This window comes from Anabrus simplex, chromosome X (genome assembly GCF_040414725.1).
Source record: "Anabrus simplex isolate iqAnaSimp1 chromosome X, ASM4041472v1, whole genome shotgun sequence".
NCBI lineage: Eukaryota > Metazoa > Arthropoda > Insecta > Orthoptera > Tettigoniidae > Anabrus > Anabrus simplex.
In genome coordinates, this window is record NC_090279.1 from 204780182 (window position 1) to 204852270 (window position 72089).

The 72089-nt window shown below is 38.4% G+C and overlaps 2 long non-coding RNA genes across 3 annotated transcripts; one reads left to right on the top strand and one right to left on the bottom strand.

Moving 5' to 3' along the window:
* The first annotated feature begins 5285 nt into the window (after positions 1 to 5285).
* On the top strand, positions 5286 to 38221 carry LOC136886051 (uncharacterized). 2 transcript variants are annotated; one of them, XR_010861685.2, is made up of 6 exons: positions 5286 to 5394; positions 10106 to 10178; positions 14712 to 14784; positions 21840 to 21912; positions 27731 to 27803; positions 36848 to 38221. It is a non-coding gene; the product is annotated as an uncharacterized lncRNA (long non-coding RNA). The 2 variants fall into 2 exon arrangements; XR_010861684.2 differs by lacking the exon at positions 5286 to 5394 and having other exon boundaries at positions 8450 to 10178.
* On the bottom strand, positions 38220 to 59800 carry LOC136886052 (uncharacterized). Its single transcript, XR_010861686.2, has 3 exons — positions 59679 to 59800; positions 56453 to 56660; positions 38220 to 38429 (listed from the first exon to the last, which is right to left on the bottom strand). It is a non-coding gene; the product is annotated as an uncharacterized lncRNA (long non-coding RNA).
* Between the last annotated feature and the right edge of the window lie 12289 nt (positions 59801 to 72089).

Genomic DNA, 72089 nt, shown 5'->3' on the forward strand with positions numbered 1-72089 from the left:
AGGCAAAGAGAATATCTTCAAAGTGGTCTTTATCAATCTATTCAGCAATTGGTACAATTATTGGGTGATCACCCCGCGTTAGCTCATAATGTATTCCAGTTAAGGGACAGGGTTTGTAGTTTTATTCAATTCTATGATCAGAATCATTCAATGGAACGCTAGAAGTCTCATGAACAAGCGTCATGAGCTATTTAAATTAATACAGGAAACAGTACCTCACTTTTTAGCTATACAAGAAACTTGGTTTAATCTTGAGACTCGCATTAAGCATCCTAATTACAAAGTTTTACGTAATGATGGACCCGGTTACGGTAGGGTTGCCTTTTTGGTCCACTCGTCCGTGACATATCGCATCCATTCGAATATGCAGGCCATACCCCATACATATGTTATAGGATTATATTATATGCATTTTTTTCTTGTGAATATCTACTGTCCTCCTGAATGTTCCATTACTGAGAGACAATGGAACCAATTCTATCAACAATTTACTACCGAACCATATGTTTTTATCTTTGGGGACTTTAATCTTCATCACACACTGTGGGGAGGAAATTTGGATACACTTCAAGGTACACAGTTCCTTAATGAAGTAAATAACCATGCTTTTGCTATTTTGAATGATGGCTCTCCTACGCGTTTGACTGCGCCTTCTGCCCCTCCTAGCGCAGTAGATTTAACATTGTGTAAGCGAAATATGGTGTCTACCACTACATGGCATACTTTGAGTCAGTGGCGAATATAGAATATATTTTGGGGGGGGGGGCCAAGATTGATGTAAGGTTAGGTTAAGTAATTTTAAGAGGTCAGTCGATTTCAAACACTTTAGAAAGGAAAAAGGAAACATTGATTTGGGCTGATACATACATACATACATACATACATACATACATGCATACATACATACATACATACATACATACATACATACATACATACATACATACATACATACATACATACATACATACATACATACATACATACATACATACATACATACATACATACATACATACATACAGTACACCAATGGTTACAAAACGAAGTCCAGGTTTCTTGGTACACTTGCAAACTTATCAAGAACTTCTTCGTCACTAACTATAATGTATCTGTGGATAGAGAGTAAAGCAAGCCCGTTAAGCCTACTTTCAGATGTGCTGTTCCTTAAGTAAGTCTTCAGTCTCCTTAGGCTAGAGAAAGTTCTTTCTACGTTTGCGATGGAAACAGGAAGAACGGCGAGTAATTTGAGAAGGGTATAAATGTTGGGGAAGAAAGTCTTGTCACATTTTTCTAGAGAACTTACAGCCATTTTGGGAATATTTGAAGGATTTTCCTGACTCCACTTTTCTTTCCACAACATAAACTCACTTTGCACAATCTCTTTATGTGACAGATCTCCTTCGTAGAAACTAAAAGCAGCCTCCAGTGAACCGAAATCTGTTACGATACACAATTGTGGAAGGATGTTTTGTAAGGATGCAACTATTTCCTTGTGAGATTCAAAGCGTTCTTTTAGTGAGTTACAAAAATCGTCCAGGTTTGGCACATAAACTGCTAACTGTTGGCTCGGTATCTCAACAACGATCGAAAATTCCCATCATTTTGGTCCGGTTCTTCAAGGCTTATACATTTTTCGGGGGGGCCCAGGCCCCCTGGGCCCCCCTTATATACGCCCCTGCTTTGAGTGATACTTATTCCAGTGATCATTTCCCTATTGTTATTTCTTATGGTGTAGGCAGACCCTTTTCTCCACCGCACCACACATTTCAAAATAACATGATTCGATCTTTGAGGAGATTTAAACCGCAAATATATACCGCTTACATTGAGGATGCGTTACAAAAAATACCGGAAAATACTTTTTCATATCAAACTTTACTGCAGATTTTAACAGCTTATATTAACCTTCACCACCCTATCAGATCTTCACCCCCTTTATCTTCTAGGAAACCTGTGCATGTTAAGTGGTGGGACGACGAATGTCATTTGCTGATTCAAACCCGCAAAGTACTTTTTCGACAATATAGGCAGCACGCAACACCTGAAAATTACTTCCGTCTCAAACGACACATAGCACAAACCCGCCGAATTTTTCATCAAAAACGTCGTGTCGCTTGGAGGGAGTTTATATCGTCCTTCACGCGTCAGGTTCCAATTGCAGACTTGTGGAATGCCATCAGGGCAATCACACGAGTTACACAGCACTCCCCTGCCAAGACCATCCCAGGTCAAGTATTATCAGATTTTCTTGTTAGAGAGACTCCAGATTTTGTTGTGCCACAGTATGTTCATTCCCAAGACCCACTAGACGCACGTTTTTCCGTATTGCTACAACCCTGCGATTATCAGGAATTAGAGGCACTACTCCAATCGTGCTCAAATTCCTCCCCAGGTCCAGATAATGTATCATATCAAATGCTCCAATTATTACCTATTAGAGCAAAGAAGGCATTATTAAACAGGTATAATGATATTTTTCGCAATCACAGTACACCGGTTAGTTGGAATGAATTTTTTCTAATTCCCATTCTTAAAAATAAGCAGTTACCCAATGAGGTAAGTAATTATCGCGGTATAGTCCTCGGTTCGTGCCTCCGTAAAGTCTTTCTAAAGCTTACTTCGAAGAATCCTATGGGTATTAGAATACTATAACTTGACGCCTCGATATCAATATGCCTTTTTTAAGGGACGCAGTACATCTGATGCATTTAATAGTTTTGTTATCGATTTACTATTAGCTCGTCATAAAAACATAGTACCATAGCGGTTTTTCTTGATATTCAACGGGCTTATGATTCCGTACCTTTGAACATATTATGGAAAAAACTTGCAACTCTTAAGATTCCTGAGGGATTTATTAGCATTCTCAGACAACTTCTGACTTATCGAACGCTCCGATTTAAATCGACACCTTATACAATCCAGCCCCGGCAAGTAAGTAATGGGTTGCCACAGGGCGATATTCTGAGTGGTATTCTTTTCGCTCTTTTCATGAAAGATTTTGAAGCGGTCATTTTACGTCATGCTCGACTACAGGCGTATGCTGACGATTTTTTGCTTTATTGTACACATGAAGTTTTACAGCTCTGTAGACAACATATTAGTTTCACGCTTCATGAAGCTAGAACATGGTTAGAGGCCCATGGGTTAAATCTTTCCATAGCGAAATGTCGAGCAATGATATTTACACATCACCGAACCTATGACCGATCGCCACTTGCTTTTGATCAGTATGAAATACCAGTGGTTAGTCACCATAAATATCTTGGGTTATTTATCGATCAAAAACTTACATGGAAACATCATTTTTTATATTTGCGTTCGAAGAGTGAACGGTATATTCAGGTAATACAAGCTGTAACCCGTAGGCAATAGGGGGCAGATCCCGTTGTGGTGCTATCTTTGTACAAAACCACTATTAGGTCGATATTGGACTACGGATCACATATTTTTGACGTAGCATCTTCTACTAACTTGAATATTCTTAACACTTGTCAATATAAAGCAATACGCTCCTGTATTGGAGCTTTAAAGTCCACACCTACCAATGCATTTTTAGTTGAATCCTGCGAAGCTCCCTTACCAGTACGTAGAAAAATACTTGCGACGAAATATTTACTTAAAAAGTTTTCTTTAACAAGTCATCCTTTAATTCCGAAGTTACAGTTACTCTCGGAGTATTATTCCGTTCGGCGCCAGGGTTTACGCAGATTGCCCGTATTGTTTCATGCTTTTACTACATTGAAGTCGAAACAGTGTACCTTAATACACAGTGTTACTTTACTACCCTATACCTTACCCTATCAGGTTTCTTGTTTTAAGCCACAAATAATATGGCCTATACGTAATGGCTCTACTAACGTTACTTGTCTGCAGGGGACCGAGATATGTCCTGTTAAAAGAGTGAAATTTTCTCATATTCCACGAAGCATAAACATTTTTACAGATGGGGCAAAGAACATTAATGGAGTTGGTTCCGCTTATTATATACCTTCTCTAAATGTTAAAGAACAATATGGTTTGCCTAGTGACTGTTCGATTTTTACGGCGGAGTTATTCGCCATACAGCAAGCTTTACTTTTTGTTCAGCGACAAGGATATACGCGAGCTACAATCTATACGGATTCGCTGAGTGCATTACAATCTTTGGTTTCGTATGAGTTATCGTATAATTGGTATATATACAATGTCAAGAGTCTCCTTTATATGCTTGACAACGTCGGTATTTCCATAACTTTAGTATGGGTACCAGGTCATGTGGGTATCAAGGGTAATGAAAAAGCAGATTGTCTTGCAAAACAAGCTTCTCGTCTTCCTGTTCCGAATACTAACAATATTGTTCCAGCTTCTGATTATATAGTTGTTATCCGACAGAAGGGGCGTCAAGAATGGCAGAATTTCTACCGACAGACTGCACAAGTCAAAGGTAACTTCTATTATCATTTACAACCAACACTTTTAGTTAAACCTTGGTTTATACGAGGATCTTATACTAGACGACATATTATTAACATCATTCGGTTACGGTTTAATCATGCCCTTACACCACAATATCGATCACGTTTCCATTTAACGCAGGATACAAACTGTTTGTGTGGTACAAATATCCGTAATGGCGACTCCAACCACATTTTATTTGAATGTTCTTTATATGCTAACCCCCGTAAAAAACTTATGACTAAACTCAAGCGACTCAAGCAGGTTTCTTGTTTGCTCTGTAATCCTACAGTCGAGATTATTCGAGTGCTAAATTTGTTTCTAGATGAAGCCAATATCGTGTTATAATTCTGTCTGTAATATAGGGTGAGAATTGCTCATGCTTTTGAAGGTTCCATTTGAGTGATTCCTCATAGCATTAGTGTATTACTTGTGAGTGCTATTTTGGATTCTTCGTGTGGGTGAAGCTTTAGACGCAGTGTGATTGCAAGATTGGAAGTTTCCCGTATGACAACAGTCTACTCTAGCAAAATAGGGTTGTTATGTGATATAGTAAAGTTCAGTGTTTTGTGTTTTTCTACTTGCAAGCTCAAGCATCAATTATTGAACTGAAGTTTTTCATTTATACTAGTGTGTTTCCATGAGTAAGCGAGTATTGACTGGGTGAAATGTCGGAGACACAGCCCATAAGCATCAGCAAGCAAGGAGAAGAAGAAGATGTCTTATTTACATGCATTCTGGCGATACTGCAAATGTGTAAACTGTTTACACACGTGTGTTGTAGTAAATAAGAAGTGTTAATATCGGTGGTGTGATTATTCTGTAATGTGTGTGTGTGTGTGTGGGTGGGTGGGTGTATTGCTAACTTGAAATACTCCTGTTTGAGTGACGAGATATGGCTTTGCTCATTCAAAAATATCAAGTATGGATTTGCACTGAATAATATTTGCTGCTGTAAGTACTATATTACGGTGCATTTTAATAATTAATTATCATGCATTAGCGTTAAGAGTCCGTCATTAACGATGTTTATTTTCATTTTTCATCCCCTTGTAAAAAGTATGAAATCACTGTTAAGCTTAATGGTAAAGGAATAGTTTTTTGAAAAGGGGGCAGGGTACCAGCCGAAGACAAGGTATTACTAGGAACAAAACAAATAGATCTGGTAAATTCATTCAAATACTTAGGACTAACTCTTGAGACATCTAGAACATCATACAGGATCCACATCAGGGAAAGAGCAACTACTGCAGTAAGAGCCATTTACAGTCTGAAGAATATAACAAAGCTCTCTCTGAATACAGTTATGACTCTGTTCAACTCTAAAATAGTATCAATTATCACATACGGCTTGGAACTGATCTGGGAATTCATAACTATCAAAGATCTAGAGACAATAGAAAAAGGAAAAGCCCACTTCCTAAAAAGAGCCCTCAGAATAGCAAAAAACACGCCCTCAAGGCTTGCATATGAACTTGCAATTGAAACCACGGTATGCACTACCCATGCGTCTTGGTAGGTGTGCTATTTACCAACTGATGAGCCCAACTTAGCACACTGGGACGAAACGCTGGCAACCAGGAATGAGTTAGCTGGAAAATGTATAATGTCCAAATAACGGACCATTTAGCCTATATTGGTATTAGAGAAACCTTCTTCATTGAGGACTTGAGATTTCACTTAATGCTGCCATCAGCCAGTCAAGAGAGGAAACTACTGATCCTCCGACGAGACAAGGGGATGAAAATAGAAGAAAAATTCTACTCTACAGATGCCATGAATGATAGAGCATTGACAAAAGGAAACCACAACATGCATTCTGCACTGACAAAGCTTGTGATACATGGATTCCACCACAGAATATGAAATGCCATGAACCCAACAAAGACTGTTTATGTGGTTTGTGTGACAAATATCACTTCTACCAGGCGAATTGGCCATGTGGTTAGCGGCACACGGCTGTGAGCTTGCATCTGGGAGATAGTGGGTTCGAATCCCACCGTTGGCAACTCTGAAGATGGTTTTCTATGGTTTCCCATTTTCACGCCAGGCTAATGCTGGGGCTGTACCATAGTTAAGGCCACGGGCGCTTCCTTCGAACTCCAAGGCCTTTTCTATCCCATTGTCGCTATAAGACCTATCTGTGTCGGTGCGATGTAAAGCCACTAGCAAAAAAAATATCACTTCTCCTGGTGCAAGAATTGCAAGAAAACCCTACTAGATTATAGTGGAAACTAACCACCCACAATTCTCTATGTACATTTTTATACTCTTTATTAACTAACATACATACATTATCATTATAGACTGTTATGCCTTTCAGCGTTCAGTCTGCAAGCCTCTGTGAATTTATTAAACGTCGCCACAATCCTCGATTTGCAACTAGTGTTGTGGCCTCATTTAGTTCTATACCTCTTATCTTTAAATCGTTAGAAACAGAGTCTAACCATCGTCGTCTTGGTCTACCTCTACTTCTCTTACCCTCCATAATTAATTAAAGAAATAATTAAAGTGGACCTTGAAATTGTACAGACAGCTTCTGATCAATGAACATCAGTGCAGAAATGTTCGTGTCATGAAGTTTATTATTTGCAACGTTATTTTTTGCCACTTTGTCACTTTTTGTCACATTTAGCAAGACTCCAGGGGATACTAAAGACCTCTTAACCTGTTTGCGGCTAGAACTTGGGGACTTATGATCCCATTCCAATGATCTTGTCACCTGCTGGACCTAAGCTGGCAGCCTTAGCATGTTGTGACATCGTCCAAGCCGCGCCATATTAGATCTGTAACTTGCCTTACGCGAAGGTTCAACAGAAGCTTTACCCAGTTTCTTGCAATTTATTTTAGGTAGGCCTACATGAATTTGTTGTTAATTCACAGACTATGTAGTGCTAATGGATCATTACATTTTTGTGGGTTTGGTGTTGGCCATCATGCCTGTTTTTGGTACTGTAGTTAGCACGACATGAAGATCAAGATAGGTTGAGGGTGTCGGTTGATTGTGGGTCCATTGCAAGAATGAACAGAAATGATGATAAGGCTGAGGGCTGTGAAACATACCAGATGTCCCTGCAGAAGCTTGGATGTAGTTTCATGGCTCTGTATATACACAGAGTATATTTTAAGATTTCATAGCAGAGTATCGAGGCATAGGAATGCGGAGAAGCATTGACAGTGAGTGCAGTCCCACAATGGTGAGCGGTCGTATTCATCTCAAATAAGCAGCATAATTACACCCATAGAAACCAAACGAAACTGAACTTGCCAGCTATATACATGCGTGGGACAAATAAATAAATGAAGGAAAAAAATAAACTAGTAAATGAAACTGGACTCACCAGTTTTTACAGAATATGTTGAAAGTTATCTTGTTAAGCTGTGATGCGAGCTTTACATCTTATGAGATTTAGAAACAGACTTTGCAGTTTCAGAATTATTCCTGTAAACTTTTCCTTTGAGAGATTTCCATAGATAAAATTCACATATGTTTAAATCAGGTGAATGAGGGGACTATAGGCCTTTGTTGAAGATCTCATCATCATCAAACACTTCCTGCAACTGCCGCCTAGAGCTGCGGGCCATATGGGCTGTCACACCTTCCTACAGGAAATAGCCATACCTTCTTTTCTTCTTCAGTCAGTCAGCAAATAATGGTTCTAGAATGCTGTGAATATAATGGTCGGAAGTAATCGAGTCCTGAAAAAATATCTGACCGATAATTTGTCGGGCACCAATAGCTCACCTTACACTCACCTTCAGATTGTGCAGAGGTCTTGGCTATAAAATGTGTGGGTTCTCTGTATCCCAGATTCTATTGTTCTGTGAACTGACATAATCACTCAAATGAAAGCATGCTTCGTCTCGCTCATAAAAGGAAAGTTTGGATCCACTCTACCATCGTGGACACTGTTCATAAAGAAAGCCCCCACGGCACTCCAGCCCTGGTGGTCCTTGGCCTACCAAGCGACCGCTGCTCAGCCCGGAGTCCTGCAGATTATGAGGCTGTTATTCTTGGCTTTCTAGACCGGAGTTGCCATAGCTTGGTTCTATGCTGAACTATTAGTCATGATTTTTCTCTCTTAATGTGTGTGTCAGCCAACATAAGATTCTTTTATACTTGAACAACGATGAGAGGTTTCAGGTGGATTTCACGTCACCACTTTGTTGTCAGTTGGCATACTAAGACCATGTAAATGTGAGTTGTTGTGGACATGTATATAAGACCTTTTTCTGTTATGCTAATTTTACTATTTAACTTTCGTACTTTGCTAGGCTGAAGATGATCCTTTTGGGGACATGTACCTTTAACTTTGCTTTAAGAATAAAAACCTTTGTAAGTAATTGTAAAGGTGGAACTTTTAATGTTAATATATTTAAACTGTTCAAAGTTGACAATATGGGCTAAACATGTCATACATTATTTGTAGCCTATTTTAATGAGTGTTCTGTGAAAAATGTTGTTATTCTAAAATTAAATGTGTTACTATTTGTGCACCACCCTGTGGAGTATCAGCCGTGTGGCTGGTTTGCTCTTCTAATAACAGCTCTCAAGTTGTCACCGCAGTGGGCCTTCTATTGTAATGGCCCAAAAGTGTGAACTTCCACTTCTTGCTTCTGTTGGCCAACGAAAATGTGCCATGGTCTTCCTTTTTGTTTCTGTTATGTCTTGTAGTAAGCTTGTGTGTTGCAGCGTGTGCCCAATCCAGGCGAGTCATCTTTCATGAAGTTGTCCAAGCAGTACACTTCCTTCACCAACCTCAATCTGTCCAAGGAATCTTAAGCTGATGTCTCCAACACCAAATTACAAACGTGTGAATACGACAAGTGAAACTGGTATTCAGAGTCCACGTTTCTCCACGTTATAATGCCACTGACAAAATGAATATCTTAAGAAATCGGTTCCTCAGCTCTAGGCTTAAAGCACTGTGTAGACCCTGCTCCTGCCATTCCAAGTCGCACCTTGATATCTTGGTGACAGTAGCCATCCTCGGATATTATTCTTCCCAAGTATCTGAAGGAAGATACCTGCTTGAGTGCCACACTGTGAATGGAACTGTTGGCATATATCCAATGATTTACTTTAATTAATTTCATTAATTAAATTAAATGAATTAATTAAGTTACTTAACCAGTTGAAATCTCTGGCCGGGAATGGAACCAACAGCCCTCTGAATCGAAGGTCGATGCGCTGACCAATCAGCCAGGGAACTGGACAATGCTAGTGGCATTGTATTAATTATTTGAAGAAATTGTTTCTCTGGTGATAGGTGTAGGAGCTTCTGTGGCTCAGGCGCTAGCGAGCCAGTCTCTCACCGTTGCGTTCCTTGGTTCAAATCCCAGTCACTCCATGTGAGATTTGTGGTGGTCAAAGTGGAGGCAGGGCAGGTTTTTCTCACGGTATTCCAGTTGTCCCTGTCATATTTCATTCCAGCAACACACTCCAGTATCATTTCATTTCATCTGTCAGTCGTTAATCATTGCCAATCAATCAATCAATTAATCATTGCCAATCAATCAATCAATCAATACTGACCTGCATTTAGGGCAGTTGCCCAGTTGGCAGATTCCCTATCTGTTGTTTTCCTAGATGGTGTAATGTATGGTATAAAATTCCCTTACAAGGACTTTTTCATCATAACTGACATTTTTTGGGTTATTGTAGGTCAGCCAATCTTCTCTCAGTTGCCAGCAGATTGGGCTTGGAACCTCCACATTGGTGAAGTTTTAATTGTTAGGTAAGTACTTGTAAGTTGTATCTTATTATACCATAAGAAAGTAGAGTACGATACTTTAGACATTCCTAGAAATACAACCTGTGACAATAAAGTTAGGTGAATGAAGTCAGAATGGTCGATCTGGCAACACTGGCGAGGCGCAACGTTGCACCTGTGTAGCAGCAGGTTTTGACCACCCGCTCCCAACGTTCTTCAGTTGAGCATCGTGTGTGTGCCGTGTAAGACCTGTTTGACACAGTGCGTGTTTAGCGTGTTGGTTCTGAACTGCGAACAGGAACGTGAACGACCAAAAGATCAATGTACAGTTCTCGTCTTGTGCCACGTCACTTAACTGATGATCAAAAGCATGCACGTTTAGAGGCTTCACAGGATTTTGTCGAAACGGCGGATGCGACACCAAATTTCTTGAACTGTATTGTCACTGAGTATGAAACCTGGTGTCTCAGGTATGACCCTGAAACGAAACGGCAAAGCATGGAATGGCATTCTCCGGGATCCCCTGATCAGAAAAATGGTCAGAGCCAAAAAGTCGCTCATCAAAACGATGCTCATCACCTTTTTTATATAGTCAAGGCATTGAAGTAAAATTAATATTAAAGTTTATTTATTCCACCTGTTCAATACATAAAAAGAGATAATGAATTAAAATTATAGGGACATATTTTGCCCTTTAATTAAGGGCATCTTCAGCCTTAATCTCAAACTGAAATTTGATTAATCAGATACCTGATTGTAATTAAATTACATATAAATGTGAAGGAAATATTGGAAATGTGTGAAATGGTTGACAATAGTTATGAAATTCTTAATATCAGGCCTTAATAAAGTCTAAAATACACATATTCGTAAAATTATACACTTTCTTGAATGTAGTTAAGAAAATCTTGAAATGATGCCTTAATGAAGTTTGAAATACAAATAGTCATGAGTTTATACATTAGAGGAAACTTTTGGATCTTAAATACATTGAATGTCACTATAATAATCACATCAAGCAGGGTTTATAATAAATGTGAAGTGATAAAACTGTAGTTTCCTAGAAGCAATTTTACGAATATGTGTATTTTAGACTTCATTAAGGCCTGATATTAAGAATTTCATGACTGTTGTCAACCATTTTGCACATTTCCAACATTTCCTTCACATTCATGCTTCTTCTTTCATGCTTCTAGAAAACTACAGTTTTATCACTTCACATTTATTATAAACCCTACTTGATGTAATTATTATAATGACATTCAATCTATTTAAGATCCAAAAGTTTCCTCTAGTGTATAAACTCACAACTATTTGTATTTCAAACATCATTAAGGCCTCATTTCAAGAATTTCTTAACTACATTCAAGAAAGTGTATAATTTTATGAATATGTGTATTTTAGACTTTATTAAGGCCTGATATTAAGAATTTCATAACTATTGTCAACCATTTCGCACATTTCCTTCACATTCATATGTAATTTAATTACAATCAGGTACCTGATTAAGTGATTAATCAACTTTCAGTTTGAGATTAAGGCTGAAGATACCCTTAATTAAAGAGCAAAACATGTCCCTATAATTTTATTTAATTCATTATCCCTTTTTATGTATTGAAAAGGTGGAATAAATAAACTTTAATATTTATTTGACTTCATTGTACATTTCAATACGGACCTAAACATGAGAATTATAACATGTAAAGTCAAGGCATTATCCACAAGGAATTTCTACCTGAGGGAACGACGTTGAATGCTGCACGGTACGTTGAAATTTTGATCCGTTTCATGAAACATCTATGCAGGGTATGACCCCAGTACGCACAACAAGGTTCATGGTTTTTTTGTCCATGACAATGCTCGCCCACACACAGCCAATATCGTCAAACAGTTCATGGCAAAAAAGGGGGTGGTGCAACTTGAACATCCCCCATACTCGCCAGATCTCAATCCTCCAGACTTCTTCCTATTCCCACGACTGCAACTCGCTTTGAAAGGAAAGAGATTTGATGATATTCCTGACATCCAACGAAACTTGACAAGGCTTTTGAACACCGTCTCAAAGGAAGCCTTCTTGCAAAGTTTCCAGGACATATATCGCTTATCTCAGCAGTGCATAGTTATGGGAGCGGACTATTTCGAAGGGCAGTAAGGTCACTGTTCGTGCATTGTTCATCTATGTTGATAGTACAGGACTATTGACCGAACTTTATTGTCACATATTGTAGAAGTAGAGTCGAAACCGGTTGTGATGACTCTGAAGGGACCGTTAAGTAATGGTCATTATAAGCGATAGTCGCACAGACTTTTCCTTTTTTGTCGCTAAAAATGTCATCTCTAGGTTTTGGGCTACACACATACATGGTTATTAACATAAATAAAGTTATAACTTATAAAAGCATAACTGAAATAAGCACTGTATTTGTGGAGTGGCACTGAATGTTTACACAGTACGTGCAGCAACAATGTTGTACATGGTCTTGACTCATAAAATGAGATGTTCTCTCTGTCCTTCCGGATTGTACAAATCGTTGTGTATGATTCACATTATTCCTTCACAACGCTGACGTTTGTTTCTCCATTTTGTAATCACCATATTTGTGGCTTTTCTTCAATATTAAACACTTTCTCTTTCTTTTGCGACATCTTCACAGCGATGCTTGTCTCGACTATTTAACAGAGACTGATTTAAATGTACTGAAAAGAAGAGTTTGAAAATAAGCTTTGCATTGTTGTCAGCAATCCCCAAATGCATAACAAAGAAAAATAAACATTGGACGTTATAGCCAATACATTTATCTTCTTCTTTCCTGACTATATGCATCCATAAAATGGGCAGTCCCAAGCTCACACGGTCGGCTCGTCTGACTTGGAGAGAGTATGTCTGACGTTCTTGTACCAGATCTAATGGCACTTCACTTTTCCTTGAAGCAGCCTTAGCAGTTTGTTTCCACGTTACTTAAGATGATCTTCGATGGCAAGAACTTTCTGTACTACATGGTGTTCATTTCTTCTTTTGACGAGACCACACCAGCAAAGCTGTTTTTGCTCCATCTTGTCGCTGATGGGCACAACTTTCCTTGCACATGTTCATTGCGCACTTTGTCACGCAAAGTGACTCCCACCGACCATGACAACATCTGCACCTCTGTGACTTGCATTCACTGGTCATGCTTTTTCTGCCTTACCCAACATTCGGAACCGTACATGATGGCAGGTCGGACAATGTTTTTGTACACTTTGCTCTTTCATTTGACTGGCATCCACTTATCACACAGAACACCAGTAAGAGACCACCATTTCATCCAGTCAACACTGACGCGGTGCTTGACGTCTGCATCGATATTACCATCAGTTCTAATGACTGATCCAAGATATTTGAACTTGTCGGTCATCATCAGTGGTTCTCCAGCAAGGAAGACAGTGTTGTGGGGACCCCGTTGCCGTGGCTGCGCAAAGTTGAAGAACATGCACTCTGTCTTCTTGCGACTTATTCTTAATCCATTTGCTTCTAGTATTACTTGCCATTGTTCCAAGACTGCCCCAATCTCGTGACATGACTCACCAACCAAAACAATATCATCTACATAAAGTATGGTCCATGGCAGGTCTGTCATCAGCTGCTCCGTCGGGTAGTTGATGGCAATGTTGAACAGTACTGGGCTTAGTGCCAATCCCTGATGTACACCAACATCAACACGGAAACTATCTGAAACACCTGCAGTGGTTTTCACCATAGTAGATGGACGGAGGTACGTATTTTGGATCATCTTTACTTACACCTCAGGAACTTTTTGATGTTGTAGTGCTGCCCAGACAATATCTCTAGGAACGCGATCAGAGGCTTTCTTCAGATCGATGAATACCCTATGGAGGTCTTTACATAGCTCACAGTGTTTCTCAATCAAGATCTGGAGAGTCTGAATTGCGTCACTTATTGACATACTTGGTATGAAACCAGACGGGTTCTGGTGGATGTTAATGAAACCCTTGATGCAGTCTCATATGACGTGGTCCCAGATTTTGAGTGTGTGTGAAGTGAGTTTGATGCCTCGGTAATTCACACATTCTCGGACATCACCGTGTTGCTTGTAGATGGACACAAGGAAGCATTGACGGAACTGTTCTAGCATTGGAAATCCAGCAAGGATTTTATTGAAAAATTTCGTCAACCCTTTATTTCCTTCGGCACTTAGGACTTTCCATAGTTCAGCTGGAATATCATCAGGGCCAACTGCTTTGCCGTTCTTTATGTTTGACACAGCTAATACAATATTAGATGGGGTGACTTCAATACATTTCTCTGAAAATTTTAAACAAATATGCCGTTTTATATGATAATAAGCTATGTCGTCCTAAGCGACTTTTTAAAATACAGTGCTTATATAGGATTTAGACAGGGCTGTTAGATTTTGCCATTATATCCAATACGTCCTTAAAAGCGATGTCGAAATAAACGGTTTCAACTGCACTTAAATCTGCGGTATAGACTGAAAAATGCTAACATGGAATTTTTATCATATCCGAGAGGCCTAACTAATATTTCTTGGGTTATAGGTCAGCAAGTCTTCTCTCGTTTGCCAACAGAACGGACTTGGAACCTCTAGATTGGTGAAGTTGTAAAATTATGGTGAGTACTTGTTCATTGTGTATTATTAAATTGACTGTTAACAGGCTGTGATTTTTGTAACAGTGCTTGGTTGTTATTGAAGTTTGCAGTTGGTCAGGAATTATGGAGAGCTATTATGTTGACTATTCATGTCACAAATATATCTTGAAGACAGGTGACGTGTAAGAAACTGGCTTACTAATATAAAGTAATCGTCATTGAACCTTCCAGGCTATTTTGAATCAAAAAATTTTCTTTGTTAACTGGAGAGTTTATCATAAAGATAGGAGAGATTTAGTAGGAGGGGGAGTATGCATGCTGGTGAAAGAAGAATTTGTAAGCTAAGAAAAAGTTAAGGATGAGAAACATGAAATTCTAGATGGAAGGTTCTACCCTAAAGTTAATAGGCAACTTGATTCTTTTGAGGTGTACAGACCTGAAAGGGTTGATGCTGACACAGAATTATTTGATAAGATGATCATTTTTGTGGGGAACGACACGTAAAGGTACTTGATTGTCTAGGATGATATCAAATCTTAACTGGGAAGGTAATGCGACTGACGGAAAGCGCGACCAACAAACGGTAACTATGTTAATCTGTGAAGGACAGAAAGCCATATGCAAAGATAGTTGGATGTAAGGATAATATCCAGGTAGATAACGAAGAGATGCAAAAGTTAAAAACTAGAAAAGCAGCTGGAATTGATCAGATTTCTGGGGATATACTAAAAGCAAAGGCTGAGTGTAATGTCTGCATAGAGAGTATAATATAAATATAAATGAAACATCACTGTTTAAAAGTACATCCACAATTCTGTCCTTTTAACAAACATAGCTAAAGCTGCAGAAAGTTTGGCATTTGTATCCAGTAGTGGAGGTATCACCGCTTGTCACTTGCAATAGAAGAAGATGTTGTTGGTGTAGGTGGTGCCCGGGTATTGCAACATATCCTTAAAGGGCTGCAAGGGCTATTTTCTTCATAATACTGTTAGGATATGCAACCTTTTCTCAAAAGGTAATTTTAAAGAAAGATGTTATGGTTTCCCTTGTGACGATCATGAATCCGATAACGTCAGTTCTCTTGCTTTTATACTTTTTAAGGTAATAAGGGACAGTCGGATTGGGCAATGTCATTTTCTCTTTATCCAGTTCCATAGGTTGGTTGGGTGACATTTGAATATGATCGTTTAGTTGATAGTGAATGCAGATTCATTAACGTTTTTGTATGTAATATTGTCTATACACCGTGTACTTCCTTCATCAGATAGACCCCAGAGTGCCTCATGAACAGTATACCCAACGTCAGTAAGCCCTGTTGCTGTCAGTGAACGGATTTGGTAAGGTCTGCTGTTCCACAGAGTCTCACCATATGAGTGATATCGTAATGCATGTGAAGGTGTTTTGATCTCTTCGAGGCAGCACCTACAATGGTTATAGGCTTGGGATTTTTTAGGTACAGCTTGTATACCACTGCCACGTTAGCTACTATTTTCTACCCATCACCCCACTCACTGCTTGTTAAACCATGATGATTAGAAATGCATTTATTTGTGGGTTGGTACTCTTTGATATCTTTGCTTAATTTTTGGGTACCTACAAGACTGTCTCTTAGATTTTCCTCACTGATATCATCTGTGAGGCCAAGATTCTTAAGATATTGTATACTCTCTTGATCAGGCTTTTTTGTGTTGTTGGAATAAGGGCTATTTACTCTTTTTAAGCATCTTAGCCCATTCATTGTTGGAGGGTCGCTTCCCATCTTGCTCTGAAAATACCAAGACCCTTAAATTTCCTATAGGTGTAAATTGAGGTGTCAGGAGTATCGTTAGGCAGGCTTCAGATCTCTTAAGATCATTTTGTCGGCATCATCGAGGAACTTATGGGACAGATTTTCTGTAGGAATTGTCTGAAAAGCGAAGCCGAAAGATGGACTAATTGAAGCATTGACATATGGAGGATTTTTGGTTGTGGTGAAGTACTGGTGATCGTGCTAGTGTATCAAGTTCCATCTCAAGGTTTCACTGAATGATTGTATAAGTGAAGGTAACACCGACATATCGAATAATTTCCTGAGATGATGTAGAACTGATCAAAAAATGATTCAGTGCAAAGGTCAGCTTTTGTATGTTCCGCGATGGAGATATTTATCAGCACAGACTTACCGTAATTGGGACTCAGATGAAGCCCAGCTTCCTTGAAACTTTGGATCGCCGTTCTTGTAAACTCTGTATCATCAGTGAGCCTGAGAACAGTTAGAGGGCGATGGCTGTTCATAAGTTGAATCTCAAAATCTGAGGCAGAATATGATCATTTCTAACTGTTAGGGTCTTCAGCCTGCCAAAACCAATTTTTTGATAAGTCAATTTATGAACTACTTGTGAAAGAAAACATATGGTAACAGAATTATAACTGACAAAAGAAAAGTGATTAAAATAGAATACGAGTTTCGTTCTTGAAAGAACTTCATCAGGTTCTATCAGATCACACTGAAAAATATTTAGAAATGTATAAACATTTATGTCTAAATTCTGTTTAAATCCTTAAATACTTGAAAAATGGAGCTTATATTAATGAGGTCCTCGCTTCTCTCCAGTCTAGTATAGAATACAAGGTGGTGTAACACCAGTACTCAGACATTGGCACGAGTCCAACCGGATAGTAGCTGGTCTGTTAACTCTGCGCCTGACTAAGACAGTGACACTCTGTATGTTACTTTTAGGTATCTTTTTCTTTTGTAGTGCTCCCCTCATGATTATTATTATCTATACTATATATTAAAAGAATTTACTAAAATCAGCTTTGTCAACTCCGTCCGTCCATTCTACTGGATCAGTTTGCTTCATTTTCATTTTATTCTCTCTGGAATTACCTGCCAGTAAATCTTGAGACATTGATAAATCTCTAAGTTCAGCCAACTTTGAGTTATCATCAAATCAAATCATTATATGATCACTCCAATAATTGCAGGCGAAGGCTTACCCTCATTGTTGCCAACTTAGCGGATTTTCTGCTAAATTTGGCGGAATTAGAAGGCTGTCAGCGGAGAAATATATCATTTAGCGGACAGCGGAATTTTTTGCGGAATTCTAGATTTATTATAGCGGAATTTAGTGTTTGATCCATTTTACGTTTTAAAAAATTTTTGTACTCCACTCTGTCTCCGAGCTATTCCGTATTTCTTGTCAGGAGCTAGCAGTCGCATGAGGAAAACATGTGATTTGGATTTGATGTTATGAAATCATGGTATCATAAATTTGTAATGCGTGGGGAATGGGTACTTATCTTTAAGTTGATGAATGACGACAGATAATGAAACTGTGAGAGAGTAGCATTTATATTTATGCTGTGAAGGAAGACCGTTTAATGAAGTGGCCTGTTCTGTGTGTGGCCCTTGAGGTAGGGGATTCCTAGTTTTTCACCTGGCAGTAAAACGCCTACAAGTTTTAGCTTGCCGGATCACAGTGAAACTCACAGATCAGGTGAGTGCAGACATTTACTCTTATTATTATTTTTATTATTATTATTGCTCATTATTTGAAATTGGATTTCTTACAATTCATTAAAATTCGTATCCACCTTATTCAATACCAAAAATGTTGTTAAGATGAAATTACAACATGTATATTTATTTTATCAGGACTAGTTTCGACGCTCTATATTGCGTCATCATCAGCTGATATACACTGGAAACATTGGCAAACATATATAAGTTTATCTACGTCACACACATTAAAAAAAGAATTATGATAAAGATTTAAAAACCATATTATAATTATACTATTTCCGAGTCCATATTGTCCAAGACTTGCAATTATTAAACTTTGGATTGCTAAAATCTAATGCAATTTGGTTTAAATAATCATTAAAATTAAACAAAACTAATAATAAAATCACGATCTTCTTAAAAACATTCACTTGGTTTGACGTTTTATTAAAAAAAAATGTTTTTGTAGAACCATATTAAAACCGTTCAATAAAGTCCTCAGGCTATTGCCATGTAGTGAACATAATGTCGCAGAATAAGGTTAAACAATCTTCTTAAATAACATTGGCACTGTTTGACACTTCAAAATCTTTTAAAACTATATTAAAATTATTCTATGAAATCTTCAAAATGTTGAAATGTGGCGATCGTGAAAAGAGGCGGACTCAGAAGCCGGTGCTTTATGAAGTACCAATTATTTCATTCTCAGTTCAATGTGGACCTGAAATAATATGAATATATTAACCTTCACTTTAACTGAAAAAGTGTGAAACTTTACGTCTTATAACATGTGACTCACCTCGTGAGATCGCTGTCCTTGCAAAGCACCATGTAGCTAAGTGAACCTTGTTGTGTTAGCAATCCAGTGTCCAAGTTGGTTTTGGGTCAAAGAGGGGAACTAGGGGAAGGAGGGAGGAGCATCTGAGGGGCGGCAACCTGTTGGAGCTCCGGAGGGTGTGATCGTGGAAGGCAGTATGTAAAGCTACTGCGCATAATATGAAAAACCGTCTTATTGTCCGGTATATGTATATTTTTAAAAAAACTCAATAAGAAAATCAAAAAGAATATTTGGTTTTTCGGAAATTTCATTTAATTTAAAATTTGGACTTTATTGAACGGTTTTAATATGGTTCTACAAAAACATTTTAAAAAAACGTCAAGCCAAGTGAATGTTTTTAAGAAGATCGTGATTTTATTATTAGTTTTGTGTAATTTTAATGATTATTTAAACCAAATAGCATTAGATTTTAGCAATTCAAAGTTTAATAATTGCAAGTCTTGGACAATATGGACTCGGAAATAGTATAATTATAATATGGTTTTTAAATCTTTATCATAATTTTTTTTAAATGTGTGTGATGTAGATAAACTTATATATGTTTGCCAATGTTTCCAGTGTACGTATATCAGCTGATGATGATGCAATATAGAGCGTTGAAACTAGTCCTGATAAAATAAATATACATGTTGTAATTTCATCTTAACAACATTTTTGGTATTGAATAAGGTGGATACGAATTTTAATAAATTGTAATCTTGGTTCAATACGGACGAATAATGAAATTTATATACTTAACTAATCGGATTTCTTGGCAGAATGTTAGCGGATTTTTAGTAGTATTTAGCGGATCTTGAAAATATAAGTTGGCAACACTGCTTACCCTAACCCGCAGTACATTCTGTAATTAACAGGTTGCTAAGCTACTAACACTTTCATTAATATTCTGATGTATTGTAGGTGATTTCCATCCTTAGTAATGTATTTGTACGCAGCCATCTTTGATTACTACTTGTCAAGTCAGAGAGTGTACACTTCCTCTGATCATGGAAGAATACTATTCCTTGCTAGATATTCTTTGATTTTAACCTTTCCCAGCTTCCGAATAACTACATGCTGCTAAGATAAAAATGTCTATGTACAAACATACCCCATCATGACATATGCCTTAGACGTTATCTGGGAGCACCTCACTACTCTAGGAGTGAAGGCTATGTATCTTAAAAAAGTTCTCTGCCTGGCAAATGGATAGGTTTTTACCAGACAACACAAATACGCCAGAAGGGATGAATTCTGACTACGAACTGTGGCACATCATTACGTACTTCTTATTAAATGTTCATAAAACCATTGAAAAGGGCAGGCAAAACAACATCAAGATGATTTATGTTATCTTACCTAATAATAACGAATGCTGCAGAGCAGCACGGGTCCTCGGTAATTATTTATTTTCGTTTTGTCCGGCCCCATGGCTAAATGGTTAGCGTGCTGGCCTTTGTTCACAGGGGTCCTGGGTTCGATTCCTGCAGGGTCGGGAATTTTAACCATAATGAGTTAATTCCTCTGGCATGGTGGCTGGGTGTATGTGTCGCCTTCATCGTCATTTCATCCTCATCACGACGAACAGGCCGTCTACGGGCGCCAAATCAAAAGACCTGCATCTGGCGAGTTGAACTTGTCCTCCGACACTCCCGGCACTAAAAGCCATATGCCATTTCATTTCCCTTGTTCGGCTTCTGCCAGGTCGGGATGTTGATAGCATACCTACACTCACTTTTAGGCTGTTATTACGAAGGGGTCGCCACTTCCAAAGGTATTTTATAGTTAGCAATTATTCAGGCTGCCCCTTACATGGGGAACAGACGCTGCTGATGAATAGTGTACTCATACTACTCACTGAGTACTGAGCTGCCTCTTCTGGGATCTCCACCGTTCTGAACTCCATTTTCTCTGCCGTGGATTCCGTTGAGGTCCTCACCCATAACCCTGAATTGGGACCCTTACCAGGAGATACACACCGGGGCTAACAGGCAGGACTGCCTCCAAAGAGGGTCCCTACCTACCCTATTTTTATTATTATTTTTATTATTATTATTATTATTATTATTATTATTATTATTATTATTATTAATATTATCATCATCATCATCATCATCATCATCATTAAAATTGTTTTGTAAACTATTCTTAATTGACGTATTATGTTCACAATATGATCTGTGTACTTAATACGAATTGAAACGATGCTCCTACTGTACTATCTATTAAAATAAGTACACTGTAATTCTCAACTTAACTTAGGCATGTCCTTATTATAAAAAAAAATAATAATGTTATGGGAATTACGTCCCATTAACAACTTTTACGATTTTTGGAGGCGCCAAGTTGCTGGAATTTAGTCCAACAGGAGTTCTTTTACATGACAGTAACTCTACCGACACGAGGCTGATGTATTTGAGCACCTCCAAATACCACCGGACTGAGCAAGGATTGAACCTGCCAAGTTGGGGTCAGAAGGCCAGCGCCTCAACCGTCTGAGTTACTCAGCCTGGCATATCGTAATGATCACAGGTTAACTGAAACATTAGGCCTGGAGTTAAAATTTAATACTTGATACTTGACGGCTTATTATTTCCTTTTCTACGTACTTGCTAAGAGAAATTAAAACTGCCCTTAATTGCCAAAATATCGTAAATGAATCAGGTACTTAACACGTTCCTAGAAATAAAATAACTTATGTCTGATAATAGTGTAAATTGTTGTACATTAATTATTTATCGTATCTAATAACTAATGTTTTTGGGGTTATTGTAGGTGAAGAAGTCTTCTCTCAGTTGCCAGCAGATTGGACGTGCAACCTCCAGATTGGTGAAGTTTTAATTCTTAGGTGAGTACTTGTAAATTATGTCATATTATACAATAAGGATGGTACTTTAGACTATCCTAGAAATAGAAGTACAGTCGAGACCGGTTATGACGACTCCGAAGGGACTGTTAATTGTTATAGGCGATAGTCGCACAAACTTTTTTTTGTTGTTGCTAAAAATGTCTTATCTTTAGAATTTAGGCTGCACACTTACATGGTTAATTAAGAGAATAAAGTTAAAAATTGAAAAAACATGCTGTAACTAAAATAAGAACTGTATTTGCAATATGATATTTGTGGAGTGGAAATGAGGAATTTTTCTTCTGATGCTTACACGGTACATACAATATACAATAATAAGTGAGAAAGAAGTAGTGACAGTGTAAATTGATCAATAATGTCAGACACACAGTCTTGACTAATAAACGAGATGTTCTCTCTGTCGTTCCATATTGTAGAAGTCATTGAATGTGATACACACAATTCCCTCGCAAAGCTGACGTTCATTATTCATTTACCATAAACGTTTACAGTATCTATGGAAGGCTAGGCCCCCTACACGCAGTGCCCCATGACCTTTTTGTAATAATTACGTAAATCCTACACTAAAACATATATACTATTTACAGGTAAAGTAACAAAGTATAATTTGTACATATTTCTCATTCACACATTCTTTCACTCCCTGGTTCATTCTTCCAACTATTCACATACTTTTTTTCACTGCACGTGCTTCCTAACATAACCTTTAACTATCTTTACATTCAATTTTGGCGGAGAGGTCGTTCCAAAGCTGCACTCAACGACCAAAGAAACCTAGTTTGTAGGACTCATTTCACTCAAAGGGGGCTGTAATACACACCACTTTGTCCTGCAGACAGAGCTGCAGGTTAAGGAGAGTCTAGTGATAGGTGAGTGGCTTCCATGAGAGACTTGTGTAAGAAGGTTACGTTGCTTTGTTTACACAAGGACGCGATTGACGGGAACTGTTCTTGTTAATTAGTCATTCAGTGTGATGGATTCCTTCTAGTTTGTGAAGGTTAGCTGTAATGGCGTGGTACCACGCTTGTGGACCATACGTTAGTGTCAGGTATGGCATTCGCCTTGCACCCAAGAAGATTTCTGTGTATAAAACCGAGCAAGCACCCTGGCAGCTGTGCATCTCACTTCCTTAATGTTATATATACAGTCTGTTGTGTTTTGAGACCTACTTAGCCTAATGCATTTACATTTGCCAGTATCAAGATTGCATCAGTAAATGTCCTAACACTGACGGGAAAGACAGAAGAACTGGTTGACTTCATGAAAGAAAAAGATATAGCCATACTTGTACCGTGTGAGACCAAGAAGAGGGACATGGGAGAGATTCTTCTGAAAGAAGGATACAGGCTGTATTATAGCACCTGAAGCAAAAAATGGAGTGGCCATCATACTTAGAAAAGAAATCCAAGAATATGTGGAATCTACAAAATGTGTCAGCGATAGGATGATGGTGATGAGACTCAGTTTGAAAATGGCTTGATTGATCTATTTCAGTTGTGTGCCCCACAAACGGGGACTTTTTAGAGGAAGTGGAGAGACAGATAGAAGATAAGGAAGTGCTATTGATGGGAGATCTAAATGCACAAATTGGAATGGAAAGACAAGGAAAGGAAGATGTTGTAGGGCCCTTTGGATATGGTAATGTAAATCCAGAAGGCGAGTTGTTGGTGGATTTTTGCATGAGGAACCAAATGATTGTTGGAAACACCTGATTTAGGAAGAAGAACAGTCAGAAGATTACAAGGTATGGTTGGGGAGACAGACGAACAAAGACCATGATTGATTATATAATCGAGAAAGAACACCAGAAGAACCTTTTAGATGTTACAGCCATGCCTGTAAAAGCCTTTGGTGGTGATCATAGAGTGGTGATAGGAGTGGGAAAGATCGAAAAAAACCTATTAAGAAGAGAGAAAAGAATTAAAGTATGGAAGTTGAAGGAAGTTGGTACACAGGATGGAGATGGGGAATGTTGAAGATGAATGGAAAAGATTTAAGGAGGCATTGGTTGGATGTGCAGAAAAGGTGTGTGGTAGAACATCAGGAAATGTGAAAGACAAAGAGAGACACTGGTGGAATGATAGGGTAAAGATTAAAGTGAAGGAAAAGAAAATGGCATGGAAAACATCTAAGACTGAAGAAAGTAGAAGAAAATATGTCAAGGCAAAGAATTTGGCCAAGAAAGTAGTGGAGGAAGAAAAGAGGAAAAGCTGGGCCTTATTCACACAGAAATTGAGAGATGATATGCAGGGCAGCAAGAAATTACTTTATGGTATCGTAAGAAACAAAAAGATGGATCAAGTAAACACCAAATTTGTGAAGGATGAAGGTGGCATAATATTAACAAAGCCAGAAGACATAAGAAATAGATGGAGAGAGTATTTTCAGAAGTTGCTTAACAGGAGAACTAATAACAGTCATTCAATGGACCACCAGGAGAGGCAATTAGTTGATGAAGAAATGGATAAAGAAGTTACAATGAATGAAATTGAAATGGCAGTAAGAAAGATGAAGAATGAAAAACATTCTGGAATAGATGAAATTTCAGTGGAGATGATAAAGGCAGCTGGAACTGTAGGCCTGCAGTGGACATATCGAGTTCTCAGGATTATCTGGGAGAATAAGGAGGTCCCCGAGGATTGGCAAAAAGGAATAATCATCCTAATTTTCAAGAAAGGCAATAAGAAAGTATTGAAGAACTACAGGGGAATTACTCTGAATTACCATGTTGCTAAGATAATGGAGAGGATACTGGAAAGTAGGATAAGTTTGAAAATCAGATACAGGAAAATCATTTTGGTTTCAGAAGTGGAAGGTCAACAATAGAGCCCATTTTCATTATGAGACAACGAATGGAAAAGCAATGGGAGTATGGGAATGATATGGTTATGACATTCATTGACAGTGAAAAGGCATATGACAGTGTCCCCAGGACTAAAGTTTGGGACAGTCTGGTGCAAAAAGGAATTGGACAGGTATTAATAAAAATGATCATGGCAATGTACAAGGAATGTTGTAGTTGCGTGCAAACACAAGTTAGCAGGACAAGTTGGTTCAAAATCACTAGTGGGCTGAGACAGGGAAGTGTTCTATCACCCAGCCTGTTTACAATAGGAATGGATGACATCATGAGAACAAGAAAAGCAGCATATGGAGGAAGAGAAATGGACACGTTGTTATTTGCAGATGATAATGTGATTTGGGGAGAAGATGACAGGAAGGTTCAAGAACAGTTGGATGTGGTGAATGGGAAGATCGAAGAATGTGGATTGAAAATAAGTGTAGAAAAGAGTGAACCTCTTGTTATGACTAGAGGGAAGAAAGGTCAGATTAGATTTGCAGACAAGCCCCTGGAAGTTTTTTTTTTTCCATTATTTATTCGGGGCGTCAACCTAAGAAGATCTTTTGCCCCTACTTTGCACCATATGTTGTGAACCTGCGTGTATTTGGTAATGGTGGAAGTGTAAAGTTTTGAATGTGAGGAAAGGATCATTAAGGACGACACAAACACCCAGTCCCCAGGCCAGGGATATTAATCGTTTGCAAATAAAAACCCCTGACCCGGTCGGGATTCGAACCCAGAGCCGCCAGGTGACAGGCGGATGCGGTGCCCCCTACACCGCAGAGCCCGTGGAAGTAGTGGAGATGTTCAAATACCTGGGGAGTTAATTAATGGAGTATGCTCGACTGAATGCTGAAATTAGTAAGAGGATTCAAGCTGGAAGTGGTTTCTATCATAGGGTAAGAAACGTGTTTATGGGACAAGGATGTGCCAATGGAAGCAAAGGAAGCTATGTACAAGATGTATTACGTACCCATAACAACTTACGGAGCAGAAACTTGAACAATGACGAAGAAGGATGAGAGTCAAATACAGGCAGCTGAAATTTTCTTGAGGTGTATGATACGGAAGAGTAGAAGAGACAAACTAAAGAATGAGAAAATCCGGGAAGACATTGGAGTGGAAAAAATTAATGATAGAATAGAGAGGAGCTGATTAAGATGGTTTGGGCACATAAAGTGAATGAGTGATGAAAGAATGCCAGAAAAGGTGATGGAAATGCAAATGCAAGGAAGGAGAGGCTGCGGACGACCACGATTGAGATGGAAGGACACAATCCAACGCAGTATTAGAGAAAGAAACCTGGACTGGGACACAGTGTTGGAGGAGCAGTGGTGGAAAGACGGAAGACAGTGGAGAGGAACCATATTTGCCCCTACCTGGCTACAGCTGAATAATGGGAAATGATGATGATGATGTTGAAACTGTTGAGGTAACACCACAATGCTATAGTGTCCAGCTCCAACTGTAACTTCAGACAATCATCTGCACATTGTATATCCCTGTACATTACTGTGTCATCAGCGTACTGGGCCATGGTTGAGGTCACACGTTTAGGTAAATCAGAGGTAAATGCATTAAATAATAAAGGTCCCAAGATGGTGCCTTGACATACTCCTGAGGTTATTTTAACGGTTGAAGATCGAACTCCATCAAACACCACAAAAGTCATTCATGTGGGGTTTGGTCAAAAGCCACGCAGTCTACCTTAACAATTTTAGATTTCTCCAGGGAGAACTGCCTTTGTTAATAAAGTATTATATACAGGAACTTTCACTTAGCAGATTACCTTCCTGAAAGTATTCCCAGTCGCTCCATACATTTACTGACATGGGATGTGAGAGACACGAGCTGATAGTTGTCAGTGAATGGTTTGTCCCCTTTCTTGAAAATCGGAACTACATCAGCTCTCTTCCAATCTTGAGGCAGTGATCCACAGTGAAGTTCGCAGAGAGATGGTGCCGCTGACTCGGCATAGTCCTGGAATATACAGCTGGGTATTTTGTCAGGGCCACTCACCGCATGGGGTCGAATCCTCTTCAAACTTCCGAGAAGTAGAGGCTGGAGAGAGGGAGGGACGTTATATACATGTCCCCATCTGACTGTATCTGCAAGAAATTCTGTGTAGAATTTTTCATTGACCGGGCGAGTTGGCCGTGCGCGTAGAGGCGCGCGGCTGTGAGCTTGCATCCGGGAGATAGTAGGTTCGAATCCCACTATCGGCAGCCCTGAAAATGGTTTTCCGTGGTTTCCCATTTTCACACCAGGCAAATGCTGGGGCTGTACCATAATTAAGGCCACGGCCGCTTCCTTCCAACTCCTAGGCCTCTCCTATCCCATCGTCGCCATAAGACCTATCTGTGTCGGTGCGACGTAAAGCCCCTAGCAAAAAAAAAAATTTTTCATTGAAGGCTGAGGGAGTGTCTGCGGGCTTGGAGATGGATTTCCCGTTAGCTTGAAAGGAGCTTGGTGCAGTACTGACACAGTTCTTTTTTAGCAGTTTGTTTCCCCATTTTGTAATTGCCATATTATTTGTCTTTCTTTTCCAACATTTTCAGAGTGATGCTTGCCTTGACCGTTTAACAGACAGATGGATGTTATCTGCAATCTACTGAAAAGAACAGTTTGAAAATAAGCTTTACATTGTTGTCAACAATCCCCAAACGCATAACAGAGCAAAACATTGGACGTTATAATCGATACATTTCTCAGAAAATGTGAAAAAAATATGCTGTTTTATAAGATATGGCATACTAAGCAATTTTTAAAAATACAGTGCTTCTATAGGATTTGGACAGGATCATTAGATTTCACCATTATATCCAATATGTCCTTAAAAACGATGTCACAATAAACGGTTTTGGCTGTACTTAAATCTGCAGTACAAAGTGAAAAACCCTGACATTAATTTTTTATCATATCTGAGAGGCCTAACTAATATTTCTTGGGTTATAGGTCAGCAAGTTTTCTCTCATTTGCCAACAGAACAGACTTGGAACCTCCAGATTGATAACGTTTTAACATTATGGTGAGTACTTGTTCATTTTATTATATTAACTTGACTGTTAACGGCCTGTGATTCTTGTAACAGTGCTTGGTTGTTATTGATGTTTATAGTTGGTCAGGACCTATGGAGAGCTATTATATTGACTATTTATGTCACAAACATATCTTGAAGACTGGTGGTGTGTAAAAAATTGCTTGCCTACCATCAGTCACAATCAGGTTGGGGAATTGCATTATAATGACTCAATCAATACTGATCTGCATTTAGGGCAGTCGCCCAGGTGGCAGATTCCCTATCTGTTGCCTTTCCTAGCCTTTTCCGAAATGATTTCAAAGAAATTGGAAATTTATTGAACATCCCCCTTGGTAAGTTATTCCAGTCCCTAACTCCCCTTCCTATAAATGGATATTTGCCCCAGTTTGTCCTCTTGAATTCCAACTTTATCTTCATATTGTGATCTTTCCTACTTTTATAGACGCCATTCAAACTTATTCGTCTACTAATGTCATTCCACGCCATCTCTCCGCTGACAGCTCGGAACATACCACTTAGTCGAGCAGCTCTTCTTCTTTCTCTCAATTCTTCCCAACCCAAACATTGCAACATTTTTGTAACGCTACTCTTTTGTCGGAAATCACCCAGAACAAATCGAGCTGCTTTTCTTTGGATTTTTTCCAGTTCTTGAATCAGGTAATCCTGGTGAGGGTCCCATACACTGGAACCATACTCTAGTTGGGGTCTTACCAGAGACTTATATGCACTCTCCTTTACATCCTTACTACAACCCCTAAACACCCTCATAACCATGTGCAGAGATCGGTACCCTTTATTTACAATCCCATTTATGTGATTACCCCAGTGAAGATCTTTCCTTATATTAACACCTAGATACTTACAATGATCCCCAAAAGGAACTTTCACCCCATCAACGCAGTAATTAAAACTGAGAGGACTTTTCCTATTTGTGAAACTCACAACCTGACTTTTAGCCCCGTTTATCAACATACCATTGCCTGCTGTCCATCTCACAATATTTTCGAGGTCACGTTGCAGTTGCTCACAATCTTGTAACTTATTTATCACTCTATAGAGAATAACATCATCCACAAAAAGCCTTACCTCCGATTCCACTCCTTTACTCATATCATTTATATATATAAGAAAACATAAAGGTCCGATAACACTGCCCTGAGGAACTCCCCTCTCAACTATTACAGTGTCAGACAAAGCTTCACCTACTCTAACTCTCTGAGATCTATTTTCTAGAAATATAGCAACCCATTCAGTCACTCTTTTGTCTAGTCCAATTGCACTCATTTTTGCCAGTAGTCTCCCATGATCCACCCTATCAAATGCTTTAGACATGTCAATCGCGATACAGTCCATTTGACCTCCAGAATCCAAGATATCTGCTATATCTTGCTGGAATCCTACAAGTTGAGCTTCAGTGGAATAACCTTTCCTAAAACCGAATTGCCTTCTATCGAACCAGTTATTAATTTCACAAACATGTCTAATATAATCAGAAAGAATGCCTTCCCAAAGCTTACATACAATGCATGTCAAACTTACTGGCCTGTAATTTTCAGCTTTATGTCTATCACCCTTTCCTTTATACACAGGGGCTACTATAGCAACTCTCCATTCATCTGGTATAGCTCCTTCGGCCAAACAATAATCAAATAAGTACTTCAGATATGGTACTATATCCCAACCCATTGTCTTTAGTATATCCCCAGAAATCTGATCAATTCCAGCCGCTTTTCTAGTTTTCAACTTTTGTATCTTATTGTAAATGTCATTGTTATCATACGTAAATTTTATTACTTCTTTGGCCTTAGTCTCTTCCTCTACCTCGACATTATCCTTGTAACCAACAATCTTTACATACTGCCTTTTGAAGATCCTCACATACACACTCCCCTTGTTCATTAATTATTCCTGGAATGTCCTTCTTGGAACCTGTTTCTGCCTTAAAATACCTATACATACCCTTCCATTTTTCACTAAAATTTGTATGACTGCCAATTATGCTTGCCATCATGTTATCCTTAGCTGCCTTCTTTGCTAGATTCAATTTTCTAGTAAGTTCCTTCAATTTCTCCTTACTTTCACAGCCATTTCTAACTCTATTTCTTTCCAGTCTGCACCTCCTTCTTAGTCTCTTTATTTCTCTATTATAATAAGGTGGGTCTTTACCATTCCTTACCACCCTTAAAGGTACAAACCTGTTTTCGCATTCCTCAACAATTTCTTTAAACCCATCTCAGAGTCTGTTTACATTTTTATTTCCCGTTTTCCACCGATCATAGTTACTTTTTAGAAACTGCCTCATACCTGCTTTATCAGCCATATGGTACTGCCTAACAGTCCTACTTTTAAGACCTTCCTTTCTATCACATTTATTTTTAACTACCACAAAAACAGCTTCATGATCACTAATACCATCTATTACTTCAGTTTCCCTATAGAGCTCATCTGGTTTTATCAGCACCACATCCAAAATATTTTTCCCTCTGGTTGGTTCCATCACTTTCTGAATCAGCTGTCCTTCCCATATTAACTTATCTGCCATTTGTTGGTCATGCTTCCTGTCATTCGCATTTCCTTCCCAATTGACATCTGGCAAATTCAGATCTCCCGCTACAATCACATTTCTTTCCATGTCGTTTCCCACATAGCTGACTATCCTATCAAATAATTCCGAATCCGCATCAGTGCTACCCTTTCCCGATCTGTACACTCCAAATATATCAAGTTGCCTATTATCTTTAGAAATGAGCCTTACACCTAGAATTTCATGTGTCTCATCTTTAACTTTTTCGTAGCTTACAAATTCTTCTTTCACCAGAATGAAAACTCCCCCTCCCACCTTTCCTATCCTATCTCTACGATACACACTCCAGTGCCGTGAGAAAATTTCTGCATCCATTATATCATTTCTCAGCCATGATTCAACTCCTATTACAATATCTGGTAAATATATATCTATTAAATTACTTAATTCTATTCCTTCCTTTACAATACTTCTACAGTTCCACACTAACAATTTTATGTCATCCCTACTTGATTTCAAGTTCCCTGTTCCCTTATCACCGCTCCCTAGGCCATCCCGTTTCCCTGAATGTACCTCCCTATTACCCTTCCCCTCCTCCCTCTCTTCTACTTTCCTCAACATCTGCCTCAACCTAATTCCTGGATAACATTCTACCCTGGTTCCCTTTCCTCCACACACTTTCCCCACGTGTCTAACGATGGAATCCCCCATGACCAGAGCCTCAACCCTACCCACCTCATTTGATCCCCTCCCCTCCTGGTCAGCCCTATCTTTCCTGATAGCTGCAGAAGCTACTTCCTCCTCCATTTTCTCCTTCCCATGACCCTGTTCCACCTGTCTTTTCCTATCCTCTACTCTACATTTCCCTTCCTCCTACTTCCACGCATCTCAGCAACATTTCCCTGTCCCTCATCTTCCCTCTGTTGTTCTACCTGGAGTGACTCGTACCGATTTCGCACAGACACCTGTCCTGAATTCTGATCCTGAATAGAGCCCTTGGCCTGCAATCTCCTTCCCCTTAGAACATTAGACAGACATGGCAGACACTCCTTTCCACCTACCTTTCCTCAGAAAGACTGTCTTAGTGGTTTTCCCAACTGAAATGAACATAGGTCTTTACAATGACGTGAGGAGGAATGGTCCGAGAAAAAGCAGTGATTTCACATGAAATATTCGATGAAATAGTGAAAAAACCACACATTTTCTCATTTTTTACGAACAGTACTACACCGCCAATCTAACAGTCCAAAGTTCCAGAGCTGGAATGACCAGGCCGCAGACAGCCGTGATACGTGAACACTCTTAATCTTTTTTCAGAGGGGGTGGAGGGTCGAATAGAGGAGAGTCCCAGGGCAAAAACTATTGCCCTTTTACTAATCTGTTTCCTAGGAGTACCCGATGAGTCGGAAAATCTCAGTTCACTACACTGGTGGCGGAAAAATCTATCTGACTTGGAGACAATTTTTTCCTCCAAGCCAGAGGAGAAACCCTATCTTCACTGCTAATTTTGAATAAAATGAATGTAGATTTTAATAAAAGTGAAGAGAAAGAAGCTTTTTTTAAGAAACAGTTCTTTTCAGGGTTGAATTTTGAGTTATTTAGTGAATTGTGGTGCTATAATTTGGAATATGCCTAAATTGTAATTCTAGACCAGGTCATACTACTAAGTGAGCCTCTGCCTTAAGAGTGCACACTGCTCATTCAAAACAGTGCGTCAGGGTGTGGATCGAATAGCTGGAATACTATAATGAACCATTGAGTTACGTACCAGCAGTACGGTATCAGAAAATGTATGAACTAGAGGAATGACATGCTAAAGAAGAAAGTTTTCTAACTCCCCAGCTATTTCCCGCCACTATTCAGTCAGGCTGTTATACTTGGTACGTAGCAGTAATCCCATCTATCGGAGTTGAGCGGCAGCATAAGAGACAAAGAACATCCCCACAAACAATGGTCAGTGTAATGTTATTGTTGATCAGTGTTATGCGCTTTCAGTATTGCAGGCCTTCACATTTAGTTTTCTTCTGACTCTGAAATACCTATTTAAATGGTCCGTTATTGGACATTTACTCATTCAGTACAAATATTTCAGATTCCCTATGGGAATCAACATTTATATCATCTGAAATATCACTCAGTAAAATTGAATAAAATAGGTCGGAAATTGTATTCTCTATAACTTTTGTTATGTAGTACTTTTCGATAGGACCAATAACATAGGTATTTAAAAATTAAATTTTAGGCGCCTTCCCCTCAACTACAATTTCATACAGGGCGAATAAAATTGTTTATAACTGTAGTTTCTTATTCCCCGACTCTATATTAGTAACTTTCATTAAATTCTGTTAACCCATTTTCTCGTGGCTCGGCGTGCTCATGAAGGTGGCACTTCACCAGGAAATTGGTGAACAAATACATTGCGTACCCGTCGAGCTGACTCGTACTTAAAGTAACTTTTACATCTGAAAATATGGTGTTGCAATGATAACTGTCTCACCATGTTAACAGCTGAGATTCAGACATGACCTGTTGATTCTAGGTCGAACAGATGCATGCTTCTTATTACAAGGTCAGCAACCATGCGCATGCCTCCCCTACAGCTTCTTAGGTCTCGGAGACGGTCTGGGCTTATAAGAAAGATCCTGTACTGTTAGGGATATGCAACCTTTTTCACAAGGTAATTTTAAAGAAGGATATTATGGTTCCCCTTGTGCCGACCATGCATCCGATAAAGTCAGTCCTCTTGCTTTTATGTCTTTCAAAGCAGTGGGGGACAAGATTTAAAAAAAACACAACCAAGAATGAAACATAGGTCTCTAAACATATAACGGTGGAATGTCTGTTTAAAGAAGTCAAATGGGACTGTGGAAGTCCTGTAAGGAAGAATACCATGAGCAAGAGAGATATGTTGGCTTAAAATCTTTATGTCTAATTAAAATAAAGGGACAACCTCACTTTAACTTAAAATAGTCCGCTGAACATCTAGACTGTTATTGAACGCATAAAATGTGCCCAGGCTCGTAAGATTGTGTGTCGGATTGACACTGGTTGATTGTACAAGGCTTCGCCTGTAGCTGTAGTCTTCTGTTTATATCCAATGTTGTAATGGCGCCCAAATTAGTACTGAACGAGGAAACGTTAAGTCTTAAAGGTATATCCTAGTTGTTGAGTGAAAACATAAAGCCACATTTTTAAACCCGCTGAATGATGTGAGTGATAGGATATCTAAGAAGAGACCGTGACTTAGAAAAACTGATAGCAAGATGGATTCAGAAAAGGAAAAAAAAAAAAAAAAAAAACAGTGATTTCAAGTAACATAAAATGGTTGGATGTTTTAAGTGAAGATATAAGTGCCAAATAGCTTTCTGTAGGAGTATTTTGAAGTGATTGATTTCGAGACCAGTTCTGGGAAGCCAAATAATGTTATTTTTCTCATACAGTGATGCAGTATAATTTGATAGGATGAGTCTCATGTCGAACAGTCCTGTTATCAATTGATCACTCAACAAATTATAATGAAAGTACTGTTTTAGGATATCACAGGTCTGTCCAAATCATAATTTTGAAACGAAAGGAGCTATCTCTAGAATATAGATATATTCCTGGGTCTCCGAGAAACTGGTTTAATTCCTTGTAGTAAAGAAGAAGCATATTTAAAAGTAATGTTTAAAGCCTTGTTTTTTTTTTTAATTTCCCCATCTCTTTTGTTGTTAGCCCTGCAAATAATAAGGAATTAAGCTTTAAGAAAATTTGATTTGGAAACAGAATAATTTTGAATTGAGTTTCTGTAGTTAAAATGTGGTAGGAAGAATAACTTGAGAAATCTCTTACTGTGCTTCATGCTATCTGGTTTCACTCTTTCTTTCAGTTTTTTTCCCTTCCAGTGTTTCAAGTTCTCTTGATTTATTTGTTTGTTACAATGGTATATCTAACATTTCCTCATGTTCTTACATTGTAATGAAGGTATTCAAGAGAATTTTATCATTTTGAAGCGAGTATGGACAACCTTCTTGGAGCAGTGTGTGGATGTAGAATTTTAACCGTGTTCTTCTGTGGACTACTTTGGCACAAAAGTACATTTATTATATTCGATCCCTAAGGAAGTATGAACAAACTCGTTGGCTAATTTATTTCTTTTCTCTCTCATTTAGCTCTTTGGTTAGAATGTATATTATTTTACAGATGATATTGCCTTGTTCTTGTCTCAAGGATTGAGGTTTATTACTTTTTAAACCTTTAGCGGAGCTTTAATAAAAGTAGAAAAGATCACAATATGAAGATAAAGTTTGAATTCAAGAGGACAAATTGGGGTAAATGTTCGTTTGTAGGATGGGAGTAAGGATTGGAATACCGTATTTACGCGAATAATCCCCGCACCCTAACTTTAAGGCTGATTTTGGAAGAAAAAAATGCACCCCAATTTTGTGCCTCAATTTTTTTTAAATGTGCAGGGATTATTTGCGTAAATACCCGTATTTCTTTAGGAAGGCTGATTTTGAAAAAAAAATTCCAAAATTGACGCAAATGAAACCCGCACCCTAATTTCATGCCTCAATATTTTTTTTTTAAATGTGCGGGTATAATTCGCGTAAATATGGTAATATACAGAGGAAAATGCTAGGTAAACAGATAGGGAATCCGCCACTTGGGTGACTGCCCTAATTGCTGATCAGTGATGATGGATTGATAGTGTAAATCTGAATATAATATGAGGGCTTCCCAATTTCTTGTACAAGTCAGTGATCAGAAAGTTGTCCTTACTTGTTAGAAATGCTTTATGATTTTTTTATCAAGTACTATTGCCAACTCTTGGAAGTGTTTAACAGTTGTTATTGAAAATGGTACAGATAACCTGAACCGAAAGTTAATGAGCTTAAAAACTTACCAATCTTGGTTCACTTAACATGTATGTCCAACCCTTGCCCCATTTGTGTAACGGAGTTGTGTATGAAGATAATTTTTCAACCGGGTGCTCTTTCTGATGTCAATCTCATCAGAGGAGCTAATGAGATGAAATGAATGACATGATAGTAGGAAGGGAGAAGGGTGAAACGCGGTGCTGACAAGTAGCCTACTTCTGTACAGTAGCACCAAGCGGCCTGCTCAAGGCTAAACGTCGCCATATGACGGGCGAATCACCCGTGTCATATGCCCTCACTCTGTATGAGCACTGCAGAGAAGTTTAGAATTTAATCTAGGCTTTTGGCACATAATCTAGTGATTAGAAATTGTATACCACCACGTATACTACCTGCCAGCATTTTTTTTTTCCAACCAGTATGACTTGAACTGGCTAACCACGGTGTCAGAGCATATAATAATCACGGCCACCAGACGAGCTATTTCGAGAAAAATTGTTAGTGTTTGCACTATTCAGTCAAGCTTCCTGGTAGGTCCAGTCTTTCAGTATTTAAGAATACAAGAGACCTACTCTAACCAAGCGAGTTGGCCGTGCGGTTAGGACTGCGTACCTGTGAGCTAGCATTTGGGAGATGGCGGGTTCAGGGAAGCCTTAAAAATGGTTTTCAGGCATTTCCCATTTTCACACCTAGAAGGCGTTGCCGATCTTCAATGTATTTGTGTGATGTTGAAACACTAGCAAAGAAGAGGCCTACTCTAATGAGATAATAAGTCTCTTATGACTTACAGTAGTTGAAGGGATGATAAAACACATGCCCTTTCGATATCTTGTGCCAACAAAACCAAAGAAATGATGGTGCCATTTTAAACTGTGGTAAATAAAATATTCCACAAGAATATTCCCTAGCAGGCAATTATAAAACCTCAGTGACTCAGGAGGCAGCACGCTGGCCTCTCGCCATGTGAGATTTTTAACTGTGGTAAATAAAATATTCCACAAGAATATTCACTCGCAGGCAATTATAAAACCTCAGTGACTCAGGAGACAGCACGCCGGCCTCTCGCCATGTGAGATTTATGCTGGACAAAGCACAGGCAGGACAGGTTTCTCTCCGGTTTTCCTTCTCTTTCATTCCAGCAACACACATTAATATATTTTCATCCATCAGTAATTAATCATTGCCCTAGAGGAGTGCTACAGGCTTCGGCAGCTGGCATGGTTCCTGCCCTCGCTGCTAGATGGGGCTTCATTCATTGTATTTGTGACTTGGTCGAATGACTGGAAACAGGCAGAGAATTTTCATAGTAGGCAATTGTGTGCATTATATTTGCATACACACTTCCGATTGTTGGCAGTACTGCTACATTTAATGTTTTAATAACGACAACAATTTATCGTTGCACCTGCAGAAACACCTGTGTGAAATGTTTCCACTTGAGATAACAAAACCTAACGGTTCAAAACTGAGAATTGCCTCAAAGAGTTCTTGGACATCACACAGTAGTTTTTGTCAGTGCTTCAATGATATGTATAGAGTACTGCTATTGCACAAGTGGGGGAGTAAAAGTGCTCTCTTCTTGTGCAACAGCAGTACTGTATTGGATGTACTTAGTAATATTAATTTTTCAGATTTTTTTTCTTGAACAGGAAAGTCTGTGATTCATCAAAGTTTCGACGCTGAACCTGGACACTTGAAATGAGGTGTTGGACTTAGGGTATATTTTAAAGCTGTTTTTCTGCTCAAAATTCAGTTTTTTTATTGTAAATTTTATTTTTTCATAATTTTCCACAAATCTTAGTGGAATAATGTAAGTTTTTATAATTATTTTTAATTTTGATGTAATTGTGAAAATAATGAATGAAGGAAAAAAAAAAAAAAACTAAGTCCAAATTTCCATTATTTTGGTGTATTCAGAATGGAAAACCTGAAATGTTAAAATCCTTTTTATTCATTTCAATATAGGCACCTGAGCAAAAGGTGTTCTTGGTGCAATACAGATCAATTAAAACTGGCTTTAGCACATGAAATGGAAAGTGGAAGGAGCATACATAAGAACAAGTTCTTTTTTCTTTCTATTCTTTATTACATAATTTTCTCAGTGATACAAAAAGTAATAGAACTGATTATCAAGGCTGAGAAAAGACCAACTCTTGGTTTTATCATATGTTAAGTATCCTGAACATTCAGTTTACTTTTTATGAAAATTTCCTAGGAAAACTGACAGTTACAATAGAAAATGTAGGAAGGAAACCATTGCTAGCTTCCTATCACAAACAGATCACAAATGAACACCTGAACAGAACAGCAAAACCAAAAATTTCCAATTTGCAACTCTGGTATTATGAACCACATTTCAAGAGACACTCCCACACACAGTATAATATACTTGAATGCTAAAAAATGTGTTATACAGAATTACTCAGCTAAGAGGTCCACCTCATTTAACCCGTAACCATTCAAGATAACATTCTCTTTCCACTTTCAGTAATGGCACCAACTTTGTTTTCCTAAATGGAACTACACATAGCCATAAACCTACAAATGTTACAAATTTGATACGATGATTATTTTGAAAATCAGAAATATACATCTTGTTTTCAAAAAGTACTTCTGATTTTCAAAATAGGCACAGGGCTATATTTATAATGTTAAGACTATGTGTACAAAACAGTTTTTCCATTAAAAAAAGGTTGGTACCATTATCTCAAGATACAGTACTTTGTGTAGTGTCAGTCTGATGACCCCCTTGGAAGTTATATCAAATAACTTATTTCACTATTTCCATCACCCTCATCTAGAAAAATAACTGAAAATGTTCAGTCAGTTGCAAATTTTTTGAAGAGACATCCTTATCAATTTAAAATATAATACATTACAAACAATCCAGCAATAAATAAAAACTGCTCCACAGTTACTCTATTATTTTGCATTTAATTGCCAAAATAATGAACTACATATAAAATTTTCTGTACCTAGTAACAATAGTTAATCATCAAAAAGTCTACTTTGGGCAAAAAAAACTACCACTATTTTCCCAATGTTAACAGTTAAAATGCATCCTCTCATGGTGATAAGAACACTATCCATAAACTTTCTTGCAACACTACTTATTTTCGTGAGTACAAAATTAAGCAACTATTTTCTTGTCTTGGTTGCTGAACAATTTCTTACTGCCATAGCAAATCTTCACCTCATCCATGCAGTACAGGAAAATACAGCTCTCAGCAACTGCAAACAAAGAAAATATATTTAAAAATTAATTCCTTGAACTGGAATATTACTTTGTTTGGATGTATACTGAATTATAAACAATCACACCAATGAGAAATCTGTCAAGGTTCATTTATAGTTGGGCCTACAAGAGACAGGGGACATTTGAGCAGTGAAAGCAATAAAAATGAAGTACACTGCATTGTCACAGTTACCTCCATCTGAGGCATATCATCCTTTCATACAGGCTGAATGCTTAATCATATATGTAGGCCTAATGTAATTCAATAAACTGTGACCCATTCCTAAGCTATTGTTAATCATTCCAGCATTTAAGATAGAACAAGTCATTGCCAATAAATTACATTGATCAGATGATCAGTATAGTGACAGTATCAACAAATGCACATGTTAAATAGAGAATAGAACTGTACAACTAGACACTAACTTAAAAAAAAAAAAAAAAAAATCCCTCAATACATATTCTCACTTAGCACATCATAAACATTAAGTCCAAATTCTCATCATATTAAATCAATATAAAAATCACTTATCACATCACAAATTCTCTTTTGCTGGTGGGTTTACGTTGCACCGACAGATAGGTCTTATGGCGACAATGGGATAGGAAAAGCCTAGGAGTTTGAAGGAAGCAGCCATGGCCTTGAGGTACAACCCCAGTATTTGCCTGGTGTGAAAATGGGAAACCACGGAAAACCACCTTCAGGGCTGCCGACAGTGGGATTCGAACCCACCATATCCCTCATGCAAGCTAACAGCCGTGCACCCATAACCGCATGGCCAACTCGCCCCGTGAATTTTTGCTATTACCGATTAGTAATGTTATTTGTCATCCCTTGTGGAAGGAACACTATTTCCAAGTCAAGTAAGAGCCTTCACTGCAGTTGCATGGTAACTAGAAAATGCTTTGAATTCTTGAACTCCACAGGATAAGCACCTTTGGGAAGCAAGCCATTAGCCTCAGAAATGCTCAGTTTTGCTTGCCTTTAGCAGTCCCACTGCAGAATAACTCAATGAGCCCCTTTGTGCTTGTATTTCGCATTCCATTTAGAAGTTAGAAATGTATTTTGTGTTTAGTTATGTAGTGAAGGGTAGCAAATATTTGTCACGCAATAGCCTACATACTGTAATCATGTTAAGTTAACCAGCATGATGCATATTTGTCTTGTGATAGCCTAATTATGGATACAGAAAAAGTCATGAAATTCCATACTAATGAAGATAAAATTAAAGTTTAGAAATAGGAAAGGACATCCACCTATCAATACTTATTTATTGCACTTATGCTACAGTACCAGTTTCAACCTCCTACATAGGGTCATCTTCAGCTGAACAATATATTCACATATAGATCATGAAGCTATGATTAAGATTACATTGTCTAGGGCAGGGATGGCAAACCTATGCCACACGTGTCACTAGGTGACACGCAAACACGATTTCGGTGGCACGCCACATGAACATAATATTTTATTTATACGTCTTGTACTTCAGACAATGCATATCTTAGTGTTTCACGTGGAAGAAATAGATATCGAAAATCTAAATACTAGTTCCATTCGGATGTGCAATAATGGCAACACCATTACACGGATAGGTCCGAAAGTCAAGCGAGTCTCTTTCTGGAGGTTTTGCATACGGACATCGCAAACATGTTTTCGGTGCCGAAAAGAACAGGAACTTAACAAAGGTGGTGACCGTATTTTTCAAGAACTCTGACCAAGGGAATTTGGACTGATAAAAAGATGTGTTGCCTGTGTTCGAAAACAATTGTATCCCCTACATTTAATGTAAAGCACAATTTCGAGACTGATCATTCAAATGTTTGTTCCATTTCAAATGAAGAAAGGAGAGAGTTCCTTTCAGAAAATATCGAACATTAGACAAAAACTAGTTCTTTTGTATCATCTTTCCGGCCAGGGAATAGTATCAGTGCGGCTGTATTTATCTGTCTCACTGCATAGTACAGTATGCATGCGAAACTAATTTCTGATGGAGAGTTGTTGAAAGAAAGTTTCTTATTGACATCCAACACATTATTTGAAAACTTCCCTACCAAACAACTATTAATTAACAGAATTAAAGGATAGAATAATGAGTGGAGAAGTTTCAGAGCAGTTGAAAGCTAATTTGGATAACTCCCACATGTATGTTATGATGACCTTATAAACAAGGATAGCTGTTTTTGTTTTACATTTCCTTATGGAAATGTGATGAGGGAGAAATTATATAGTTAAATTGTCAAGTGTACAAACTACAACATGGAAAGATAATGAAGCTAATGGAGGAAGTGAAGTCTATTCGCAATATTAGTACTTTTGATTATTATATCTAATATATTTTTTACAATTTGTTTTACGTTGCACTGACACAGATAAGTCTCGTGGCGACGATGGGATAGGAGTGGGAAGGAAACTGCCGTGGCCATAATTGAGGTACAGCCCCACAGAACATGCAATCAAACATATTTACAAGATATATGTATAACAAATAAATGAACAAATAAATAACTTATTATGAAACATAATCAGGAATTTAGAAAAGAAGTCACAACGGGGGGTGGGGGGGAGGGGGGTGGCGTTTTAGGTTGTAGACATCCCTTAATGGTAAACAAGTGGCACAGTCAACAGATGAGAATATTAAACCAGACTTAAAATGGCACACTACTTGGAAAAGGTTCACCATTCCTGGTCTAGGGAATGCCATATGATCCAAACAGGAACTAACATGTATGTCACTATATGTGACAGTGCAATTGTATGTCTATAATGATATGCTTTAGGTCTTAAAAATTAGTTTATAAAACACTATCTGCACTTAAAACTAACTTATAAGTATATAAGATTAAAAAACAATATATGTAGGAACACTTCATGCACATGAACGTTCATGTCTTGCGTGTTATTCAGTTCATCGGTCGATTTTTGTGTTCAAGTCTTATGTTCATAGTTGTACACTTGGTTGATGTTTTTGGAGCTTGAGTGATATGATTTGCTTGTAAAATTATCACATATGTATAAAAGATTTTGTCTTCTAGTATATACATAGAATAAAACACTTTCTAAATTAAAAAAAAAGAGAATGCCAGGCATATGGATACAATTAGGATAGATTATGTATATTCAGCTCTGCTGTATGTTGAATCTTGTTTTATGTTAAAAAATTGAATCATGTTGTCCTGTGACATCTGTAAAATTTGAGTGGCATTGGATTCAAAGTGGTAGCTCCTTTCCCATCCGTGGCTGTGCAGTGATGTTATAATTATCTGTGGAAAATAAGATTAAGCTGTGAGTGATGTGTTGGAGGAATGTCTAAGAATTGTGTGTGCTAATTTGAATATGTACTTACTGTTATTGGTGTGCTTGAGTTGCATTTGATGTGAGAGTTGGTTGTGTACTGCTTCTTGTTCATCTTTGGCTCATACTAGCTGCTGTGAGGGGAAGGGAAGGAGGGGTAGGGAGAGTTGCTGTTGTGGGGGTAAGGGTGGAGCTAGGTGTGTTTCACTCAATCACTACTGATCTGCATTTAGGGCAGTCGCCCAGGTGGCAGATTCCCTATCTGTTGTTTTCCTAGCCTTTTCTTAAATGATTGCAAAGAAATTGGAAATTTATTGAACATCTCCCTTGGTAAGTTATTCCAATGCCTAACTCCCCTTACTATAAACTAATATTTGCCCCATTTGTCCTCTTGAATTCCAACTTTATCTTCATATTGTCCTCCCACGCCACCTCTCCACTGACAGCTCAGAACATACCACTTAGTCGAGCAGCTCGTCTCCTTTCTCCCAAGTCTTCCCAGCCCAAACTTTGCAACATTTTTGTAACGCTACTGTTTTGTTGGAAATCGCCCAGAACAAATCAAGCTGCTTTTCTTTGGATTTTTTCCTGTTCCTGAATCAATTAATCCTGGTAAGGGCCACATACACTGGAACCATACTCTAGTTGGGGTCATGGGCGCCCGCAAGGGGGGGCAAGGGGGGCACTTGCCCCCCCTGGAATTCTAAAGATGTTAATGTTCAATTGTTTAATATCATAACAGATTATTTCATAAGCTGAAATTACTGACAGCCATCTAGTATATGTTGTAACTGGAAGTTTCTGTAAACAATCTAATGTTGCTGACGTTATATTGGTTCTTATATTCAAGAAAATTGTTAATGTGCCCCCTGCTGGAAAAGATCCTGCGGGCGCCCATGGTTGGGGTCTCACCAGAGACAAATATGCTCTCTCCTTTACTTCCTTACTACAACCCCTAAATACTCTCAACCATGTGCAGAGATCTGTACCCTTTATTTACAATCATATTTATGTGATTACCCCATGAAGATCTTTCCTTATATTAATACATAGGTATTTACAATGATCCCCAAAGGGAACTTTCATCCCATCAACACAGTAATTAAAACTGGGAGGACTTTTCCTATTTGTGAAACTCACAACCTGACATATCCCCATTTATGATCATACCATTGCCTACTGTCCATCTCAACATTATCAAGGTCATTTTGCAGTTGCTCACAATCTTGTAACTTATTTCTTACTCTGAATAGAATAACATCTGCAAAAAGCCTTATCTCTGATTCCACTTATTTACACATATCATTGATATATATATAAGAAAACAAAAGTCCAATAATACTGCCTTGAATTCCCCTCTTAATTTTTACAGGGACAGATAAAGCTTCACCTACTCGAATTATCTGAGTTCTATCTTCTAGAAACAGAGCCACCCATTCAGTCACTCTTTTGTCAAGTCCAATTGCAATACAGTCCAATTGACTTCCTGAATCCAGGATATCTGCTATATCTTGCTGGAATCCTACAAGTTGGGCTTCAGTAGAATAACCTTTCCTAAACCCAAACTGCCTTCTGTCAAACCAGTTATTAATTTTGCAAACATGTCTTATATAATCAGAAAGAATGCTTTCCCAAAGCTTACATGCAATGCATGTCAAACTGACTGGCCTGTAATTTTCAGCTTTATGTCTATCACCCTTTTCTTTATATACAGGGGCTACTATAGCAACTCTCCATACATTTGGTGAAGTTCCTTCATGCAAACAAGTACTTCAGATATGGTACTAGATCCCAACCCATTGTCTTTAGTATATCTCCAGAAATACTATCAATTCCAGCTGCTTTTCTAGTTTTCAACTTTTGTATCTTACTGTAAATGTCATTGCTGTCATAGGTAAATTTTAATACTTTAGCATTGTGCCTCCTCTATCTGGACATTTTCCTTGTAACCAACAATCTTTACATACTGCTGACTGAATACTTCTGCCTTTTGAAGATCCTCACATACACACTCCCCTTGTTCATTAATGATTCCTGGAATGTCCTTTTTGGAACCTGTTTCTGCCTTAAAGTACCTATACATACTCTTCCATTTTTCACTAAAATTGGAGTGGCCACCGATTATGCTTGCCATCATATTATCCTTAGCCGACTTCTTTGCTAGCTACAATTTCCTAGTATGTTCCTTCAATTTCTTCTTACTTTCACAGCCATTTCTAACCATTTCTTTCCAACCTGCACCTTCTTAGTCTCTTTACTTCCCTGTTATAATATAGTGGATCTTTACCATTCCCTACCACCTTTAAAGGTACAAACTTATTTTCACATTCCTCAACAATTGCTTTAAACCCATCCCAGAGTCTGTTTACATTTTTATTTACCGTTTTCCACCGATCATAGTTATTTATTAAAAACTCCCCCATGCCTGTTTTATCAGCCATATGGTACTGCCTAACAGTCCTAATTTTAATATCTTTCTTTCTTTCACATTTATTTTTGATTACCACAAAAACAGCTTCATGTTTGATGTTTCTCTGTTGCATGTCATGTTTTGTCTGATTATATTGAGGTAACCATTTTTTAGGGTGGGAATGACTATTGAAGATGTTAGTTTTTTTCTGTAATTTAATTTATGTTGAAATTTAGATTGGTATAACGATCTAAAGAAATGTAAAATTCTTCTGTTATTTTGAGCAGGGGTTTATGTTTGGGATTCGCATGTCGTTCTCAATGTTCGTGAAACTGTGTTTATAGTCTTCGATATGTTGGCCTGTTGAGGAAAATGATTGTGTTTACAGCATTTGTGTGTTTTATATCAGGTTAGAAAGTTCCTACCGGTGCATCCGACGTAGCTTGTCTCCCAGTTATTGCATTTAATACGGTATACCCCTGAGTGGTTGTATTTATTGCTGCTGTTGATTGTCCTGACGTGTATGATATTGGTACTGTTGTGTGTAGTTTTAAATGCTATTCTTAAGTTATGTTTTTTTTAAACGTTAGTTGTGGGATATATGTGTACATTATTAAAGGTTGAATAGTGCATAGTGCATAATATTTCTTGGGTTTGTCTATTTTTGTTAATTTGGTTTTGGGTTGGGATTTTATTTTGTGAATAATTTTGTTAACCATTTCTTTCTTGTATCCATTGTTTTTAGCTATGCCATGAATTAGTTGTAATTCTTTATTGAAATCTTTTGTTAACAGTACATTAAATGCTCTGTGTATCATGCTGTAGTAAGCTGCTCTTTTGTGTGTGTTGGGGTGAACAGAATCTTTGTGTTTGAGGTGTGCATGGCTTTTCTAAATATTTTGTAAGAAAGGTGGCCTTCATGTCTGGTTATCATGTCCAAGTAGTTCAGAGTGCAATTGTTTTCAGTTTCTGTGGTAAATTTTATGTTGGGGTCTATTGTGTTGGGTTTGTCTAATATATTGGTTTCATTTATGGACCTATTATCAATGATGAATATGTCAACAAATCTACACCAAAAAATATATTGTCTATTTTACTAATTGAGTGTGCTCTAAATGATCTATGTAAATTTCAGCAAGTATACCAGAGGTGGGAGATCCCATCGGTAAGCCTTAAAGACACAATTTAAAGTAGTTGTCACTAATGGCAAAATCAAGTAATTTAATGAACTCTTATTTCTAAAGTGCTTAGAATGCTGTGACTTGTTAGATTGGATTCAATGATTTCTATGGTTTGTTTTGTGGGAATGTTGGGGTACATGTTTATTACGTTGAATGATGCAAGAATGTGGTGGTGTTCAGTCTTTAATCCTTTCGTTATATTACAGAAACCTATTGAATTTGGCATTTGTTTCATTGGCTGAATACATAGGGCTTTTTAAGGAATTTTTGGATAAATTGCAGGAGTTTATAGGTTGGGCTAGCTCTGTAGTTGATAATAGGTCTCATTGGTATGTTTTCTTTATGTATTTTGGGATAAGCTTTAGCAGTTGGTATTTTCATTCATTAAAGTTTTGAGGATTCTACTTCAGTTAAAGTGTGTGTTTTATAATAAAACTTTGAAGTTTCTTTGTATGTTATTAGTTGGATCTTTACATTTGATGAGGAAAGTGTTGTCTTGAAAACATTGTTTAGTTTTCGATATGTATTGGTCTTTGTTGATAACAGTGGTGTTGCCTTTGTCGGCTTTCATTATGAGTAGATTATTCCGTTTTATTTTCTCCGAGTTTATGTGCGTCTTATTGGCAAAGTTATTGTTTTGGGAGTTAATGTGAATTTTGTCGATATATTGTGGGAGCCTTTTTTACAATATTATATCTGACAATCTCGTAGCTCATGCGGGATTTTCTGTATGGCGTTTTCTATTTCAGTGATGGTGGTTGTGATGTTCTGGAAGGTTCATGTGTTGTCCCAATTGTACACATATATCCCATAACTAACATTAAAAAAACAAAACAAATAACTTGCATTTAAAACTACACACAACAGTACCAATATCATACACGTCAGGACAATCAACAGCAACAATAAATACAACCACTCAGGGGTATACCGTATTAAATGCAATAACTGGGAGACAAGCTACGTTGGATGCACCTTTCTAACCCAATATAATGAACACACAAATGCTGTAAAACAATCGTTTTTCCTCAATAGGCCAACATATCGAAGACTATCTTATCTTCACGAACATCAAGAAAGACATGCAAATCCTGAACATAAACCCCTGCTCAACATAACAGAAGAATTTTACATTTCTTTAGATCAGTATACCAATCCAAATTTCAACATAAATGAAATTACGGAAAAAACTAACATCTTCAATATAGTCATCCCCACCCTAAAAAACCGTTACCTCAAGATAATAAACCATGACACAGAACAGAGAAACATCAAACGACACACCTAGCTCCAGCCCTACCCCCCACAACAGCAACTCTCCCTACCCCTCACAGCAGCTAGTATGAGCCCAAGACAAACACGAAGCAGTACACAACCAACTTGCCCACACCAATAACCGTAAGTACATATTCAAATTAGCACACACAATTCTTAGACATTCCTCCAACACAATATCACTCACAGCTCAATCTTATCTTCCACAGATAATTATATCACTGCACAGCTACAGATGGGAAAGGAGCCACCAGTTTGAATCCAATGCCATTCAAATTTTACAGATGTCACAGAACAACATGATTCAATTTTAACATAAAACAACAAGATTCAACATACAGCAGAGCTGAATATACATAATCTATCCTAATTGTATCCATATGCCTGGCAATCTCTTTTTTTTTAATTTAGAAAGTGTTTTATTCTATGTATATACTGGAAGACAAAATCTTTTATACATATGTGATAATTTTACAAGCAAATCATATCACTCAAGCTCCAAAAACATCAACCAAGTGTACAACTATTAACATAAGACTTGAACACAGAAACCAACCGATGAACTGAATAACACGCAAGACACGAGGATTCACGTGCATGAAGTGTTCCTACATATATTGTTTTTTAATCTTATATACTTATTAGTTTTAAGTGAAGATAGTGTTTTATAAACTAATTTTAAGACCAAAAGCATATCATCATAGACATACAATTGCATTGTCACACAGTGACACATGCTAGTTCCCGTTTTGATATGCCCCATTTGGACATGACCAAATATTTTATGATATGGCATTCTCTAGACAATGTAATCTTAATCATAGCTTCATGATCTATATGTGAATGTATTGTTCAGATGAAGACCCTATGTAGGGGGTCAAAACCAGTACTGTAGCATAAGTGCAATAAGTAAGTATTGATATGAAGTCCTTTCCTATTTCTAATTGTGTAGTTGATCAATACGGATATGAAGATCATAGATTATGAAATTCAAGTTTACAATTAAATTGAAATAACAAATAACTTAGTTCAACCTATTCAATACAGGTAAATAAGAAATGTAGTGTTACATTCTTATTATAAGCGGAAGCGGTTTCAACCCCAGTCTGGGTCATCAGCCAAATAAAAATGCAAAAACAATGCATAGGTAAATTAAAGTTTGTCGGCAAGTCAATTGGCATCTTCATGTTAAGCGCGCAGAGCTTGTGGAATGATGAAACTCGCACCTTCCAGTTTAGACTACCTTGGTCGGTCAAAGTTTAGTTGAATTAAAAACAGCATCCAAAGTCATTCTGTTGGAGTCACACATGTATAACCTCCAATTCACTGTCTGACCAGAAAAATGTGTAATAACCGACTGGTTCAAAATGAAAGGGTTTCTCTGACATTTGTTTTAGAAAGAGTGTGATCTGCAATAATACTTCCATTTTTTTATGGGTACAATTCAAATTTATATACACAAAATAACATGACCTGACTGACCAATTCATCATTACCAAGCCAAAACTACTGGCCATAAAGAAACGTGTAGGTGCCCACTAAGGGAGGATTTTTAGATGTTCCATCACTAAGAGGGTGAATTGTTTAAATGAGTATATCTCAAAAACTTAAAAGTCTTTAGACATAAAAATTGGCATTTGGAATCTCCTTAAAAAATAAACATTTTTTTGTTTTTGGAAAATCCAAAACAGGGGGTGAACAGGAATGACAAACTGGGTGAATTTTTAAAAGACTATCTACAGCATGTCTCAAACAACTTGTTACAGACATGAAAATTGGTATTTAATCTCTTAAAAATTAATTAAGAGAAAACATGTATTTTTTTAAAAACACATGTAAGTCTTCACACTTTTTCAATCATGAAATTACCAGTGTTTTGCACTAGTGTAGTAGTGGGCTCATCAGTTGAAATGCTTCACCTTTCCAAGACACTGGCACTAGTGTTTTCATATTTGTTTGATGTTTTAACACTTTTCAGTGCACTATTATGTTAAAGCCCCAGCAGAATAAGTTCTCATTTGTCCATGTTTTTTCACCTCTTAATACTCTCGTCTTATAGAGTTTCACTGTACCCATGGATACACGACGTAAAATCCTCTAATGTTGGAAAAATCGTATCTAGTGTTTCCACATCCCTGTTGGCTAGTTTTTATTTGTATATTCAGTAGTACGTTTTCTCGCTTAAAACGTTCCTTTTCGTTGTCCCCTGCAGAAAGATTAACGAGGTTTCACTGTAATTACACGTCCGGCTCCATGGCTGAATGGTTAGCATGCTGGGCTTTGGTTACAGGGGTCCTGGGTTCGATTCCCGGCAGGGTCTGGAATTTTAACCATAATTGGTTAAATTTGCTGACATGGGGGCTGGGTGTATGTGTAGTCTTCCTTTCATCCTCATCACCACGCGCAGGTCGCCTACAGGTGTCAAATCAAAAGACCTGAACCTGGTGAGTCGAATATGTCCTCGGGACACTCCTGGCACGAAAAGCCATACGACATTTCATTTTACTGTAATTACATAAACCAGCAACAACTAACACAGCACCACTCCGAATAATATCACAAAAGCAACAGAGCAAGCCAACGCACGTGGCAATAGCTTCCTTAAATGTGGCATAACAACAGACCATTTAACCAGAGTTAGTCAACTTTTTCTTGCCGGTGGCACTAAACGTCAAATTCCAACTCTCGTGGGCCCAACTATAAGTCAAGTGACATGTCATGGGATCCATCAACAGAATTTTCACTCAAATACCGACTGCTGTACAGGGATGTGCCACATCCATTACCCAGTGAAAAACCTCTGCCATCAACCACCCAAGGTCCCCAGTATAAGGCGCAGAAGACCTACTAGAATAACTTACTCCAATCCTGAAACTGAGGGAGTGATAATTCATTGTTGTCCAAATGTTTTTTTAAAAATACATGCATAGTTTTCCTTAATACAGTTTATTACTACATTAAACTTTATTATTAAGCCTAATAAATATTTGCACCCATTCTCCAAATTGTCAGAGTTTATTTTTCCCAGACAAACTGTTATATAATTTGACAAAAAGTGTATCCTGTCCATTAATTAAATGGGGAGCATGCAAGTGACTGCGCTAAAGGTGGCAAAACAGAAAAGTAGTGTGCAGCCCATGCTGGTTTAACTAACACTACTGTGGTGTTGATGTCTACTATGGGCAAGATGACTGAAGTTTTTGAAGGGCACAGTGGTGAAAGTGAAATACTGAGTGCCAGTGACATTCCTTTTGATGAAATATGAAAGACTTGAAAGGTCCTTTTCCCAGTATCGTGCATTGTTGCAAGACAACCAACATCAGTTTGTGATGGAAAACAGTCTTCATATGTCAATGCAATAGTGAGCTCTTAATCTGCCACAACTTGATTTCGTAGTGATGTGTAACTTGTGTTGACAAATTTGCAATATTGAAACAAAATGAGGGGCAACAGCTAAAAACTATCATAGTCCAGTTTTGGTCAAAAATGAGTGTAGTGCCATCTTGTAGCTTAATTCAGACAATACATACAGTATATAATTGTATGATTCTGTTCGGCACAAAGTTCATAGTCACAGAGTTATTGAAGGGAAAAGATATTAGGACACTGGTAATAGTGATCAAGGTCCATGTGCTGACGAGCAACAACTGATCAGGGTCCATATGCTTAACCTCTCCACATCACCATTACAGCTGTTCAATTCACACAGAACATAACCTACGTACATCAAGCAAAGTACAGTAGAAGTCTGATAGTCTGGCACGTTTGGGACCCGCCCAGTGCCGGATTACCGAAAATGCCGGACTATCAGGTGGTACCTCTTACTATGATATAGGTTAAGGCGTACAGCGAAAACAGCTGTAACACGGCGTTTTGCAGTACAATGTTGATCAGCAGAACCATTAGTTTAATAACACAACTGCTCTTTTCAAGTGTTTTTTCTTGTTATCACTCCATAATAATGCCAGAGTTCAATGTTTTTATCTGTAAGTCTTCCTTTATCATTTAGAGACTTTCCATCTACAACTTCTCTTTTCCTTCTGTCCACTTCAATTTTTGAAGGCATGTTCCCATCCATTTTTGAATGTGGCCCATACATTCAATTTTTGAAATCTGTTCTTTTATCATATGGTTGGCTTTCCAGTACTCAGTATAGCACACAACCTTCTAAAGTTGAATATTTCCAGAGATCTGTAGAGATACATTTGCACTATTAACTTTGAAATAAAAAAATACACTTCAATTGGTTTCGACAAATAATGCATCAAATTGTTCACGGAAGATTATTAAGAGATAATAGCATTTAAAAAATCCTGGAATGGTGCCGGACCATCGGGTGTTCTGGACTGTTGGATGCCAGACTAATGGAATTCTACTGTACAGTCACAAGAACTGTTTCAATAGTGTAAAAGTTGTTTTTCCAATACGCAGATATTTGTTTATGGAGGATGATAAAGATCTGAAGACAGTCCTACATGTGTGATCAATATTTCAAATAATAGTTTTTGTTCCAAAAGGAGTGTAGAATCAAACAAGCTCTGAACACTTTCAACAGATTGAAGAAGTTATTGACTAATGAACACCTCAGCAATGGGCTCAGGCTTCATATATGATGCAATGCGATTTCAACACTTTTCTATGATATGGATGGACACTCACTTCAAACTTGTACAAATAATCAGACATTTGAAATGTGAACCTATCAACAAATGCTTCATATCTCATGGATGGAAAGGGTTACAGATGCTTCAGTTTTGAAGTAAGTTATATGGGAACACAGACAAGTTCGCTGACAATTAAGAAGCAGAAGTTGGACACATCATGCATGTTGCAACCTGTTCTGCAAGGGAAAATAGATGGCACACACAATCATGGCAGGATGTTTTGGTCGCATAACATGCGAGACTGGTACCAACAACATGCACACTACTTCAAGCAGCAAGCAACGAATCTACAATCGCTAGGATGACTGCCAACCTTCGTTGAATGGAGAAGGCATCAAAAGAAAATACAGTGTACATCATTTGACATTCTATATACATTATTGTAATCTTACACTGAGACACCAGATGACTGGAGAGATGTGCTTAGAAGCAGCAGAACAAAACCTTCGCCTTTGAAAGTAGTAACCTGTGGTATTGAAGTCAACATTCATAGCTGGACAGAGCTTTTGTCACAGTTGTATAAACCAAAATGTCCTATGCATGGAAGACCAAACAGAATAGTGAAAACTGACAAACATCAGGAGATTTTTATTTTACATAAAGGGACTTATTTTGGAAGTTACAATAAAGCTGTTGTGGTTCTAAAAACAAAAAAGTAAGACTGCAGCCCCACAGAAGTGCGAAGGTTTTAAAATGGACCATTGCCTATAAAATCTGCAAAGGCAAAGGTCAATCCCAATGCTCAGGTGTTCTATGAAGTGTTAATTCCAAAAATATTCCAAACTAAGATGAAAGTGACATTGCGGTACCAGACGATCCTCCCGTAATGACGGTGCCTAACTGGCAAGAAAGATCAATGTCCTGTATTTGTCCTTATAAAAATTGCGTTTTTCACTTCACTGTACATATACTTTCTATACATTGGGTAATAAAATGACTTGCTCTAAGTAATGTGTTTAATTATAAATGTTCTCAATAATTTAAAGAAAGATAATCGACTTGTAAACTTAATATTGAAATTCTAGATAATAAAATGTTGTCAATCGTTTTCAGCTGCCACCCTTCAAATTTGCTTAATTTTATACATATTTTTCCATTTTTATAAATATTTTTATTTTTTACTACATAAAAATTCATTCTGCTGTGATGAGGCATGACTCCACTTAAGTGGCTATATAAACAGTGAAAACAGTCATTAGTAGAGGGCAGAAAATCTCCACCAGCTGCACGTTCGTCCACTTCACGATGTAAAGATAGGAGTTTGGTGCGCAGTAAGTGCTCGCAGAATTATAGGGCCTACCAACAAACAGATGCCGACTGATATATATAGACCTCATTCTCAGGCCATTCCTTCAAGAACTGACTGAAGAAGAAAGGAGTAATTGTTACTTCATGCAAGATAATGCTACTACACACACTGCTGATCGGTCTATGGAGACAAAACTTATAAAATAAAAATCCACCTTTCCACCAAAACAATAATCTCTAGACTATTTCTATATTAATTCCCCTCCTCGACAGACTGAACACTCACCAGCTACCCCATTCTATTCCCTCCGCTTCCCCTCCACATCATGACGCACGTGTAGGTCCCGCAGTCACAGATACAATACTAGATGGAGAGCAGCTGTTAGTACAGTAGGTGGTGGAGAGTCGTCTGTGGGAAGTGGTACAGGCTGAGTACGCTTAAGATCTAACTACACATGATAATCTGCCCTTTTACATTCACATACTACTGGTGTGTGTGTGTGAAAACTTGTTCATTGCAGTATGGAGGGGAAGTGGGGGAAGGTGTGTCCTCAGCTCCTTCGTTGTTTGCTGTTTCTTGTGGGGGAGGGAGATTCTAGCTGAGAATTGGAGCATTCTAGCTTGTTTATGTTAGTTATGAAGTCATATTTCCTTCCTAATATCTTGAGCAAAATTAGGATATTATAATACAGGGGACTTTTGTGCTCTAGGTTGCCATTTAAATTTGTGTCTGTTGAGGAGTTTGTGCCAATAAATGAATATTTTCATAATTGTTCATTAACTTCCTTGTGTTCATTGTTAGTAAACATTAGTAAATTAGTATCTATTAGGTGGAATCCTTTATTTATCAAATATACTGGTATAAGTCCAGGATCCGCCGGCACGGGCGAGCACGGGCTCCGCGGCCGCTGTTTGTGCGTCTATATGACGTGTTTGGCGAGTTGATGTTTGCAAACATGGCGGATAATTCGAAGGGACCTGTAGCGGCCGCTAAATATATGAATCAATGGTCAAGCCCCCAGATTAGGGCTACGAAGCGGCCAACAGGCCTCTAGCATCCCTTACGAAAGCAATTGTGATCCATCGAAAAACCACTGGTAGTGACAGGTTAGGTTGTGATCCCCCGAAAAGCACTGGTAGTGACAGGTTAGGTTTGGTTAGGTGCGACAGCATTACTAAATGAGCGGGGTGATCCACCGAAAACCACTGATAGTGACAGGTTAGGTTAGGTGCGACAGCATCACTAAACGAGCGGGGTGATCCACCGAAAACCAGTGATAGTGACAGGTTAGGTTAGGTGCGACAGCATTGCTAATTGAGTGACTGTTGTTGAAAGTACACTTCTGGTCAGTATGTCACTAATTGGAAAACAACACTATACATTGGGAGTATATGGAAATCACTTAGAGAGGATATGAATTTATGAGTACTCACCATAAGTGTAGGAACTGTTGCGACAGGAGTGGCACAAGATATTGTTGTGCTGCCGTAGTAGTACTCTCTGAAGTGCAAATACGGGTGGAGTAGCGAACAGGAGATTGAATTGTTTTCGGTACTTTTACTTCCTGTTGAAACAATAATCGGTACGATGAGCCAGGACTGGGTAGAATGTTGAGTTCTTTCTTGGTAGTTGTACTTCCTCTTAAAACAATCACCACCATCACAGAGCTGGACAGACGACAGGAGTGTGTTTCTAGTTGTACTTCCTCTTGAAACAATAATCACCACTATCACACAGCTGGACAGTGGACAGGAGTGTTTGTTTCTAGTTGTACTTCCTCTTAAAACAATGACCACTATCAGAGAGCTGGACGCACGAGTGGAATGTTTTCGTGTAGTTGTACTTGCTGTTAAAACATCACTCGACACTACGGCGACGGTATCATGTCTGTTACGAAGGGAGGAACGGCGAGAACTGTCTTTCGTGTTGCACACATGTGCATTGAGAGAACAGGATCATGGAAGATATATTGACGGCAGTGGTGAATGTTGGCGAGCCTGTTCAGACTTACCACTGTATTTGCTTACCAGTCAATCTCGCGGACGATTTCCAAAAATTTATTAAATTTATCTTTGCCTGCTACTTTGCATTGTTTATTAAACATGTACGTCGCGAGGTAGCCGGTGTAGAGGCCTTTCCTGCGGTTATATTCCGGGACGGATGCTTTGACATGGCGCCATGTGGATTCAGTTGTATTTGTGTGCGCACCAGTTATTTTGTCCACGAATTCGACTGAATGATTAACTGAGGTGCTCATACCCATGTTTTTTGAGAGTGCTGTAGGATTTCCAGCAGTCTGATGATGATGATGATGGTGGTCCCGGGCTTTATCCACTGCTTTATTGTGGATATGAGGGATTGGGCCTTTGTCTTCGACGGTGGTGAAGAAACATTTGCCTGAACCCCTCTCTACACCACCGAAAACCCACTGGCCTTCCACGAAGTGCCCCCTATAATATTTTCTTTGGCCGAATTTGCTCTCGTCGACCTCGACAATTGTATTCGGGCCGCCGATGGATTCTGATGTTTCTATATAGTTAATGAGTACTTCTCAGTAGAAGTTTGTCCAGTCGGTGATTGTAGTTTTGGAGAAGCCGTATTCATGGATTATATCGGCTGAGTGTGTATTGTGAGCTATTTCATATGTCAGTTGTATGATTTCGGGAATTGTGAGGTTGCTTTTGGAAAACCAAGACTTCTGACGTATGGTTCTGGTGGTTTTGCACCTCGATTCCCTTGGTCCTTTATTAGAGGCCCATCGTACGCCGTCGCCTGTTTGTTTTGTGTCCTCCAAGGTCATGTTGGAGCGACACTTGAGGCACTTTGACGGTGTCTAATCAGTCTGGTTTTTCCGTAGGAATGCCATGACCATTTCCTTGTTCGATACAAGCTGTTGGAGAAATCTCCTATTCGGTACTCCCGGCTTTCCGAGTACGAATTTCGAGTAAGAGGAACGCGGAATGAATGTGGATTTCCGCAGTTTATCTTGATATTTGCTGACTACTACGGCGATTCCCGACATATTATTGGTACTGAACGTCCACTTTGTATGCCTATACTGTGCCGAATGACTGGAAGGAACGTGGATACATGGTCCCCTTTTATACAAGTAACGTGTGGTGGTAATGAAACTCATGACTTGAGTTTGATGTATTTTCGTTTCTCTTTGAAATTTAAGTTGGCAACAGTTGAGGGTCGGGGGGAGAGTGAGGGGGAGACGAGAGTGCCATCTTTTGGTGTAAATATGAAATTCTTTGCGATGCCATCCGTTTCACTTCTTGTGTACTACGTGCATGTATACGTATGTACGTATAAATATCTCCTTAATACGTTTGAATGTCAAGTAACTCGTTAGCCGAGTGGAGAAGGCGATGGACTATGGAGTCGAAGATCGTTGGTTCTAGACAGTCTGCCCCCAGGAATTTTTAAGAGGTAAGTGAAATTAGTATAATATGGAAATATGCAAGTGATAGAATAAGTATAATGTGTGATATGTGGATACCGGTGAAGTAAGATGGGAAAAGAACGAGTGTGAAGAAACTGACCGTGAAACGGGAAAATTCATCAATAAACTTTTGAATTGTCCCCACCCGAAAGCCCCTACTACCCAGGGGGTCCCGTAAGTACGTCGTCATAGCTGTGCCGGCGAATTCTGGCCTTGTTCCAATATACTGGCTAGCTATCAAGGGTCATTGCGCCAGCCATGCCGTGCTCTGAGTGGTGTTGCGACCGAAGGTAAAAAGAAAAGGATACTGTAGTATGTTAATAGAAAGAATATTTATATGGCCATTAGTAAATTAAATCTCCACTTAACAGATGCTCACACACCCCACTGCCATTCTGTCATTAAAACAAGAAATGGTTTCTTCATGTACTGTATAACGAACTGGAACAATCTATCCAAGGTATTAAAACTAAAGAGCTTCAAAATGGAGCAACACAGACCTGTTTCTGCACAGAGGAAATCATTTCCCATCATAACTTGTTGCAAGTAACAGGGTAAACAGCACCAAAAACTTAAGACTACGGTGATTGAGCTTGTCGAGTATCGATGGACAGTTTGTCAACACCAGGGCCTCTTCAAGTCTTCTCTGAGTTGCTTGATCTGCCAGGAATGCAGAGCAGAACATTCCACATTTAATGTCCAGCGTACCTAGAAAATACAAGAAACAACCAGTCAGTCAGTCATACCTATACAGCTGAATCAATACATGATGTGCAGTAATAAACTCTCCTCCCAAAAGAAAATGATCTAACTTGTAACAAAGTATGGAGAAAGTTGTTCCAAAGCAAGGCTATGAAACCATAATCCTCAGACAAGTATATAGGGTCTCAAACTCAGACCGTCCAGTGGAGTTTTTAATCTCCCAGACTTAAGCAGCAGTACAGGAGGAGCACGCATAGTTCTTGACATTGCAAGGAGCGTGCACGTGTTCGACCTAGCAGTCACCACTTTGAATTTCAGCTGTTAACATGAGACAGTTATTTCCATATGTAAAAGTTACTGTCAGTAAGAGTCCGATCAACGCATATGTGACTCATTTGTTCAGCAATTTACTGACAAAGCATCACCTTCATGAGCTCAGATTCATGTAATTTTAATTATAAATACATTTGAAACTACTGGTTCAGTACTCAATAAAAAGCATGCACACACGAACAGTTTTAACATTGTTAAAAACCTGCTGATTAAGCCATAAGAGAGATATGAGAGGTATTTTACATCACTGAAAGATCATTTGTCCCACAGCTTGTGTTCTTTTCGGATGAGGCCTGGTTTCATCTTAATTGTGTCAAGCTCTACCAGCTTCATTTTAGATAAAAACTCGTATTGACTATAAAGTCAAGTAGCGAGTATTTAAAAATAACTTAATTAGCCTATATTTAAGTCGTCCACCTATTCACTACATACATCCTTTATTAAATCTAGTATGTTTCTTCCCGTAAGGAACATCTTCAGCAAGAATAAACTAAATTGTGTTACTTCCTTGTTATTGGCCCTAATGCGCAGAAAAGGACTCCCTTCTGCTGAGGTAAGTATCTGAATTCAGAACAAGTACCGGTAGTTGCTACGTTGAGCAGGGAGTGTTGAAGGGAAGTGGGAAGGTGTGTTCTGGGCGGAGGAACAACCCGAGTGTCACAGAGCTTGCGACAAGTTTAAGTTTTTATTACAAGTAATGAAAATAATTTTCTCCGTATTGAAAAAATCTTAATTTATAATAATATAAGAAATTTATTTTAACTCAACCTATTCAATACAGTACAAGACTGTAACGTATTAGTTATTTTTTTTTTTGCTAGGGGCTTTACGTCGCACCGACACAGATAGGTCTTATGTCGACGATGGGATAGGAAAGGCCTGGGAGTTGGAAGGAAGCGGCCGTGGCCTTAATTAAGGTACAGCCCCAGCATTTGCCTGGTGTGAAAATGGGAAACCACGGAAAACCATTTTCAGGGCTGCCGATAGTGGGATTCGAACCTACTATCTCCCGGATGCAAGCTCACAGCCGCGCGCCTCTACGCGCACGGCCAACTCGCCCGGTACGTATTAGTTAAACCTCGTTAAAAATAGTTGAGACATGTTTCGCCCCTTCTGTGGGGCATCATCAGTCATATCAAATACCTCAAAATTCTACCAGATGTCTGGTTGGAAATTATAAAAATATGTAGCATGAGTGAATACATTAAAAAACATTTACAAAATATCAAATCGATTAAAAAATGTTACACTAGTGAACACAGTGGTGAATTTTCACTCAAAACAAGGCCGTCGTATGTACAGTATTGACAACAATGGTAGTTAAAGTCTTATTTGATGCTAAGTTCGAAGCCAGTTTAAAATTTATATACTAAAATATTAGGAATGAATGCAGAATACATATAATTACAACTTACTGTACGCATATTTTACATTGTAAAAAAATATGGAAAAGCATTCCAAATTTGTATTCATTTCCAGTATTACGGTCCTGATGCAGTCTAATCAGAAATGGCTTCAAGATGTGAAAATTTTGTATGTTGCTTTATGACCAGCTCATGTAAAAATATTGCATTACGTCGTAATTCAGACATCCAAGTTGAGCACGGGCTCCGGGGTTGCTGTTCGTGAGTATATGACGTCATGTATGACATTTAGAATGTTGAGGTTTGCAACCGTGGCGGATAATTCGAAGAGACGTGTAGCGACAGCTAAAATGTATGAATTATGGTCTGATATATTTGGCCGTTTCAGACGACGTAACAATTCACAGGCACTAGATTGGGTTAAGACTTCACTAGCTGGTTCGTAAAAAATACATTAACGGTCCGGTATGATGAGGCTGACGTGACATGGCCAAAACTTGACGATAATGAACGTCCGGCAAGTACGAAAAGCATTGGTCTGGTTTGGTTAGGTCTGGCTAGTGGCAAAACCATTGGTCTGGAGAAGCAAACCCCCAGGTTAGGACCGCGAAGCGACCAACAGGCCTCTAGCATCCCTTACGAAAACAATTGTAATTAATCGAAAACCAATGATAGTAACAGGTTAGGTTGTGATCTAGCGAAAAACCACTGAGTGACAGGTTAGGTTGTGATGCAACGAAAACCACTGATAGTGACAGGTTAGGTTAGGTCCGACAACATTGATAATTGATCGGCTGTTATGACTTCAAATGGTTTCAACAACCATTCGTGAAGGAGTGATTATGAAGTACCTACACTATCTTAATACAGAGCAGCGAATCAAAATCTATAAAGAAATTTACGAGAATGTAAAGTAGGCCTAACTGAAGTGCGTTATTTAAACATTTAACTTATACTGCAACGTACCTCTTCGCAATTTTTCCAGAAGGGAACGCATGGTTCTACAAGTTTGAATGGGGAAAGAAAAGAGTAAAATGAATACAATTACCGAACGCAGATACGCGTAGTACTTTTCCACACCAGATATAATTTATGTACAGACAACAATAGCACTATATACTTCACAGCTAGGGGAATATTTCCAATTGGACCAATTTGACAGAAACCTAGGCCTATTCCAGGTTTCAATCTAATCACAGTTCAATTGCAAATCTAAAATTAACGTGGAGCGAAAGTTTACAGCCTTCCACAACTTACTTTAGATTATATTCAATCAATTATCTGAAGACTTAAAACATTGTTAACTGAAGAACATGTATAGCCTTACCTGTTATCTTCTTGTTACAAACACGCTTGAAACAGACTGCTAACACTTGGCAAAGAGACTTGCCGAGTTAGACTGCAAAACCAAACCAAGGACCGCCAAGGACTGGGACGTGACGTTTCTCCCAATGCAACAAAGAGAATGAGTAAGAGTCTAAGAGATGATTCTCAACGTTATTTTTCACTTCTGTACGCAACGGCTGCGCAAAGATCGCCAGGAATTGCACAATAGCGCCTCTAGTGAGCACAGGGCTGAACTAAAATTACCGGGCGGGCGATTTAAATCATTTAGCGCGCGGAGGGTCCCCAGGTTCTCGCCCCCCCCCCCCTCCCTCTTAAATATTATATTAAATATATTTTTGTTCTTTTTTTCCTCATTTTTTCTTTCATTTCCTTTTCTTTCTTTCCTTCTTTGTTACCTTTTTCTGAAATACTGCATTCTGAACAACAATACACCTGGAGGTTGGCCTGTGCTTTATTATTATTATTAATAAATTTTTGCTGGAGAAAAGAAGCTTACCAGCTTGTGCTGCTTATTATAATTATTTGATTTATGGAGTTATATTTTACTTTTACTAATTCACAAAGCCATGAAGGATGGGAGTGACTGGCCTTGCCTGTGCTGCATTTGTTTGTTTCTGCTGAGGAAAATGGAAGCTAACTCACAAAGGGAGGAAGGAAGTGACCAGAAGGTGAGTGGGATTGGCAATCCCTATCTCAGATTAAGACCTATGACAGAAATAGACACTAACATCCCCTCGTACATCAGTCCTCTTTAACACTACTTAAGCCAACCGTAACAGTCAATAGTATCAAGATATGCCACTTATGCAGGAAATAAAATATAAATACAATGTAAGAAAGAAAACCATACACAGGAACCACAATGATGAAAGGAAACTCTCATGATAAGGAGGGAGTTTGTAGGATTCAAAGATAAATTGAAATGAAACATGATCTTTTGGTTTATGGAGTTACATTCTACCTACTATCCACAGTGTTACAGGTATAAAATTGTGTAGAAATTTGCACAAAAGTTTCAGTGATCATAGTATATCATAATCTCATGACATTACATTCAGCAGTATTAATCATCAATTAATATTCAGCAGCCAGAAAACTATGCAATACAACACAAATACAAAATCATTCATTTAGGAAAGAAAGACTGGAACTGACAAGTTACAACATAATACTTTTCTCTCTTATTGCAGTCTAACGTTGCACTGACATTGCAAAAGTTTTCAGCAACACCATTTGTACTTTCCCAAGGAACTTACTATATGATACATCTTTCAGTCTGTCAAAAGAGGCACCTAGGGACACACACTGAGAAATATTGAGATTTGTACTTCTTTTGCATCTACTAGAGGATGGCAAATCTCTGGCAGAGTAGTGTTTGAAGAAACCAAGACATGATAGCACATACTCTGTTCCTACATACTGCACCAAAACACAACATATCATTCAATCAGTCATCTGCATTTAGATGATAAACAATGTCAAGCTACAAAATTGTATGCATCCCGTGTATTCATTGATCTGCACTATTTACAATACTTAAAAATGTTCTATTTTATGTGACAGTAGGATATATCTAAATTTTTCTGCTACATGGAAAAAGATGGAATCATGAATATGTTTGTGGGTTTAAAAGACAAGAGAGCGCTTACAGATTCTGTGATTGTTCCCTCTTACAACATGCAGGAGGTACAAATAATGCTTCCTTTCAGTCCATCCGCAGGAGAGGCGTTCTAATAAATGGACAGAAATATGTAGCATCAGGATCTACGTACAATAATATGGCAGCTGATCCAGCACAAAACATTACCATGCCAAGTCACAACATAGCTCCGCCTATTAAGAGCTATGTCCAAGGAATTGTATGCTAATTTAGTACAGTATTATGAACAATATGCTGCTACTTCCACAACATTATGGTGTGCAAGGACCTTTGCTGTGATCTAGGCGAAATGCCTGTTGAGACAGTGGAAACTCACTTCACACAGTGCCATTTGTACCTACTGTATATCGAAGGCGGAAATCTATGTTGGTGGTTGCAGAGTAGGCTGATCTGTGGTCTGACAGCATGCACTCCACCCGGCCAACCAAGTGGGGAGCCTGACACAAGTAAGCGGAAACAATGCCAAAATTCAATTAAGGGCTACGTGGTTGCCCACCCCCTACCCACAGGGGGACAATTATGATAAGGCTAGTTTCTTTACGTTGCACTGACACAGATAGGTCTTATGGCGACGATGGGACAGGAAAGGCCTAGGAATGGGAAGGAAGCAGCTGTGGCCTTAATTAAGGTACAGCCCCAGCATTTGCCTGGTGTGAAAATTGGAAACCACAGAAAACCATTTTCAGGGCTGCCGACAGTGGGGTTCGAACCCACTATCTCCTGGATGCGAGCTCACAGCTGTGCGCTCCTAACCACACGGCCAACTTGCCCAGTACTATGATAAGGAAAGTTTGTAGAACTGTTACCATCACATCAAGTGAATGGGTTACCAACATCACAAAATTCACAAATATTAATTTAGTTACTTGGACATTGCATACATACCAGTACATACTTTTGTATAGGAGGATGTGCATACAAACTGCAAATAAGAGAGGAGAGAGCATAATATATTTCCTGTGTTCTGATGAGAAATGTTCTCCAAAATACAAGATTTTCAGTGAAACCTCCTTTGGTAGAAATGGATGCTTAAGCAAAACTATGACTTCTTTACACAAATCATTCACACAATATCACACGACACTTCCACTTCAGTATTTGAATATTATCATACAAATGATGATCTCATATAAAGGAACAGACTATGAGTTCAGTAAACCACATGTTTGAAAGGTTCATTGCTCTTGAAAATAACTCCACATTACAGTTTTTCACTTCCCATTGAGCAGATATGTTTCATGCTGTACTTAATCTCCCTATAATAATATTAATAGTAATACTAATATTAATGATAATAATACATGTCCCATGAAGTTTAAATAAAGTGTTTGATTATATAACAACTGTAGGGCAGGAATTTATAAAAGTCTTTATGAATGCAATTAAGACAAATGGGGGTCTGAAACATGCAGATGTATGGCATATTTTGAATTACAACACTGAACATGAACTTAACATTTTTCTACCTTTATGAACAATTATAATGATGTTCTGGGCTTCATAATGATCTCATTTTTTTGCCTATGAGGCTCATACACCGATTCATGGCAACGATGGAATGGGCCTCAGAAGGATGCAACTGTGGCCTTAATTACGGTATGGCCTTAGTATCTGCCTGCCTATTGCAAAGAAGGGAAACCATCTTCAAGATAGCTGACAGTGGAGTTCGAACCCACCACTGCCCAAGCGCAATTTCATAGATACATGACCACACTGCACAGCCTACTTGTTGGGTGTTTTGTAATACAAAATTAAATATATTGCTAAACAATCATTAGCATTCATAAACTGAAATTGCTTAATTTGAAAGTAAAATTAACAATAATAACATTAGCACCAGTGTTCTCCCCAGAAATGTTTGTCAGGCGGGTGGCAAGAATGAGTAGCCGGGCGGGGAATACTACGTAAAACTTCAATATGAATATAAATTTCAATTCGTTCCCCTCAGGGCGTTAACAATAATATCAGACAGGTAAATATTAACTGCACAATTGAACTATTTGAATGTTATTATCATGAACAAGTTATAACAGAGTACGTTGAACGTCTAGTGTTCTATTGCTCCTTCCAAATCATGTAACACTGGACTTAGGCCTCCCACTCGGTTGCTGTGGACATGTGGACTGCCATACAGGTTTGTGATGTCATACGGAATAGAGGGCTCGCAAGCGATTCCACGCTAATCCAGACCCCTGCTCGTGACTACATAGTGGTCAAGCTAAACATTTGATCTCCGATGTAACTGATGCAATTATGGTAATGATTTATCATTTAAATTGGCAGATTTACAGTATTTATAGGTGAATTTGGAGCACCCAATGACTCAAATGTGTACCTATTAATAATATTATGTAATTAGCATATATCTAGGTTTAGTCAAGCGGTCTCTAAAACCGGCAGGGTGGTGCACCCATTAGAAAGGTCCTAGGGAGAACACTGAGCACATAAATACCAAGTAGTGAAACAACAATTACAGTCCACAGGCTGAAGAGAATAAGAAATTACCTCAATAGTTCTTCATAATAACAACTCTTTACAATGAACAACATCCACTCAGGAAAGGAAGATTTCTTTCTAAGGGTTATATATCACTGTCAGCACAGACGAGCGATGACTCATTAAAAGTTTATTCGTAGTAGCAGCAGGCGTGGAGATGGTGGTGGCAGCAACAGCACCGGTGATAGTAGTAGTAGTAGTAGTAGTAGTAGTAGCAGTAGCAGAGGCAGTAGGAGTGCAGGTGGTGGGAGCAGCAGTCATAGCAGCTGAAGGCCTTGGCCGAGGACCAGACTCGTGTTCAGGCACACCTACATGCACAAGAAAAAACAATAAGAATGGTACCATTTTTTCCTCCTCTACTACAGTGAATGCAGGGTATTGATTTTCAAATCTCATAATGTCATTCATTCATAAACATGTATTATGGTTCTTATGGTCCCTCTATGGTTCTTACAGTAGGCAAAACAGCAATAAAATTACATTGAGCATATGATATTGTCCACCTAAATATTAAGCACTTGAATACATTAACAGTAACTGTATTGAGAGATGTCATACAACTGTTTTTGCTCCATTCATGTTCAGTTGAACTTAAGGAAGAAAACCTAATTGTACTTGCACATTTTATATTCACTGAGTCCAGAAAAGATTCCCTACATGCTGAGAGGATGTTGGAAAGAAATTCAAAATGGTACATTCAAATGTTAGAAATTCCCCATCCCCTTCCCCCATGGGCCTGGTTCACCTCTGCTTAGCCAACCCGGTCACTCCAAGCATCCCCAGGGTCACCTGTGCAGACACCAAGTCAACGTAGATCACTGACCAGAACTCCTGACCTCAAACCATCCTCTAAATGAAGAGTGGACACTGCAGTTCAGCACATAATGAAAGCCATCAAAATAGTGAAAAATAAAGAGCCTGTAGTTCTGGGAGGTGACCTAAATTGTAGAGTTAATACACCATATCAAAAGACAATGATTATACTATAATTAATAAATGATGAAGGATACAAAGTAATCAACAACTCAATGGAAAAGATATATATAACCCTAAACAGTACAATACCACTGACTTAGTTTTTGTGAAAGGCGCCATTGTATGAATTCTAGTGCAACAGATTATGTACACAGATCCGGGAAACATGATGGTAACAAGCAGGTAAATACTAAACAATGTCTTGTCACAAAATAAAGTAGGAATTCATAATGGCAAAACAACTTCAGATACTATTAAACAGTGGGGTGGAGTATTACAGGGTGATCTATCAGTCTGCTTCTATTCAATATCGCCACAGCAGACGTTACAGAAATAATTCTTAACGCAACCAAATTGTACTTATACGCTGATGACCTAGATATAGGTTCTAACAACAAAGATTATCTTCAAGCAACTATGGTCAGCCTTGAAAAATATTCTGAAGACAACAAACTTAAAATTAACCTGGACAAAACGGTACAAATGGTTTTCGGATAAAGAGGCAGTTAGGATAGTGAGCTCATTTAAATACCTTGCCTTCACAATACAGGCAACGTAAAGCCATTGATGGATTATAACAAGGAATAACATTTGCACATGTGTGCACTATTTTGTTAATAATAAATGTTAGGTATTTCAGCTACACTCTGCCTCAAAGAAATGTACACATTTCAACTTACAGGTAAGGCAAGCTCAGGTATGACAGGCATTATAGTAAATTTCATTATGAGAAGCGAGGTTCCCCCTCATCTGGCACTGATGAATTTATGATCATTACCTCTGGAGAGCAATTTGAAATGAATCACAGGAAAATGTGATAGGTCACAGTACCGGTACTGTGAACAACAATAATAACAACTACTTACTTCTTTCCGGGACAGCATCTTTATACAGCATCTTTGATAGGGGTCCTGGATAGCTGGAGTGACGAAAGTGCCTCGAACACACAGTGCGGTTCCTCAGCTGCTTCGGGGGAAGCTGCCGCAACCGTTCAACCCCCACAATGTCCAACCACTCTCTGCAAATGTTAGGTCTAGCAACAGGGAAATGATGAAATAAGATTCCCTGTTGCCGGCCTTCTTCGCTATCTGTGTACATTCCACAGATCTGACACTTTTCGTGCATGGTCTGAGACATGAAAAAAAATAGAAGAAAATAATTAAGGACACTGTAATCAGCTTATATTTTTACTGCTAATATCAATACTATCAAAACGATAGTGGCTTATCAGACATAATATAACATTACATCAACTGAATTTTAAGGTGTCTGTTTCAAGTAGGCTTATGTAACTATCATATCAACCACCATGCAAAAAGGTAATAAAAAGGTGACAGTCAAAAATAATAAAAAAACATTTTTGGGAACAGAAGCAACTATCAATCATCAACTTATTAACTTACTTAAGGATGCTTACCTCAAATATCTTGTACTTTTTCTTCAAACACGCAAACGAAGATAACAGATGTACGCATCCAAATCAAAATGAAGCAAAATGTCACAAACATCAAAAACGTGGTCGTCCCACGTGGTCCAAGGTGTCAAACTCAAATCGACCAATAGCAATCGGAAGATGTTTCTACCAATAGGAGCTGCCGTATTCGTCACGTGGGCTATGGGTGAGTGACGTGATGTACAACAGCGCGCTCACAAGAGTGGAGGGCGAAAGTATTCAGTCTGAGCCGAGCCCTCGGAAGGGTAGGACCTATGCCGCTGTCAAACCCTTGCAATGCAATGCCACTCCAAGTATTTGGCCACTCCTTGCGCTAGTAGCGTCTACGGGTCCAACTCACGGTCATCTGGATACATCGCTGCACACGTATTAACGGGATGGCTTGAGCAACACATCAAGCAGGCCGTGGTCCAACACCTCCGGGTTTCATAAATAATAATCATCATTTTATTGCACACAATGTGCAGAAAGGATCAAAATTAGATACAATAACGTAACGACTAATGCGCTCTGCATAAGTGTTAGTCCTTGATAAACTCCTTAAATCGAACAGGACCTCGAGGAACATGAATGGCTGTGTGAGCGCTAAAGGTGTGGTTTGTATGCGCCATCTGTTGGCATTCAGCCAAACTATTGAAATGGCGGCAATAGCCGGCGACGTGAATTTCAATCGTGTTCTACTTCTTTGCGAATGTAAATTTTTACCACGTTCTACTTCCTAGCGATTGGCATATACTTTTTTTAAAAATTTAAACTTATCACCTGGCACATCAACAGTTTCCAGATCCTATACATACGTTTTAATACTGCACATGGATCTTATACGGATATTTTTTCCATGTCAAAACCATTAGGAATTATGTACCTACCTAAGCTCGATTTTCCACCGGGCGAATTGGCCGTGCGGTTAGAGGCGCGCGGCCGTGAGCTTGCATCCGGGAAATAGTGGGTTCGAATCCCACTGTCGGCAACCCTGAAGATGGTTTCCCGTGGTTTCCCATTTTCACAGCAGGCAAATGCTGGGGCTGTACTTTATTTAAGACCACGGCTGCTTCCTTTCAACTCCTAGGCCTTTCCTATCCCATCTTCGCCATAATACCTATCTTTGTCGGTGCGACGTAAAACCACTAGCAAAAAGAAAAGAAAAGCTCAATTTTTATTGATACCGGTAACAACTTTCATAATAATTATAAGTGAGTTCAACAAGTAGCCTATACTAATGTACACAATGAAAACATTATATTAAAGAATTATCGATTAACAAGTGTTATAATACCGACTACTGAGGAATTTCAATTTACCCAATTGCAACAGTCAAGTTTTAGGGAGGAAGGAGGTCTGAGACTGCTCTTGGTAAACTAAGTGTAAGAAAATAAGCAATTAAAATTTGGTACCGGTACATTGATGAAATCTTACGAGACTGATGTGGTGATATGATTGGAATCAAGATTGAGAGAAGAGGTGGATAATAGAAAGGTATTTCTAGAAAAGTATACTCTATCATAGTGACCGGGCAGATAAAATGGGAGGGGGAGTGTGTTTATTCTAGTGAAGGAAACTTATTGCTCACATGAATGGTTTACCAATGAAAGGGGTAAAATATTAGGGTATAGCCCTAGTGTATTCACTCCAGCTTATAACACACTACTTCAGGAAGAGATATATAGGAATAACACCTTAAAATCTTTATAGAAGAGAGGTGTGTTCATTACCAATGCCAGGGACGCACCCAACCTACCCAAAAAGGTACATTTACTTTTACAACCTAATTAAAGATTTCACGCACCATTGACTATTAACCAGCCAGCTGTGAGCAAATTCCAAGCCAAGCTCTGTCATGAGAACAGTGGCCTCGAAAGGCTCTTAACTATCGCCGCGGCGCATACTGCCCACACGGCAAAACAAAAGTTAATTCAGTGGTTGTAACCTATTGTCACATTTCGTTGGACATTTCCGTAAGAGTTGGTGGCAGTTCACAGATCGCTGTCACATCGTAAAGATGCTTGTATCAGCAATCCCGTGTATATACAGCCAGCGGAGTGAGTACATTAGGGCTATGCCCTTGGAGTAGATCTAAACTTGCCTGAAGTTGAATGGAATGGAGCTGCAAGTGAAGCTCATGAACAGAAACTGGCAAATGATTTAATTTGGGAGGGAGGATTTACACAAATTGTACAAGCACCAAGTCCTCTCAATAACTTACTAGATGTATTCTTGGTTAAACCATGGGAAATTGTTGATAAAACTGAGGTGACCATAAGGCTATAATAATGAATGTAGGACTGGTACCAGAAAGACTTTATAAGAGGGTCACACTAGACAAGAAATTCTACAGAAAAACTAAAGTTGATGAATTCCGGTCTTACCTTAAATCACAATCCAGTTGTTGGATAAGTGAAGGGAGTAATGTGGATACACTTTGGGCAAACTTTCAAGGAATCATTTGCGAAGGAGAGAAGAGATTTGTTCCTGTTTAGAAAGATAAAATGACCTCAGACCCTGTTCATTATACAAGGGAAATAAAATTAAAAAGAAAATATAGAACAGTTAACAGGAAAATCAAAGAGGGTAGAGAGAATAGAGAAACTAGAAAACAGCTAATGAGGGAACTTTATAAAGTGAAAAAGGAAGCAAAAGAGAATTATGTTACATGAATGGCATACTTCATAAGGGTAATGACCTCAAAGGGAAAAGCTGTATTCATATATTAGGAACCAAAAGGTAAAAGGAATCCAAATTCCCACAATGGTGGGAGAAGGGGGTGAACACTTTTTAACAGGTATTGAGAAAGCAAATCTATTTACTAGGGAATTCACTGATTCAGTAGAAGACTGTCAGGAGTTGGAATCCAAAACAGAAGATGGAGAGGCACATAAGGAAACAAGAAGCTTCTCATTCACAATTAAGGACATTTTCAGACAAATTCAACTGCTTCCGAGAGGAAAAGCAGCAGGGAGCGATCAAATTACTGAGAAGGTATTACATACAATGGAGTGGTACATACTGCCTTATTTAAAATTTCTCTTTGACTATATCTGACATGTCCAGCACAATTGAAGGAATAATTTTCAATTCATACTCCAGAAGTTAAGAGCCAACACTCAGCAACTGTGTCGAGTTTCACCATTCGACCAACAATTTTAAGTAACAGAAGAGCATAATCATAATCGAGCAACAATTTCAGCTAAGCTTTATTGAGAATTTGTTATTCGTTCAATTCATCACACATGACAGCAAGCTGGATTCATCCAACAAACACGTTATAACAACAGTAATTTTAATGTTGAATTTGACTGCAACTTAACCAATCGTACAACACAGATTCAAATAATGTTTTCACGATTAGTGGTCTACAACAGTCTGACATTTTCACTTCATGATTGAGTTCACATTAGGCTCTGGAACCAACTAGTAAATACTGTTTCCAGAAAGAACAAGTCATTAGACAAATGACTACTAATGTTTTCAAGCAGCTCATGCGTAAAAAAAGTTGAAGATCCATTTTAGTCATAGACATTGTAAACTTCACAAGAGATAAGAAAGGAGTGACCAAATTCTAACTTCAGAAAAGTTTATTTTATCATAAAGTTTCTTTTTTCATTAGCAATCATTTGTATCAACCACAAGTGTAGATGTTTTTATTGTGTCAATTTTAAGGTATTATACAAGTACAAAATATTAAGAATTTTTAATCTTTGTTAAGACATAAGGTTTGTTCAGGATCCTGACCAATGAGTTTAAGGTTTGAGTCAAGGCTGATGATGCCCCTGAAGGAGGGCGAAACTTGTAGCGAATAAGACTTTATAACATTATGTAAATCTTAACTACAATAACTTGTATTGAAAAGGTGGATACACATCTTTGTAATACTCTTGATAAACATCAAATTCAATACAGACCAAACATGAGCATTATCACTTGTAACATACCACTTAGTCGAGCAGCTTGTCTCCTTTCTCCCAAGTCTCCCCAGCCCAAACTTTGCAACATTTTTGTAATGCTATTCTTTTGTTGGAAATCATCCAGAACAAATCAACCTGCTTTTCTTTGGATTTTTTCCAGCTCTTGAATCAAGTAATCCTGGTGAGGGTCCCATACACTGGAACCATACTCTAGTTGGGGTCTTACCAGAGACGTACATGCCCTCTCTTATACATCCTTACTACAACCCCTAAACACCCTCGGAACCAAGTGCAGAGATCTGTACCTTTTATGTCCGACTCGTTGGCTGAACGGTCAGCGTACTGGCCTTTGGTTCAGAGGGTCCCGGGTTCGATTCCCGGCCGGGTCGGGGATTTTTACCTTAATTGGTTAACTCCAATGGCACGGGGGCTGAGTGTATGTGTTGTATTCATCATCATTTCATCCTCATCACGATGAACAGGTCGCCTACGGGTGTTACATAGAAAGACCTGCACCTGGCGAGCCAAACCCGTCCTGGGATATCCTGGCACTAAAAGCCATACGACATTTCATTTTGTACCCTTTATTTACAATCACATTTATGGGATTACCCCAATGAAGATCTTTTCTTATATTAACACCTAGGTTCTTACACTGATCCCCATAAGGAACTTTCACCCCATCAACACAGTAATTAAAACTGAGAGGACTTTCCCTATTTGTGGAACTCACAACCTGACTTTTAACCCCGTTTATCATCATACCAATGCCTACTGACCATCTCACAATATTATCAACGTCATTTTGTAGTTGCTCACAATCTTGTAACTTGTTTATTACTCTGTACATAATAACATCATCTGCAAAAAGCCTTATCTCTGATTCCACTTTTTTACTCATATCATTTATATATGTAAGAAAACATAAAGGTCCGATAATACTGCCTTGAGGAATTCCCCTTTTAATTATTATAGGGCCAGATAAAGCTTTGCCTACTCTAATTCTCTGAGATTTATTTTCCAGAAATATAGCCACCCATTCAGTCACTCTTTTGTCTAGTCCAATTGCACTCATTTTTGCCAATAGTCTTCCATGATCCACCCTATCAAATGCTTTAGACAGGTCAATCGCAATACAGTCCATTTGACCGCGTGAATCCAAGATATCTGCTATATCTTGCCGGAATCCTACAAGTTGAGTTTCAGTGGAATAACCTTTCCTAAACCCAAACTGCCCTCTTTCGAACCAGGGACCTTGACCATATCTAACAATGGGTTGAAGAGAATAATATGGAGGTTAATGGAGACAAATGAACTGTTACTACAAATACAAACAGGAGGTTAAAAAGTGCATTTAATTATACTTTGGATGAGGTAATTGTCCCGAAAGATGGCAAGTACAAATACTTAGGATCCTCACCAGAAATACCTAATAAAAGAAATAGATGGCGTGCATAGGAAAGTGGCAAGATTTGTAACAGGGGATTTCAGGAGAAAAAGTAGTGCATCAAAAAAGTTAGAGAAACTTGGGTGGGAAAAAGTAAGAGAAGGGAGAAAATTAGACTTATAGGATTATATAGAGTTAATACAAAAGAGGAAGCATGAGGGGAAATCCGTGAGAGGCTTCAGTTGGAAAATAATTACATCAGCAGGGCTGACCACCACCAGTATAAAATTAGAAGGGATTTTTAGCAGAAGCGATTGGGGTAAATTTTCATTGACAGGGAAGGGCGTTAAGGAGTGGAACAGTTTATCAGAGGAGGTGTTTGATCCTTTTCCAAAATCTGTACAGATATTCAAGAAAAGAATAAACAGCAACAGAAAAAAGAAATGAAATGTTAGAGGGCATTCGACCTGTGCAGGTTATTGTAAACAAAGAAATTTTGTGAATAAATTAATTCCATA